Below are 55,641 nucleotides of genomic sequence, written 5' to 3' on the forward strand. Positions count from 1 at the left end.
GAGACTTGGTGGTGGAACAAGGAAGCACAGGAAAGTATTCAAAGGAACAGGTTAGCAAAGAAAAAGTGGGACAGATGAAGAAAGCAGACAAGAGTCGAGGGAGAGAGGCTTACAGTGAGCTTTGGACATGGACATGAGGACAGAGGTGAGGTGAGGTGTACAGTAGGGGTTACAGGTGTGACATGTGCAGAGGAGGGAGGGTGGATATATCGGACATAGGATGAGGAAGCTGCCTGAGCTGCCAGGCAGGAGGAGAAGAGAAGGACCTCATGGATGTAGTTGGTGGGTTGGTGTGAAAGAGGAGGATGCTGGGATACAGGGAGTGCAGAATTATTAGGCAAGTTGTATTTTTGAGGAATAATTTTATTATTGAACAACAACCATGTTCTCAATGAACCCAAAAAACTCATTAATATCAAAGCTGAATGTTTTTGGAAGTAGTTTTTAGTTTGTTTTTAGTTTTAGCTATTTTAGGGGGATATCTGTGTGTGCAGGTGACTATTACTGTGCATAATTATTAGGCAACTTAACAAAAAACAAATATATACCCATTTCAATGATTTATTTTTACCAGTGAAACCAATATAACATCTCCACATTCACAAATATACATTTCTGACATTCAAAACAAAACAAAACAAATCAGCGACCAATATAGCCACCTTTCTTTGCAAGGACACTCAAAAGCCTGCCATCCATGGATTCTGTCAGTGTTTTGATCTGTTCACCATCAACATTGCGTGCAGCAGCAACCACAGCCTCCCAGACACTGTTCAGAGAGGTGTACTGTTTTCCTCCTTGTAAATCTCACATTTGATGATGGACCACAGGTTCTCAATGGGGTTCAGATCAGGTGAACAAGGAGGCCATGTCATTAGTTTTTCTTCTTTATACCCTTTCTTGCCAGCCACGCTGTGGAGTACTTGGACGCGTGTGATGGAGCATTGTCCTGCATGAAAATCATGTTTTTCTTGAAGGATGCAGACTTCTTCCTGTACCACTGCTTGAAGAAGGTGTCTTCCAGAAACTGGCAGTAGGACTGGGAGTTGAGCTTGACTCCATCCTCAACCCGAAAAGGCCCCACAAGCTCATCTTTGATGATACCAGCCCAAACCAGTACTCCACCTCCACCTTGCTGGCGCCTGAGTCGCACTGGAGCTCTCTGCCCTTTACCAATCCAGCCACGGGCCCATCCATCTGGCCCATCAAGACTCACTCTCATTCCATCAGTCCATAAAACCTTAGAAAAATCAGTCTTGAGATATTTCTTGGCCCAGTCTTGACGTTTCAGCTTGTGTGTCTTGTTCAGTGGTGGTCGTCTTTCAGCCTTTCTTACCTTGGCCATGTCTCTGAGTATTGCACACCTTGTGCTTTTGGGCACTCCAGTGATGTTGCAGCTCTGAAATATGGCCAAACTGGTGGCAAGTGGCATCTTGGCAGCTGCACGCTTGACTTTTCTCAGTTCATGGGCAGTTATTTTGCGCCTTGGTTTTTCCACACGCTTCTTGCGACCCTGTTGACTACTTTGAATGAACGCTTGATTGTTCGATGATCACGCTTCAGAAGCTTTGCAATTTTAAGACTGCTGCATCCTCTGCAAGATATCTCACTATTTTTGACTTTTCTGAGCCTGTCAAGTCCTTCTTTTGACCCATTTTGCCAAAGGAAAGGAAGTTGCCTAATAATTATGCACACCTGATATAGGGTGTTGATGTCATTACACCACACCCCTTCTCATTACAGAGATGCACATCACCTAATATGCTTAATTGGTAGTAGGCTTTCAAGCCTATACAGCTTGGAGTAAGACAACATGCATGAAGAGGATGATGTGGACAAAATACTCATTTGCCTAATAATTCTGCACTCCCTGTATGCAATGTGTATGAAATGATCATAACTGCACCTGTAATAGAAAAGGTTAATATGATGACAAACATCTTTAATACAATATCAATCCTGTAAGAAATATTATTAATAGAATAATGCTGTAAAGAATGTTATTAATGCAATTAGCATACTGCAGGTTATATGACAGCAATAAAAGAATTTCTGGATCTCCACACCTGCCAACATAACAATATAAGAAAGGATTTGTTGCCCGGACATTGAACTGTGTGCTGTAGGACTCAGGGCGTATTATTTACCCAGGGAATTCTCTCACGTCATCTTGGTGGCTGTTTATGTTCCTCCCTCTGCTAACCCCACAGCTGCATGTGACACTATCCACTCTGCCATAGCCCGGTTACAGACTCAGCACCCGAGTGCCTTCATGGTGATCTCGGGTGACTTCAACCATGTATCACTGGACAATACACTACCAACATCAGACAACATGTGGACTGTCCCACCAGGGGAGAGAAGATTTTAGACCTTCTGTATGTTAATGTCAAGGATGCATACAGCTCCTCCTCCCTCCCCCCACTTGGTAGGTCAGATCATAACCTGAGTCACCTCACCCCACGCTATGTGCCAATTGTGAGGAGGGAACCTATGACCACGAGGAGCATTAGGAGGTGGTCAGAGGAGGCCTTAGCGGAACTACAGGGCTGTTTGACCGACTGGGAGACACTCTGTGAGCCTCACACCGAGGACATCAATGGGCTTACTGAGTGTATCACAGACTACATAACTTTCTGCACCGACTCCATTGTTCCAGCTCAGACTGTTCATTGTTACCCAAATAACAAGCCGTGGGTGACTAAGGACATCAAAGCCCTCCTCAACAACAAGAAGAGGGCTTTCAGAGGGGGCAATAAAGAGGAGGTGAGGAAGGTCCAGGTGTTACTAAAGGACAAGATCAGAGAGGCTAAGGACAATTACAGGAGGAAGCTGGAGTGGAAACTCCAGCAGAACAGCATGAGAGCGGAGTGGAAGGGCATGAAGACCATCACTGGATTCAGGCCAACCAGCAGCAGGGGAGCTGAGGGAGGTGAGAACAGAGCTAACGAGTTGAATCTGTTTTTCAATAGATTCGACACCATAGTGTCTGCTCACACCCCCACAACCTCACCTGTAGTCAGCCTGGAACCCAGAACCACACCACTGTGCCAGCCTCCCTCTCCACATGGTGCTGTTGCCTCCTGTGAGATTCCTGACACCCCTCCCCCACCCATCACCTTCACTCAATACCAGGTTGAGATGCAAATGAGGAGATTCCACTCAGGCAAGTCTGCTGGACCAGACAGAGTGAGTCCCCGCGTCCTCAGGGCCTGTGCCCCCCAGCTGTGTGGAGTCTTTCATAAACTGTTTATGCTCAGTCTGAGTCTGCAGAGGGTCCCAGTGATGTGGAAGACATCGTGCCTCGTCCCTATTCCAAAGACGCCACGTCCCAGTGGCCCCCAGGACTACAGGCCCGTGGCACTGACCTCCCACATCATGAAGACCCTGGAAAGGCTCATCCTGGACCAGCTGCGACCCATCGTCAGACCACATCTGGATCCCCTTCAATTTGCTTATCAGCCTCGTCTTGGAACAGAGGACGCCATCATCTACCTGCTCAATCGTGTTCTACACCCATCTGGACCAGCCAAGCGCAGCACTGTGAGGGTCATGTTTTTGACTTTTCCAGTGCTTTCAACACCATCAGGCCGACCCTCCTGGGTGATAAGTTAACAGTGATGCAGGTGGATGCTTCTCTGGTGTCCTGGATTGTTGATTACCTGACAGGAAGACCACAATATGTACGTCTCCCACAGTGTGTGTCTGACAAGGTGATCAGCAACACAGGGGCACCACAGGGGATTGTCCTCTCCCCCTTCCTCCTCACCCTCTACACCACAGACTTTAGCCACTGCACAGAGACCTCCATCTTCAGAAGTTTTCTGATGACTCTGCGGTGGTTGGATGCATCAGCAGGGATGATGAGACAGAGTACCGGGCTGTGGTCGACTCCTTTGTCACGTGGTGTGAGCAGAATCATCTGCAGCTCAACGTGGCAAAGACCAAGGAGTTGATCGTGGACTTCAGGAAGACCAGGAAACACTTGACCCCTGTTTCAATCCAAGGGGTCAGTGTTGACATTGTGGAGGACTATAAATACCTCGGAGTACACATTGACAATAAACTGGACTGGGCTAAAAACACCACAGCACTTTACAGGAAGGGCCAGAGTCGTCTCTATTTTTTGAGGTGACTGAGGTCCTTCAACATCTGCCAGAAAATGCTCAGGATTTTCTATGAGTCTGTTGTGGCCAGTGTGATCCTCTATGCTGTTGCATGCTGGGGGAGCAGGCTGAGGGTCGCAGATGCCAACAGACTCGATAAACTGATCCGTAAGGCCAGTAATGTTGTGGGGATGGAGCTGGACTCCCTCGAGGTGGTGTCGGAGAGGCGGATGTTGTCCAAGATAAAGACAATGCTGGATAACACCTCCCACCCACTCCATGACATGCTGGTCAGTCACAGGAGCACGTTCAGTGAGAGACTGAGATTACCCATGATGCACCACTGACCGACACAGGAAATCATTCCTGCCTGTGGCCACCTCCCTGTACAACTCATCCACCTAACACACTGTTTACTGCAACAGCTACACCCTTCTTGCACACGTTCTTTTTCAGCTATTTATTAATAAGTGACTTTTATGTATATATATGCCTGTATATATTGTGCTATTCTTAGTTAGTGTATTGTCTGTCTTTGTTAATGTTTGTTTATAATGGAGCACTGTAACGAAAAATAATTTCCCCTGGGGATCAACAAAGTATTCTGATTCTGATTCTGATTGTTCCTGAAAGGAGCATCTGGAACAAGAAGAAGAAGAAGAAGAGAGATTCACAGTGAGGAACATTATTTTACTTCTGAGAAGCTCCGCCTCTCTAAGATGCTCTTTGTCTAACCAATCACGTTACTGACATGCTGAAGCTCAGTTCAGTTTGATTTATAGAGCACCAACTCAAACAGCAGTCGCCTGACAGCGCTGTGTGCTGTAAGGTGAAGAGCCCACAGTGACACAGAGGCAGCTCCACCCTTCTGTCGCCTCGTCCTGACTCTGAGTTCAAAATGAGCATTTAATCATTTGATTAGTTATGTACCCCACAGATTATACTGTGGTAGGAGGAGACTGGAAATACAATGCCAGCCTCTGAAACAGGGGCGGATGTTGCAATAACATCAGACATATATTCAGAGATATTGAAGATAATGAATGAGTAGAGGGTAATATACAGAAATGGGAATTTGTTAAATTCAAGATCAGAGAATTTACCATAACATTTTGCAAAGAGCCGAACAGAGAAAAACGAGAATATGAAAGTAACTCACTCTGGGAAATAACTCAGTGTGTAGCAAAGAAAACAATGCAGGAGAAAAATAAAGTGATGCAGTTACAAACTCAATGAGATGATCTTTACCTGGAGAAGGCCCAGCAGGCCAAATGGACTGAGGCAAGTGGACAAAGTTCATCATATTTTAGTAAACTGGAGAAATGTAGACAGATGTAGCCGGTTATAAACAGGTGGCTGCAGAGGGACATAACTCTGTTTGGGACACTGTGTCCAGGCTAATCTGTTTCTCTGCACATATCTGCAAAACTAATTAAATCTCAGTTCATATGGAGGAACAAATGTCACCATATAAGGAAGAATCACGTGGGTAAAAACTACTGTGGTTGACACATAAAGTTCATTCTTAAAAAAGAGGCACGAGGACGTGATGTGAAACGTGACTTCTTGAAGGAGACGCTAAGTTTCGTTTCTGTGAGCCAGCTGAGAGCCTCACAAGCTCAGAGATCACTGATCAGCTGGTAATCTGTAACTGACTGATCTGGGATCAGGGTTTCTCACTGATCCATCACTCGGCGCATGCTCAGTTCTTCATCAGTGTGTTCTCTGAGGAAGAGGAGGACTGTTTCCTGCAACATGACGCGAGTCCGCGTTAGCATCGCAGCAGCTTTGGAACTTAAGAAAACCGCCACAAGTACTATGAATACTTATACTACTAGTACTATGACAACTACTACTAATAGCAATAATACTGCTGCTGCGTGACTGCAACTGACTGACCGGATTCAAACTGTTGTAAATGGCCTGTTGGCCTTTAGTCTGTCACACGCGTCTCTCCTGAGTGATGTAAATACATTTAGAGCCATAAGCAACATTCCTGTCACCAGGAAGAAGCACATTGACTTCCATATATCTTTTATTTATCCGGATAAAAAGAAACAAGCACTTTTACAAAGACCTGACCGAGACAGCAGCAGGAGTTAGAAAACATAGAATATAATACATATAATGTAAAACCTCCAGCTGTTTACCTGTTACAGCATGTGAGAGGCTGTGTAACTGTCCCTGAGACAGTTAAAATAAAGTTGTTTATTTCATATGTTTCTGTGATAGATTCATGCTTAATTTAGTTCATTTATTTATAAGATAAGTTGATAAAAGTGTAACATTGATAAAAATTGATAAAAAACCATTACAAAATATGGGTTTGTTAAATATGTAAAGTGCTGTAAAGTTTGTATGAAGTAGAGTTTGTAATGGTCACATGACCAGAGTTTGGTTGAGAGCACAACCATGGTGGAGCTAGCATGGATACAGAGCTACAGATGCATCTACAGCCTCAATGTTAATGTTATTCTGCATGTGGTCCAAGAGGTGCACACGGTATGGTTTCATGTATATTGTTTGTATAATGTTGCATACGTGTTCTACGCTGGTAATAAGAGGACATTTTTGTGATATCCATTATTGTGCATGTTTTCTGTTCTGCTTGCACAAGACTGTTTATGGACACTGATATGAGAGACTGATAAGCTCAAAACATTTATGTTGTAAACTTTGTGTTTCTTCAGTTTTCACGGTGTCTGAAGACAATAAGAGCGAGAGAGAGAGAAATAAATTTCTGAAGACATCAGTATGATGCGTGGCCATTCTCTGTTGGAGCCCTGTAGTTACAGGCTGTCTCTCAGTTAGCACACCTTCAGTGTAAAAACCGTCCTTACTGCCGTCAGGTGTGAGCTGCAGGTATCTTAGTATCAGCTGGTCTGGATCCTCTACACGGCTGCCTGAGGAGGCCTGTCTGTTTCTGATCGGGTTCAGAGTCTGGATGGCCCAGCATGAAACGAGTGGACGTCTGAGAGGATGAGCTGGTGATCGTGGATCAAGTCTCTGGACTGTGGCTGAACAGTGTTGTGAAAACGAGCCTCTCCCCTCAGTTCTTGTCTGACGTGGGGCCAAGCCAGCCTTTATTTTATGGCTGATGGATTTGATCATATCCTCAGTGTCTTCTGACCCGTGCTTTCAATATGCTGCACGAGGTCATGCAGACTACACCCCCCCATGGGACTGTTTTTAAGTAAAGCTGCACAGAGGCAGAACTTCCTGCAAATGGTCACTTTGGAAATTTGGCTGGAGGCGAGTTCTGCATTGGAATTAGAATTAGAATTCAACTTTATTGTCATTGCACATGCACAGGTACAGGGCAACGAAATGCAGTTTGCATCCATCCAGAAAGTGCTTTAACCATGATATAGGTATATTACAATATATATTAGCAATAATATAGATATGTAAGTATATTACAGAAATGGGTCTATTGTGGTATGTTATAATGTACACGGTGTGAAGTATGTTATGAATATTCTATAACTATAAGTATGTACAGGCTGTAGTGAGTACAAGCTATGTACAGGCTATGAACAGGATATAAATATGAAATAAAAACTATACAGAAATCTGAGATATACAGTTATACAGAAATGTGAACTATGTAAGTTATAAACAGTTGTAGGATTGAAAATTATCATATGTACAGAATGATATTCACACAGAACTATACAGTAGTGCAGTTAAGATAAGTGAGATAGTGATAAAGTGCTGGTGGTTGTGGGTGTGTGTATGTTCAGTCCATGAGTTTAACGTGGGTCAGATGTCAGGAGGCAGAGTTCAGGAGTCTGACAGCTGTGGGGAAGAAGCTGTTCCGGTACCTGGTGGTCTTAGTCCGGAGGCTCCTGTAGCGCCTCCCAGAGGGCAGGAGGGTGAAGAGTCCATGTGATGGGTGACTGGGGTCTCTGATGATTTTCCCAGCCCTTATCAGACACCGCTTCCTGTAGATGTCCTTTATGGCAGGAAGTGGTGCTCCGCGATGCGCTGGGCAGTTTTCACGACCCTCTGCAACGCCTTCTGGTCCGAGGCAGAGCAGTTCCCGCACCAGACTGTTATACAGTTGGTCAGGATGCTCTCGATGGTGCAGCGATAGAAGTTCACCAGGATGTCTGAGGACAGGTGGTTCTTCCTCAGAGTCCTCAAGAAGAAGAGGCGCTGGTGAGCCTTCTTGACCAGCTTGGAGCAGTTGGTCGTCCAGATGAGATCCTCGGAGATGTGGACTCCCAGGAACTTGAAGCTGCTCACACGCCCACACAGCCGTCCCCTTAATGTGGATGGGTGGATGTGGGTCAGCATTCCTCCTGTAGTCCACGATGAGCTCCTTAGTCTTCTTGGTGTTAAGCAGCAGGTTGTTTGTGTCGCACCACTCAGCCAGACGATCCACCTCCTCCTGTAGGCGGCCCTCATCGTTGTCACTGATGAGGCCAATCACCGTGGTGTCATCTGCAAACTTAATGATGGTGTTGGAACCATCAGCAGGTCTGCAGTCGTGGGTGAAGAGGGAGTAGAGGAAAGGGCTCATCACACAGCCTTGTGGTACACCGTGTTCATTGTGATTGTTGATGAGCAGCGGTTATCCAGTCGGACATGTTGGGGGCGGTTGGTCAGGAAGTCCAGTAACCATTTGCAGATGAGGGAACTGATGCCCAGGTCTGTCAGTTTCCTGATGAGTTGTGAGGGTGGATTGTATTGAATGCTGAACTGAAGTCTAAAAACAGCATTCTGGCGTAGGTGTTGTTGTTGTCCAGGTGTGAGAGGACAGAGTGCAGTGCGATGGAGACTGCATCCTCTGTGCTCCTGTTCTGGCGGTATGCAAATTGGTGGGGGTCCAGGGTGGGGGGAGACAGGATTTGAAGTGTGCTAAGACCAGCTGCTCTAAGCACTTAGTGATGATGGGGGTGAGTGCTACTGGGCGGTAGTCATTGAGGCTAGATGGGTTGGAGTTTTTGGGTATCGGGACGATGGAGGTGGATTTGAAGCAGGCCGGTACCACAGCGTGGGCCAAGGACAGGTTGAATATGTCTGTGAGCACTCCTGCAAGCTCCCCAGAACACGCTCTGAGAACACGCCTGGGATACCATCAGGACCTGCAGCCTTGTGGACATTGATCCTGCTCAGCACCGCCTCCTACATCGGTGGGGAGAGAGTCAGAGGTTGGTGGTCTGGCGTCATGTCTGTTATGGTTGTGGTTGTGTGGTTCCCTCGCTCAAAACAAGCATAAGAGTTGTTGAGCTCGTTGAGGAAGGCGACATCAGAGGATGTGGGGGAGGGTTTGGTGGTCCTGTAGTCTGTAATGGTCTGGACTGGTGGTGGTGACCGTAAACAGTCAGCTTATCGCAGAGTGCTTTTATTTCCTTCCTAACACTTTGTGGAACGCCTGCAGTTATAGTAGTTTCCCTCCATCTCTGACCAATAACGAGGTAACACAGTCCGTTCATGACTAAACTGGATTTTGCCTCAATTTTCCAATCATCTCGCTTCTCTCTACCTGCTATTATTGGCAACAGTATTATTGTGTTCTGTTGGGTATTAACAAACCTCCACCCTTCGGTCACAGTTTAGCTGGTGTAGCATAGCGGTCACATAATCTAGAAGAATCTCTGAATCTCTCTCAGGTTTATTGTAGTTCTTACTCCCCGGGGTCAAGAATAAAAGGCCATCGATGCTTCAGTGTCTAACAGACTTTGGCAGGTTCACAGAGACTGTGTATGTGGCTCCGCCTTTAATGAGCCCTGATAACCTTTGTCATGTGTACAGTATGTTACATTAATCACAATAACAAATGGAGAGCTTTCTTCTTCTACCACACTTACCTCACTTACTAAATAGCACCACCTTGTGGCAGAAGCTGTGTAGTTCACATCCAAATGCAATGTAGCTTAAAGGCTGCTTATGAATTATTTATGAACTCTGGAAAAACATGAGCATCTTACATCATTAACAAGATAGTTTTTAACATTTGTTGTCAAATGAATCAGATGAAAAACAAACTGTGTCCAAAAACAAGGACAATCTATAAAACTGTGTGCAGACCTGAGTTAGAGGACAACATTAGCCGTCCCCACACAAACCCAGGATCCCTGCTCGCTTGTTAAAGTGGCATTAATTATGCTGGGGAGGTATAGTAGTCAGGCTGTGTAGAGCAGAGGAAGGAAACCACCTGACTCCCACAGTAAACCCAGATTAAACAGAAATTTTCTCAAGATTTCAAAAGTCACAGAGGGGAGCTGGGAGGTCTGCACGTGAGAGCTTCTGGGTGAGGGCACGATCTGATATCGTCGTGTTGGTGTTGTTCCCAGATCATCATGAAAATGTTGTTCCAGGATCAACATTGCAAGTGACAAATCAGAATGTTGTGACGTCATACTTTTGCGACTTCGGGAAAAAATGCCGTAAAACAAAAAACTGTACTTAAGCTGCGAGAAACCGCCTCTGTCCACCGATCAACGGACCCTGACCCTTTAATAAACGCTAAGCAGAAATGATATTGTCCTTGCAACATTGGAATTTCATAAATGCACGAATGGCTTGGCGCGCAAAAGATCATCCCTGGGTGAGGACGCTTGATCACGTGCTGGTCGTAGAGACACGATCAGGTGTGTCAGAGCGAGCCTCGGCTCAGCTAGTGCAGGTTTGGATGCTCTCGCAGCTTTGTCTTTGTGACTCTCCTAAAGTGAAGGTAGCAGCGCTCTGATCAGCAGCAGCTGCAGTGTCACTTCACCTGGGATCTGAAGAAGGAGGACGTGGACCTGGAAAACCTGAGCACCTGACTGCAGACTGACATAGAGCTTCAGCAGAGACAGCGTGAGGGAGCAGGCCGCTCCTACAGCTTCTTGGCTTATGTCAGGTACACTTCCTGCATCTGTCTGATGAAGGCACAGTGGACTTTTTCTGCTCATGTAAACCTTCACATTTTTATTTCTAGAATAGAATAGAATAATGCTTTAATTGTCCCACAAGGGGAAATTTGGTTTATTTCTAGGACTCAGATAGAGAAGAGCAGCGCTAACGTTAGCCAGGAGAAAGCCAGCGCAGGCTTGGATCCTGAAAACCAAATGATCCCTCTATGAATTGGATGTCCTGCTGATGCTGACCACAGTTTTCTTTGACGGTCTCTCTTGTTACCTTGTCTCCAATGTTACCTAACAGCAGCTTTCCTGCTAACACAGCTGCTGTCTGGAGCACATAAGACTGACTCAGACAGTTAGCTGGCCAGTCTCACATTTAACAGCCATCACCAGATTCATGCAGCACAGCAAAGCTACAGCTAGCACAAAACTTTGGCTTGCTTTATGTTTACCTCAGAGAAAAATTAGAGTGCTGGACTTGACAAAGTAATACATTCTTAAGCTGGCACTGTCTGATACAAATCTGCCTCCTGAAGCTAGTTTGGGCTCATTATTCTGGTGTAAATGCAGGAAGGGTAATCACCTGCAGACCCCGGGGTCAAGAACCTCAGCTAAAAACCTCGATTCAGTCGTCAACAAGTGTTGAGCCTTGTTTCTTATCAGATGTTGTAAAATTCTTCAGGTTCAATAATTGCTGTGTGACTTTTGTTGAAAACCAGCATCAGCTGTATTCTTTCTAAGTGCAGCTGGCAGAAGTTTTACTCTAGCAAAATGTGATTTAAGTATAGAAAAAGATGTGACAAACCTCTGATGACCTGTTGGTCCTCAGACATCCTGAAGATACTGTAACTGTCCCTGAGAAAGTTAAAATATGGTTGGTTGTTTCGTATGTTTCTGTGATGGATTCATGCTTGGTTTAGTTCATTTATTTATTGGATAAGATGATAAAAGTGTAACATTGATTAAAAAACATGTCTAAAATATGTGATTACAAAACATGGATTTGTTAAATATGTAAAGTGCTGTAAAGTTTGTATGAGGTAGAGTTTGTAATGGTCACATGACCAGAGTTTGGCTGAGAGCACAACCATGGTGGAGCTAGCATGGATACAGAGCTACAGATGCATCTACAGCCTCAATGTTAATGTTATTCTGCATGTGGTCCAAGAGGTGCACACGGTATGGTTTCATGTATATTGTTTGTATAATGTTGCATACGTGTTCTACGCTGGTAATAAGAGGACATGTTCAGTGATATTCATTGTTTTGCATTATTTCTGTTCTGCTTGCTCAAGACTTTTTATGGACACTGATATGAGAGACTCTGATAGGCTCAAAAACATTTATGTTGTAAACTTTGTGTTTCTTCAGATTTCACGGTGTCTGAAGACAATATGAGTGAGAGAGAGAAATAAGATACCTTGGAAAGAAAGGTATCTTCAGGACAGACGCTTTTCTTCCCAGACGCTTGGAAAGAAAAGCGTCTGGACTTCTTTAAGTTGCTTGAAGACGTTTCACCTCTCATCCAAGAAGCTTCTTCAGTTCTAAGGGTCAAATGGTGGAGAGTCCCAGATTTAAGCCCTGTGGGAGTTTCCCCCCAAGAGGGACGTCCCAAGAGGATCATCAGGGGGTTCTTTGTACAAAGAACCCCCTGATGATCCTCTACCTAATCACATGAGCCAAGGTGTGAAAACGGGTGTGGGACACAATCAGCCAGGGTTTTGGGTGAGCTCATTGTGAAACCTAGACCCACCCTATCATGTGATTTCCTGAGGTCAGATGGCCCAGGATGTGAGTGGGTGTTAAGGCGTCTGGGAAGGATCTCAGAACTGGATTATAGATGGCAGACAGTTGGTGTCGTAAACCACCGCCTCTGTTCAAAGATGGTCGCTCACAGTGGTCATTGGCTGTATCCCAATTCAGGGTCTGCAGCCTTAACGGTCCTCAAGGGCCGCGTACTCAAAGACCGCTAAGGCCGGAAGTGCGAGGCTTGTGAAATGGGACGGTGTAGCCTCCGTCACGTTGCTCAGGTTGCCTAGCAACTCTGATACTAACAGCTGGAAACGTTTCATACAGCTTTGTTTGACAGAAATGAAGGAGAACATATTTTGTTCATTTGTTTCTACACGAGCTTTGTGTGATTTAATAAGTATCTGAGGCTGAGACCACAGGACTGTAAAACATGATTGTTGGGCTTCATTTCTGTACTGAACAGTCATTTAAGATTAGCTAGTAAATAACAATTAGCTAATGTTGTTCATGAGACTAAAGTCAGTGTAAATATAATATGGCCAATATTACAGTTATTATATAATCATCATAAGTTATTACAGCAGTGAATGAACTCACAGACAAGTATCTCTGACAGTGTATATACAGATGTATTATATATAAGAGACAAACATTGTTCTTTCAATATGTTGGCATTACTAAATTTGGCTCAATGCTTACATATATGTGTAAAAAGCAAATGTACGAGCTGTGATAACTGTTTCTGATAGAATGAAGATCAGACTGATATATGAAATATTCCTTTATTGGGTGAGAAAATCAGACCATGTCATAACTGCTTTAAGTCATACAGAATAGATATCAGAGCCTTAAACAGGCTGACTTCTGCTAAATGGGTCAAACTGGGCAGAAAGTCTACAAACACATAACATCCTTATAGAATATGATGTAACACTATAGATCAACTTACCTCAGAATATATAAAGCATATAAACAATTACAGCAACATGATGCAACAAACACAGCAGTGCTACTAATCCAAAATACTCAAAGCTTCATAGAACTGAAACAAACATTTATTTTTAGCTCCATTCTGCTGCTGATACATACTTTAGGTTTCTGAATATTAAACTTGTTGCTGCCTTTCATAGTGTGTGTAACTTGAAGGCCCTGAGTACTTTCTCCCACACTGAAAACACTGGGATGATAACATTATTTGAACATTACCTAATAAGACTGATTCAGGACAGACAGTTAGTTATGTTAAACTTTCCTAGCAGTCCTTCACAAACAGGGAACAGTCTGTCTATTCTCTCCATCTGTCAGCTGCTGCTGGCTCTTCCTCCTCCTCTTCCTCACACACTGCTGAGTTTGTCCTGGTGGATCATCAGGGGTGCAAAGCCTCACAGATGATGTGCAGCAGTGGGTCCCTCAGTCTGTCCTCACTTGGACACTTGCAGTTGTCACACATGGAAATCAAATGTGTGATAAGCTGCAGGATTCAAACACAAGTGTAACTTATAAATACATGTTCATACTTTTATTCCACAATCAGAGAGAAAGAAACAGAGAGAGAGTGCAGGACAGACAGACAGGTGACAGTCTCAGGTGTAATCACTGCTACAAAACAGCACAAGAGAAGGAGGATTTAGTGTTTGTGTTATTACGAGTGCTAAACAAGAAGAGTTCCAGATGGTCCAGTGGACACATGTGTGACTCCTGTGATTAAAGCATCTTTCTTTCAGCTTAACGAGTGAACCGTCAGCTCGTTCAAACACACGTTAAAGTCCGCTTTGGCTCGACACCACCGAACAGAGGCAGCAATATAACATAGCTAACATTAACAGTGCAGTGAATCCTGCTTGTGCCGTCATATTCAGGACTGCAAACCGAGCAGCATCACTGACTTTCAGCTTGTTGTGTTTGTGGATATATGACTGACTTTAATTATCCATAAAATCATCACATTCTCTGTGAGATTAAGGTCGACTATATATATATTTAGAAGTAGAGGCTTTAAAACCAAGTTACCGCTGAAAGTACAAACATCACTAATGTCACATAACTCTACCGACATGTGGCCAACAGTAATGTTTTAATGTTCTTCATTATTAAACATTTGCACATAAATAAGTTACATAATGTTCAGTACTTACTTTAAAAGTTTACTCTACTATTATCCACACCCACCGCCGCGCTATGAAGTCTGGGATATGTTGGGCCACGAAGTCTACACCGACCCATCCTTAAAATTCAGGGAAATGAAGGACGCATTTGAGGGCTGCATTTCGAGCAGCCTTTGAATTGGGACAGCCTTCGTCGCGTTGCCGTGACGTAATCGGTGTTAAAATGTGGTCTTTAAGGCTGCAGACCCTGAATTGGGATACAGCCATAGATGCTTCTTTCACTCCTCTTTCAAACCATCTGTCCTCTCTGTCCAAAATGTGAACATTGGCATCCTCGAAAGAGTGACCTTTGACCTTTAGATGCAGATGGACTGCTGAGTCTTGTCCCGTGGAGGTGGCTCTTCTATGTTGTGCCATGCGCTTGTGAAGTGGCTGTTTGGTCTCTCCAATGTAGAGGTCTGGGCATTCCTCGCTGCACTGTACAGCATACACCACGTTGTTCAGTCTGTGTTTTGGAGTTTTGTCTTTGGGATGAACCAGTTTGTGTCTGAGTGTGTTGCTGGGTCTGAAGTACACTGGGATGTCGTGCTTGGAGAAAACCCTCCTGAGTTTCTCTGATACACCGGCTACATAGGGGATGATGATGTTGTTGCGTCTGTCTTTCTTATCCTCCCGAGCTGGTGTCTGATCTTCTTTTCTTTGCATCTTTGCTGACTTGGTGAAAGCCTAACCGCTGTATCTTCAGCACCAACGAGAGGAAGTGCTGTTACTTCTAAACCAATCAGAGGAGACCATCAGGGAGAGTTATGGTGATGAGAGTGAGAGGCGGCTCATTGTGACATATGGAGACATGGCCTGGCTGAAATACCACACCGGAGACTACGCACAGTCACAGAGCTACTGCCAGAGAGTTGAGGACATACTGGTATGTACAGCAAACAGCCCAGACATTATGAGCACATGCTGCTGAACCTCTGATGCTTCCATGTCTCTCTGCAGGTGAAGTATCCCACTGGTTCCTCGACAAGCCTCCTTCCAGAGGTGTACGGAGAACAAGCCTGGACCTACCTCAAGTTTTCAAAGTCTTCTCTCTCCAAAGTCATCGACTGTTTCTATAAAGCACTCTAGGTACAGACTCATGACAGCGAGTGGAACGCCATCGCCCTCTTTTGCACAGAACAGGTCAGTTTTACAACAAGAATGAAGACTGACTGGACTTGTATGGGTATACTCCTGTAGATACCAGCAAATGGTCAAATTTTGGGAGCCATCGGTGGCCTCAGTTACTTGGTGTCTGTGCGATTCGTCAGTGTAGACTAACCAGTTTCTCATCTGCAGTGGGTTTTAGAAAACTTAAAGGAATATGACTAATCCCCAGCCATCACAGAGCTTCGCTTGGCCCTGGAGATCAACCCAAAGAATGCTGCTCTGCAGTCCATGCTGGCCGTGAAGCTGGGGGCCTATAAGGAATACCAGGAGGCCGAGGGTCTGATGAAGAGAGCCCTAGGAACTGATCCTGATAACCCTGACGTCATCCGCCATTCTGCTTAGTGGAGCTTAGGCTTAGTATCACCAGACCAAACAAACGCCATCAAATGCATCGTTACAGACTCATCCTGAGGCATTATTTTCATGTTCTGTGTAGAAGAATTCTAAGAATATTTACAGTATGTCGAGGCATCTACAGCGGTATAATGAGAAACCCATTCAATGCAGTCAAACTCCAGTCCTCGAGAGCCAGCATCCTGCTTGTTTCTGAGATATCCCTGCCCAACCTGCTGCTGATTACCTGGATCAGGTGTGCTTTGCCAATAAGAAGCTACAAGGGCAGGTTACTTGGAAAACAAGCAGGACAGCGGCCCTCGAGGCCTGGAGTTCGACACCTGTGGCTTAGATGGAGCTTGATGGGTGAGGGGACTCGCCCAGTTCTACTGCCTCAACATCCAGGTGTCTCCCCTCAGATACAAGGTCTTAAATAATCAGGCCCCATCTTATCTTAATGACCTTGTAGTACCATATCACCCTATTAGAGCACTTCGCTCTCGCTCTGCAGGCCTACTTGTTGTTCCTAGAGTATTTAAAAGTAGAATGGGAGGCAGAGCCTTCAGTTTTCAGGCCCCTCTTCTGTGGAACCAGCTTCCAGTTTGGATTCAGGAGACAGACACTATCTCTACTTTCAAGATTAGGCTTCAAACTTTCCTTTTTGCTTAAGCTTAATGGCTGCCCCTCCCAGAGCCTGGTTCTGCTGTGTTACCACTGTTGCCAGGTGCTGCTCACGGGGGGTCGTCTGATTGTTCAGGATTGGTGTAATAGGGTAGAGCAGAAAGCACCTTGAGGCAGCTGATGTGCTAAAGTTTAACTTTAGCAGATGCTTTAGCAGTGCTGAACAACTGTAGAAACACAGAGATCCATCTTTGTCCGTTCCTGCAGAGACTGAAGCAGATTGCTGACAGATGTCTGACAAAGACGCGGCGTGATGCCGAGGCGCTCGCTCTGCTGGGTCTGGTGGCCAGAGCTGAGGGCGACAGGAAGAAGGCTGCTGAGTTTTAACAGGAAGCTCTAAACTGTGACGAGGACAATGAAGAGTACCTGTGTGCGAGCTGCGCCTGGAGCTGCAGTGAGCATCCTCTGCTAAACCGCTGTTACATCTACAGGGGCAGGAAACGCTGGTTTTTCTAGCATGTTCCTGTTTCTTTGAATGCAGCTTTCCTCCAGTCTCTGGTGTATTTCTATGCTGAGAGTTAGAAATTTTGTTTTTTGTTTTTTTAGTTTTTTAAAGTAAGAATTTCTTTGCTCAGTGTAACCATCTGTGTATATGACAGTAAACCTGATGAAGAGGAGCACTTTTTTTTTTTAAATTCTTTATTTCGAAACTATTACTTCACGAAGCTGATTACAGGCATTAATCAACACAATTTACAAGGGAAAAAAGAGAAAAAAACAAAACAAAAAGAAAAAGGCACTGAGCAGTCGGGAGTGACCAGTTAGCCAGGTTGGTAATTTCAAACTTTGAAAAGAAGATTCGGCTTATGGGTATTGGCATATAGGACCCACTTATCCCAACACGAACGAAACCAACACACCCTGTCATTGACATGAGCTGTTAGCTCCTCCATCCTATAAAGCTCTAGTGTAATTTCCCACCATAATAACAAAGTCGGTATATCTTGCAATAACCATTTCTTAGTTATACATTTCTTACTTGCAACAAGTAAGGCCCTTAACAAACATGTGTCATTTTTAGACCAGTTCTGTGGCATACATCCAAAAAAGATTGTCTTCATGTCCAAGGGGAATGTAGTGTCAAAAATGCCTTGTAATGTTCCATGAATGTCTTTCCAGTAGATCTGGAGCAAAGAACAATCCCACATAATATGGGTGTGATGTGCTCGTTGGTGTCCACAGTTTCTCCAACACGCTCATTATGATTCCCATCATAATGAGCCTTTTGACACGGAGTAATAAAGAACCTTATCAAAGACTTCCATCCAAATTCCCTCCAGCTGCTGGAGGAAGTACTCCTCCATTGCCATTCCCACATCTGAGTCCATTCATCCCTTGAAATACACACCCCTCCCTCCTTTTCCCGTAACGTCTTCACATAGTCAGTTGAGTGGGGAAGCTTATTTATAAGAAAACTATACAAAAAAGAAATAAGTCTTTGTCACAGCTGGGGCAGCAGTTGTGTTGTGGAATGAAAGGAGGACCCAAAGTGCAGGCAGCCGACTGATGATATGAGTGAGAGTTTATTTACAGGTGACGGAGTGACAGAACAGGCAGTGAGGAATGACAAATGACTAAAGAAACTTAAACTGGGAAAACTAAATAACAAACCTGAGAACATACGAAACTGTCACGGTTCTGGGTCCGTTGGACCCAGTATTTTGAGTTTATTATATTTTGGTTTAATTTTGCATCAGGGATTGTTTTCTTGTTGTGTTAATTATGATGATGATTATGATGTTTATTATTAGAGTTTCATGTTTCTGTTTATTTGTGTTTAAGGATTTGTTCTCGGTTGTATCTCACGTTTAGTTTAGTTCAGGTTCCTTGTGTCATTCTCTGTCTGTCTCTCAGTGTCAGGTCTGCGTCTTGGTGTAGTGTTCTCGTTTCCTGTTTTATTGTGAAGGTCTGCGTCTCATGTGAGTGTGTTCAGTTTTACCTCTGTCTCGTCTTGTTGATTATTCCCAGCTGTGTTCCCCACCTGTGTGTAATCTCCCTGTGTTTCTCTGTGCGTATTTAAGTCGCGTCTTCTGTGTTTGTAGTTGCTGGTCCGTCTGTGTATCCACCACGTTTCATCCGTGTGTCCCCTGCCGTCATCATTATCGTCTTCCTTCTTTCATGTCCAGGTTCGTGTTCTTGTTCATGCTCATGCTCAGTAGTTTAGTTCTCCGTTTTGCCGTTAGCCTGCCTTTATTTCGTATTCAATAAATCACCTCCACACCTGCCTGCGTTTGGATCCTTCCTTACCTTTTCCCCACGGCTCTTCTCACTCGCCGTGACAGTAACAGGGTGCGGGGCAGAGAGCCGAACGAAACACCATGGAACACAGACGAGCTGACAACGAGCACAGACCGACACCCACTATACACACACACACACACACACACACACGGTAATCGGGTAATCACACACGGGAGGGAAGAACAGCTGATCCTAATACACATGATGACTGGAGGACACAAGCTGAACACAATGACCACAGACACAGACCTTCAGAATAAAACAGGAAATCCAGAACACGAACCGGGCACAAGGGGGGGTTCACAGAATACCAAAATCAGAATAACTAGAACAGAGGAAAATAATCAGAAAATAATAATAATAATAATAATACATTTTATTTGAAAGCGCCTTTCAAAACACTCAAGGTCGCTGTACACAGTAGAGTAAAAAACAACATAAAAGCAAAGAGTTTATACAATCATAATACATAAACAAATTTAAAATAGCCGAGTGGAGAGGTTATGTGGGATAAGCTATTTTGAACAGGTGGGTTTTGAAATACAAAACGCTGGGTCAACGACCCAGCACCGTGACAGTCTTGTATCGACATCCCCACTATACGCCTGTCTAAACAGAGTTACCAATTCCACATTAGTGTTTGACATCATTCCGATTGTTGCCTTTATATAATGTCTTATTTGCAAGTATCGGTAAAAATCCTGTTTTTCCAGATTCTACTTCTGTTTCAGTGTGTCAAAACTAATTAAGTTCCCATCCTTAATCAAACTATCGAATGTAGATAACCCTTTAGCGGACCAACTTTTAAAACGTGAGTCCAGTTTGTTCGGGATAAAGTCAGAGTCATATGCGTACCACTTAAATAGAGCCAAATCCCGTTCCAATTTAAATTCCTTCACAAGAAGAGGAGCACTTTATGAATATGCCAGTAAACATTATTCCTGTCTAACCAGGTCGTAATGCATCTTTCAGAAAGGCTTCGTGCTTTTCTCTGCACACACAACTGTATCTGCAGCTTTCCTCGTATTTACCTGCTGGCTGCTGCTCGCTGCTCAGGTGTACCTTACCTGTCTGTGGCGTCTGCACACCATTTAAAGAACCAGATGTTGAAACAGTTCGAGCTGTTCACTTGCACATGTTTAAATAAAGTTCATGAATGAGTCCATCACAGATTCACTCATTTACAGCAGCAGAGGAACGTGAAGCACAGCTGGAACATCTGGAACAGACCCAGCTGAACAGCAGCTGCGGTTCAGAGCTCCACGTCCACACCTGAAACTGTCACACTGCAGCACCAGCAGGTGTCGCCGTGGGGCTGAGAGTGAAGCTGTGACTCTTCAGCACGTCTCTGACAGTGAGCATGCTCAGAGCAGCACTTTCCACCATCACCGCTTCTGACACGAAGAGAAACATCAGCTCAGTCTGAGGACACCTGGCAGCTCCGCCCAGCACAGGTACAGGCTGGCTGGACTTTAGTGAGGCTTCACGTTGATTCTTTCAGAGAGGAAAATTGAACTTTATTTAGAGATAAGAGCAGCACCTCACCTCATGCACTCCCACTCTCTACACCCGACCCCGTCTTTGAGCACTCACCTGTCATTAGTGCGAGGGGGTCTGGGCCCCGCTCACAGTCACCACGGTAACATTTCAACAGAAACCCTCAAAACATTTTGGAATGCAAATTTTATTGTTCAGCTGATCTTTAATCTAAAAAAGCTGAACACACAAGATAAGCAGAAAAACATGTTTTTAAACCTGTTTAATGATTTTAATCAGCTTTAAAAAAAAGTCATCAGGAAACCACGAGGGGGGGCGGGGCTTTGAGTTGGAGACAAACTCAGCGTGAAGTCTCCCCATGACGACAGCGACACGTTCAAGGACAAGCAGCAGTGTGTGTGTGGGAGGGAGCATTTTCCATTTTCCCTCCAGCAGTAGGAAGCGTCCCAATAAGGACGGCTGGGCGGGTTCTTGCTGCTGACGCTGTGTGGGCGGGGCCTGCTGCATGATTAAATGGAGCAGTGATGATGAAGGCGAGCAGAGCTCCGACTGTGAGACAGACTAAAGGATGGCGATGCTGCTGCAGCCTCTGTGGACCTTTGTGCTGGGACACGCCCCCCTCCTGCGCTCGCCCTTCTTCCCCGTGCTCTTCTCGCTCTCCGTCTACCTGTCCTTCTGCCTGCCCTTCCTGCTGCTGGACATGCTGTCCACCAGGTGGGCGTGGGTGCTCAGGTACAAGCTGCAGCCTCAGAGCTCCATCAGCTGGTCGTCGGTGCGCGCTGCCTGACTCTGACGCTCTACAACCACCTGGTCTTCATCTTCCCGCTCACCGTGCTGCACTGGTACCTGAGGCGGGTCCACCTGCCCGAGGAGGCCCCGCCCTTCCGCGCCTGCTGGCTCAGGTGCTCGTGTGCCTGCTGCTCTTGACTTCCAGAGCTTCACCTGGCACCTGCTGCACCACCGAGTGCCCTGGCTCTACCGCACCTTCCACAAGGTGAGTCCCCGAGGACAATGGCGGTGGTGACGATGTCACGCTTTTGTTCTTCCTCCACCTCACGCTCTCTCTCCTCCTCCTCCAGGTGCACCACACCTACACTTCCACCTCCGCCCTCACCGCCGAGTACTCGGGCGCCTGGGAGACCCTCAGCCTGGGCCTGTTCGCCGCCGCCAACCCCCTCCTGCTGGGCTGCCACCCGCTCACCGAGCTCGCCTTCTTCGTGGTCAACATCTGGCTGTCGGTGGAGGATCACTGCGGCTCACGATCTGCCGTGGGCCACGCACCGCCTGGTGCCGCTGGGGCTGTCTGGCGGGCGCGCCACCACGACCTCCACCACCTCAAGTCCAAGTGCAACTTTGCGCCGTACTTCACCCACTGGGACCGCCTGGCCGGGACGCTGCAGACGCAGGACTGAGCCGCCGTGATGGCGAGGAGCTGATGTAGAGACGTTTTCTATTTATTTATTTATTCCTGTTTTTATTTATTATGCCACTTCTGAGCCCACCAATCACAGCGGGCTTCCTCTCAGCTCGCTGCTCCTGTCTGACGAGAGGCCGAGCAGACGGAGCCCAGAGGCGCCGTGAGCCGTCGACGGCGTGAGGACGTTAACTGCTACCGGACAGATGTGCCGATGAGGCAGCTGGCTGCGAGCGCGGGACAGACAAAAGTGAAACGAGGGACAGAGGAAGAGATAAGCTGGCGAGGAAGATGAGGAGTCGTGCTGCCGCTGAAGGAGAAGTGCGGCGTCAGAGGGAAACTGGAAATGTGACTGAAAACTAGACAGTTTGATTCTGAACTGGGAAGTGAAAGTTTGAGCACTGAAGACAAAATGAAGCTAAAATAAAGTTTATGAAGAGAAACACACAAGTCTGTTTCCTGTTTGTGTCCTGAACACACACACACACACACACACACACACACACACACACACACACACACACACACACACACACACACACACACAGACACACACATACAGTCACACAGACACACACACACAGATTTGTGTGTCTGTGTTGATGTACTTCAAAGTTGATGAGTGAACGAGGTGGTAAAAGTACACGTTCTGTACTTAAGTATTAGTACAAATACTGCTGTTTAAAAATACTCCAGTAAAAGCTGAAGTACTGAGTCTTTACTCGAGTAAAAGTGAAACATAAGTGTACTGAGAGTACGAAGAGAACAGCTCTGTGTGTGCAAAGCCAACTGAACCTTGTGTTATCTGAATGTCATAATACAATAATATTAGCAGACAGGATATAGATGAATCTACTTCCTGTTGCTTCCATTGTAGAGGGTGACCCTAAAGAGGAACATGAGCTCAGTCAGGGTTACCGTGGATACGGGGATGGGGGGGGGCAAAGTCAGCTTTATTGTCAAAGACCAAATGTACAGTCATACACAGGAATCTGAACACTAATCAAACTTACAGTCATTTTTTACTGAGAGCTACATTTCATTGGTGTGACGGCTGTGATCAGCTGACCTGCTGCTCTCTGTGTTTGTACACAACAGATGTGAGCAGATGTTTGACGAGGTGTCCTGGCTGACGTCTCTACACTGACACTGTTTATTCTCCTGTCCTTTCTTATGTGTCTCCATCTCTGAGAGAACTTAGCTCTCTGTCTCTCCTCTCCCTGTCACATACAGCAGCTGGACTTTTTCTGCAACACACTGTGAGACAAACTGTTTGCTGATGTTTGTAGAGCTGATAGAAACGCTGCCTTTCACATTTCCCCACATGTCACTCCCTTTGTGCTCGCTCCTCTTCAGTCGGGTTAGCTGGATGCTGATGTACCGCAACTGCAACTTCCAGTCCTGCAGTCGTTCCAACGTGGTGCCAAACATGCCCACGTTAAGCCCTGAACAGGACTTCTTATGTGTTTGATGTTTGGAGGCTGTGATGAAATATTAGCTCCCCTCAAATCAAACCAAGTTTTGAAGTAAAATGTTCCTAAAAAAATATTCAAGTAAAGTACAGATGCCTGAAAATTCTACTCAAGTAAAGAAACACAGTATTTGTACTGTGTTACCTCCCGCGTGTGCAGAGTGAGCATGCTCAGTCCACAGTGATGCTGTCCTTCAGTTCGACACGTTTTCAGGTGCATGTCATGGAAGTGCACACATGCCTATACTACAGGTCACTTTATTAGGTACAGCTTGCTGGGACCTGGTTGACCCATGTTTTTCTTCAGAGCTGCTACTTGTTGGCTGAGATTCAGCTCGGTGCTGGAAAACAAATCGCTGTGTGAGAAACGTTTTCTCTGTCGTGTCCCAGCAAGTCAGCAGTTTGTGTTCAGTCACCTTTCTTCCCAATTATGATGCAAACCCGCAGAAGTCGTTTCACTGCCAGTGAACATGATCAGATCTGCTGTCCAAGTTTTAAAACTGGGATGAAAGCTTTGAATTCACTGATCAGAGTTGAAGTGATTGAGTGACTCGAGTGAAAAGTTTTAATGGCTTTAGTGCTGAAAAATGTCTGAACTGTTCTGACAGCTGCAGTCAGTGTGCCGAGAATGAGATAAAGAGATGTGATAAACGTGTGTTCAGGGGTCGGGAAGCTGGTGGAGCGAGGTCAGGATCACGCTCACGTAGGTGTGACTGAAACAGGCAGAGCAGCTGAACCTAAACTCCAGAATATTGCAATGTGTGTTTGAGGATCCAGATGACATGAAGTCTGCCTGTAGCAGGAATCTGACGTCACTTCAGGAGAAACGCTGGTCCTTAGAAAGGCTGCGGCGTGCGTGGGAGACCGAGTGAGTCAGAGCTGCACAAACATGCTGTTATCCTTTAATCTTCTCTTTGTCCTGTTGCACTTTCTGTTTCAAGCAGCGCGCACACATTCATAAACTTCCTGCCCCCCCGTTCACTTTGTGTGTATAACTAACATGAGAGGTGTGTGTTCTTGAGCAATAACGCCGCCGTGCTGTGATTACAGCCTGTGACCTGGAATCTGGCCAAATCATTTTCAGACTCAGTTTCTTGGTTTTTTATTTCTGCTGCATTTTATTTGAAATTCTTGCTTCATGTTTATGAGATGAATGAAATATTTGTGTGCTGTTTTTATGGAGGCATGTGTTTGCATGAGGGGGAGGGTCTTCATCACAGCGAGGGGGAGGATAAACCAGTGTGTGTGTGTGTGTGTGTGTGTGTCAACATTATAAGGAATGCGTGACCTTACAGTAGTTCAGACTCACTGAGGATGATGATGACAGGCTGTGTTTCCCCTGATGATTCCTGAGAACAGTCATCGTCTCTTTTCATCCAGAAAATTCTTTTACATTCAAATCATCTTTAATATAAGAAAATAATCCATCATGCACAAAAACTCGGTTTATAAGACAACTATCTCTCAAAACTCAAAACCTGCTGCTGTTAACATCCCACCCCTCTGTACTGTGGGAGCATATGTACATATATTTTTATCTAAATGATATTTCTTCTACCTTGTATATTTCTATATTTCCTTCTGTTTTGGGATGTGAATGTTCCATCTATGTTCCTGCCTGTCTACTTTGCTGCTGTAACAATGGGAGTTTCACATCTGTCGGATTAACAAAGGCTACGTCATCTCATCTCATCCCATCTTAATGATGTGATCACAGTGCTGAACTACAGCATTACTACAGTTTGCTTTGCTATGTTTGTCCTTTAAATCCACTTTATGACTTCAGATGTAATTTCACTTATTAAAACAAAGAAATATTTAAGCTCTGCGGCTGAGTAACATAAATGATAGAAGAATGAGCTTCAGTGTTACAGTGCACCGCTCAGACATTTAGGACACACTTATTTCCTTCATTTATTGTGATGACAAAACAAATAGTTGTGAGTTTCTAACAGCTGGTTATAAAATCTGACGTTCTCGGTGTCAGATGGCTTTTGATGAGCGAACACAAGAGAAGAAAAATGAATGACCTCTCTTTGCTTTTTGCTGGAGTTTGTGTCAGAGCTGGGACCATGAGACGGTTTGTGAGACCAAATGTTAACCACAGTCATTTTAGATGCTGCCACCTCCCCGGTGTTCACCCAGAAATAAATATAATAGCTGCGTTTTGTCGTCACTCGGTTCACACTAAAATCGCTCTGCCAAAGTTCTCTCTTGTTTCTGTCTGTTTCATAAAAGTCTTCACCTTCGTTCCCAAAAGGCTGAAAACTCCACGCAGTGCGTCTGAAGCGTCCCACACTCTGTAATGTCCTCTCCAGCGTTTCCGCCATAAACCACTTCCTTCTGTTCAGAACGAAGATTTGACCTCCAACTGAAATACAACACAAACTGATAGTTTTGGTGTTACATAATTAATATTATTTCAGTTACAGAAACTTTCAGTACTTCTCTGTGAAATACTAATAAATAGCACTGTTATATTTGTCACTGCATGTGATTTAAGTTTATTCATAGTTTTACATTTAACATGTTCAGTTTTTGTAATTTTACTGATGTTTCTTGTCAGTAAATAGAGCAGATATTTGCCCAGAGCGCGGCGCCCTGCAGCAGGACGTCGCTCTGTAACGGCTGCGTTACATCATCGTCACTTTCTGATGTTTCTTTCAGTGAAATGAAACTGAAATGTTTTATTGTGATTCTGGAAAAATAAAGTTCCAAATGTTTCATCAATAAACTCTGTTTTTTTTTTTAATCATAATGAAGAAGGAACGCCTCCTTAATGGAGTTGTTATTATTTATTATTATTTATTTAATAGCGATCAAATATAGAAAAGACCGAGAACAGCTGAAGAACCTGTGTGGCTAAAACTGGCTCGAAGTTTAAATCCCATCGGCTCCTGAGCCGACAGATTTATGCAGTCAACAAATGAAGAGCTGACATCCTTCTGTCGTTAAACGAACGGATCTTATGAGGGGCCGTACAAGCCAAAATTCATTCTTTCACTCTCACACACATACATTCTTCTTTCACACACATATATATTTTCACTCTCACATACATACATTTTCATTTATGCATTCCTACATTTTGCTCTCATTTACATGCATTCAATATGCATTTAATCTCTAAATAATATATGTATGTAAGCAGAGAATGCATACATGTCAGAAGAAAATATATGTATGTGAATGAAAGAGTATAGTGGAAACGGAAGGAGTTTAATGGAAACGGAAGGCTGGGTGTCTGTACCGCAGTGATTGGCTGAGAAGCACGCGCGGTCACTTTCAAGTGTCTGACAGCATGGAGGGGAGAAGAAACTCGAGTTCTTCAGCAAGCTATCGGGGTGTTAAGAAATATTTTATCATCTCCTGAAACGGTCACATCGTTGTCCTCGTCACTTGATCGAGATGGGACGGGCTCAACTTTTTTTTTTTACGTGCGCTCAGAATAGTGGCACAAAAATAACGCCACAGTAACCCAGAAAGAGTAATATTTCAAACTCCGCCACTGCCTCGTTTGAGTTTTGGACGAAATGGATTCTGAGATATTGCATTTCGTCATTTCGAGCTGATTGGAGACCAGAACAGCCAATCAGATATTTTTGCATCCAAGTCTGTGATTGGCTGGTTTTGTGGCACAAAAATAACGCCATAGGTCACAAAATAAACTTTTAAGATATTTTCATGCGAGAATGGTGCTGTGTAAACTTCAAATATCTGCTTGATTCATCAAGACATCACATATTTCCATAAGTGCTCTAACATTTTCGGAGATGCCTGTTACCTATGGCCTTATTTTTGTCCCACTATTCTGAGCGCACCTAAAAAAAATTTGAGCGCACGTAAAAAAAAAAAGTTGAGCCCGTCCCATCTCGATCAAGTGACGAGGACAACGATGTGACCGTTTCAGGAGATGATAAAATATTTCTTAACACCCCGATAGCTTGCTGAAGAACTGGAGTTTCTTCTCCCCCCTCCATACTGTCAGACACTTGAAAGTGACCCGCGCGTGCTTCTCAGCCAATCACAGCGGTACAGACACCCAGCCTTCCGTTTCCATTAAACTCCTTCCGTTTCCACTATACTCTTTCATTCACATACATATATTTTCTTCTGACATGTATGCATTCTCTTCTTACATACATATATTATTTGTGAGATTAAATGCATATTGAATGCATGTAAATGAGAGCAAAATGTAGGAATGCATAAATGAAAATGTATGTATGTGAGAGTGAAAATGTATGTATGTGAAAGAAGAATATATGTGTGTGAGAGTGAAAATATATGTATGTGAGAGTGAAAATATATGTGTGTGAGAGAGTGAAAGAATGAATTTTGGCTTGTACGGCCCCTCATAGGATCTACCGCCATTTCTCTGGCTGTCAGTAGTCCTCTTGTAGATCTCTAAGCTGTTATTAAAGATAATTTATACGAGAACAATGTTCATACACGCGGGAATTTACTCTGAAAAGTTCTGTGAGACTTGGGTTCAGCTTATTAATCTTACAGGACGTCTGTGGACGCACAGCTCTGCAGAGGATCTCAGAATATTTCAAATGAATAAAAACCTGTGAAAGGTTTCTGCCAATAAAAAAGCCAAATGTAAATCTCCCTGCAGGTGAACGTTTGTCACCGAGAGATCTTTGTAATCAAAGTCCGTCTCCACAGGTTAAAGGTACAGCCTCTGACAAACATCACAGACAATAAATTGCTACTGAACTGATGATATTGCTCAAATAATTGTTACCGCTAAAAAGTAGGATAAACACCTTAGTTCATAATCAGCCTCGACATTTCAGTCTGTGTTTCACACAGAGCTGCAGTCAGGCTGACGATCACAGCTGCTTCTTGTGTTTCTGTGGTTCAGCTTTTGTGGCTCTCTCTGGCTTTATGTTGAAGAAACACCGCGTGAGCACAATCAGAATCAACCACCAAAAAAACAAACACTGACCAACGAAGGAAGCCGAGCGTGGAGCCCAGTATCCACCGGCTATTCAGGCATTAATGGTTGATCTGTGCCTGTCTTTGTGACGGTTCATACCCCGTAGGCTCACAGACAACAGGTGACCTGAAAACATCCTCGCACCGGACGACTCACAGCGCGACCTTCCACAACATGCTGCTGGAGCCGACCTATTAGAGCTCACCGTGTACACAAAGCTCCATATCTGCAGAATACTTGGTCACAAGCAGCACTTACTGAACAACGTGGTTCATTTAAGAATCTGCAGCATCTTAACTGACAGTGACAACATTTCAAACTGACATTGAGCTTGAACCTTGTAACATCACATGCTAGCTGACGTCAGCTTGTAACGTTACGTTAACTTGCTTTGAACTTTGTACAAATGAGGGTTCAATTAAAAAATAACATTAATAATAATAATACAATGACAGATAATCTTTGCTTTCATCATCAAGTCCCTTTGGATTGACTCGCAGACACCATTTCATTTTGTCATTAGGGCCAGAAGAGAAAGTTGAGCTCTTCAACACTTCTCCCATTTCCTCTCTGCAAAAACTAAAGTTGTTTATGGTCCACATGTAGGAAAACTTCACAACTTTGACCTGTGTGTAACATTAACGTGATATTATTAAAAACGTTAACAGCCTCCATGAAACCTTGTATCCCGTCTCAAGAAGAAAACGTCTGCGCTCAGGAGTCTCAATGTCCGCCATCAGTGTACTCGTCCCGATACAGAAAAGCTGCGACTGGAACATGTTTGTCCTTTCCATTTGTGCAACATCTCTAAAATTAGAAATATCCTGTCTCAGAGTGATGCTGAAAAACTAGTTCATGCATTTATTACTTCCAGGCTGGACTACTGTAATTCTTTATTATCAGGATGTCCTAAAAACTCCCTGAAAAGCCTTCAGCTGATCCAAAATGCTGCAGCAAGAGTCCTGACAGGGACTAGAAAGAGAGAGCAGATTTCTCCTGTTTTGGCTTCCCTTCATTGGCTTCCTGTTAAATCCAGAATTCAAAATCCTGCTCCTCACATACAAGGTCTTAAATAATCAGGCCCCATCTTATCTTAATGACCTTGTAGTACCATATCACCCTATTAGAGCACTTCGCTCACACTGCAGGCCTACTTGTTGTTCCTAGAGTATTTAAAAGTAGAATGGGAGGCAGAGCCTTCAGTTTTCAGGCCCCTCTTCTGTGGAACCAGCTTCCAGTTTGGATTCAGGAGACAGACACTATCTCTACTTTCAAGATTAGGCTTCAAACTTTCCTTTTTGCTAAAGCATATAGTTAGGGGCTGGACCAGGTGACCCTGAATCCTCCTTAGTTATGCTGCAATAGACGTGAGCTGCCGGGGATTCCCATGATGCATTGAGTTTTCCTTTCCAGTCACCTTTTTCACTCACTATGTGTTAATAGACCTCTCAGCATCGAATCATATCTGTTATTAATCTCTGTCTCTCTTCCACAGCATGTCTTTATCCTGTCTTCCTTCTCTCACCCCAACCAATCACAGCAGATGGCCCCGCCTCCCTGAGCCTGGTTCTGCTGGAGGTTTCTTCCTGTTAAAGGGGTTTTTCCTTCCCACTGTCGCCAAAGTGCTTGCTCATAGGGGTCATATGATTGTTGGGTTTTTCTGTACCTATGAAGCGCCTTGAGGCGACTTTTGTTGTGATTTGGCGCTATATAAATAAAATTGAATTGAATTGAATTGAATTGCACCTGCGCGGGTCGCCACCAACACTCAGTCTTTCAGGCTCTGTGCAGAGAGCAAAGGTTGATTTAGCATCTGTGGTGACTAACGAGGAAACTGGAAACGCCTCTCACAGATGTGAAGGGAAGGCACCACGAATCATATCAACAGCTCTCTGTTTGAGTCTGAAAGTGTTGGTATGTGACTAAACTTAAACGTACTCCATGCCCCAAACGCTCACCCTAAATAATAACCTGCTGCAATGTTTTTCTCTGAATGAGAGTTATTTATCTGGAATATTTCTCAACCTTATGGTTTTTCACAGTGGTGGCTGGTTTTACATGGAAAATTAAATGTTAATTTTACGCTAACTGCTTGCATGTGACACTGTGGTATACTCGCCATGCTTTTACAAATAAAAGCATATTTTCACCTAAGAGTGTGCTGTAAGACTAACTAACAGTAAGATTGTATGTTACATGCTGTTTCTCTCTCTGGTTGGCGGTTGGTGTCGGTGGTTGGTGTCGGTGGGTGGTGTCGGTGGATGGTGACGGTTGGTGGTGTCGGTGGTTGGTGTCGGTGGGTGGTGTCGGTGGACGGTGACAATTGATGGTGTCGGTGGATGGTGATGGCTGGTAGTGTCGGTGGATGGTGACGGTTGGTGGTGTCGGTGGGTGGTGTCGGTGGATGGTGATGATTGGTGGTGTCGGTGGTTGGTGTCGGTGGGTGGTGTCGGTGGGTGGTGTCGGTGGATGGTGACGGTTGGTGGTGTCGGTGGTTGGTGTCGGTGGGTGGTGTCGGTGGACGGTGACGATTGATGGTGTCAGTGGTTGGTGATGGCTGGTAGTGTCGGTGGATGGTGACGGTTGGTGGTGTCGGTGGGTGGTGTCGGTGGATGGTGACGATTGGTGGTGTCGGTGGGTGGTGTCGGTGGATGGTGACGATTGGTGGTGTCGGTGGGTGGTGTCGGTGCTTAGTGTCGGTGGTTGGTGTCGGTGGATGGTGACAGTTGGTGGTGTCGGTGGGTGGTGTCGGTGGATGGTGACAGTTGGTGGTGTTGGTGGTTGGTGTCAGTGGGTGGTGTCGGTGGACGGTGACGATTGATGGTGTCGGTGGATGGTGATGGCTGGTAGTGTCGGTGGATGGTGACGGTTGGTGGTGTCGGTCGGTGGTGTCGGTGGATGGTGACGCTTGGTGGTGTCGGTGGATGGTGTCGGTGGGTGGTGTCGGTGGGTGGTGTCGGTGGATGGTGACGATTGGTGGTGTCGGTGGGTGGTGTCGGTGGATGGTGACGATTGGTGGTGTCGGTGGGTGGTGTCGGTGCTTAGTGTCGGTGGTTGGTGTCGGTGGATGGTGACAGTTGGTGGTGTCGGTGGGTGGTGTCGGTGGATGGTGACAGTTGGTGGTGTTGGTGGTTGGTGTCAGTGGGTGGTGTCGGTGGACGGTGACGATTGATGGTGTCGGTGGATGGTGATGGCTGGTAGTGTCGGTGGATGGTGACGGTTGGTGGTGTCGGTCGGTGGTGTCGGTGGATGGTGACGCTTGGTGGTGTCGGTGGATGGTGTCGGTGCTTAGTGTCGGTGGTTGGTGTCGGTGGATGGTGACAGTTGGTGGTGTCGGTGGGTGGTGTCGGTGGATGGTGACGGTTGGTGGTGTCAGTGGTTGGTGTCGGTGGGTGGTGTCAGTGGTTGGTGTCGGTGGATGGTGACAATTGATGGTGTCGGTGAATGGTGATGGCTGGTGGTGTCGGTGGATGGTGACGGTGGGTGGTGTCAGTGGTCGGTGTCAGTGGGTGGTGTCGGTGGTTGGTGTCGGTGGATGGTGTCGGTGGTTGGTGTCGGTGGATGGTAACGGTCGGTGGTGTCGGTGGGTGGTGTCGGTGGATGGTGATGGTTGGTGGTGTTGGTGGTTGGTGTCAGTGGGTGGTGTCGGTGGTTGGTGTCAGTGGGTGGTGTCAGTGGGTGGTTCCAATAGGCGGTGTCAGTGGGTGGTGTCGGTGGGTGGTGTCGTTGGTTGGTGTCAGTGGGCGGTGTCAGTGGGTGGTGTCGGTGAGGCTCTGAGGATGAAAAATCAGTTTGATTGTGTCGTCACTCTTTAATCAGATATGTTTTGTTTATATTTGACTCCAGTGGAAAAGGTTCCCATAAACGCCTCCGTCGTGTGTCACGCTCGTCTCCTGTCATGTCCCGTCATATTTTTATCATTTTCATTTTCACCTGTGAGCGGCTGCTCGCCCAGAGGAAGCTGACGGGTTTTAACGTTTCGCTGTGAAACAATCAGACAAACTGTTGACGAGGAGCTCGTGTTTCGTCTCTTGGTTCAAACCATTGACTGTAGAAAACATGGACGACGCGACTCCGCCTCCTCCCATTGTGCAAAAATGAAGCCAAAATATCCCGCTTGTGGAGGCTGCCATCTTGCAAATTTGGAGCCAGAGTCTGCGCAGTAGTGACTTGAGGTGGAGCGACTGTGTAACGCTCCCGCGCACACACCCGCTGGACATGACCGCAAACACGCCCCTACACTTTTACGTAGCCCGGCTGCTCGAGTTTTTGCTGGTTTACCGCGACTGACGACTCGTTTAATTAAGGTAAATACAACCATGTCACTGTTATAAAAAAAAGACGCACAGCTTATCATCTTATAGTTCTAAAATCACTTTGTTGTTAATTCATTAGCTAGATTAGCCGCTAGCATACGCACTGTGTTGGAGGCTTGTTGCTAGCTAGTTAGCGATGCTACACACCTGCTACTCTAATAGTCTGTGTTATTGAAGGATTCAGCACTTCTTATGTTTGTTATCCATTTTTAGACAGCGATGAGATCAGCTGCACACTCTACAGAAGCCCAGAGTTACTGTTAATATCAAAAATATAATGCTGTCCTTTGAGATTTTAACATAAGACTGTGAGTGTAATGGATCTAAAACTGTTTAAATCTTCAGAGCCCTCTACAGCCTGGTAACATGGAAACTTTAAAAACATCAGCAGAATGTTTCAGTAGTGTAGTCTAATTTGTTCTTTTCATTTAATAATAGAGTCCATATTTTATCAACAGCTACATTCACCCTGGAGAGAAACTAGTGAGGGAGACCACCAGGACCAAGCTGGGTTTCCTGGGTCCAGAGGTTTGGAGAAACTTCTTCCTTTTCTTTCATCACAGCTGTCCTGTGCCAGAGGTGCTGTTGACCCACTGAAAGAGGCATCATTTAAGAAACACCAGGAAGACTGAAGCTCATCGCATTGATCAAGCAGGACTCATGATCTTCACCAGCAGCTCCCTCACAGGAAATCTTCAGCACTCCTCCGTAGGGCCCGATCCAGGAGATGGATAAACCCAGCATTTCATGAACACTGTGATGAGACCTTTGCTTTGTGTAATGTTATAAATACTCGGATACTCCCAGAGGCTCCAGACTTTTACATAAAGATATTATATTCAGTCCTGTAGAAAGTTATATATTTAAAATATATGATCCTCTCTGGTTACTCTGGGATGAATAACTCTGCATCACTTTATGGCAAATAACACACTATCTGCAAAAAACTGTGAAAGAATTCCAGATGACAAGTTTGTAGTTCAACATACAAGTGACGACCTTTGACCTTCATCAGGTTTTATTTAATTGTGCCAGAGAAAATCTCATATGCTCTTCATGCAGCTGAGTACACCAAGTGTTTAAAAAGCAAGCTGTGCAGGTCTGAGATCAGCAGCTTTGTGAAACACCAAACTGAGGTCCTGTTAATGCTGATATATAGTGACACTGTTACATGAGTGATTAATCCTTTGTTTTTTGTCTTTAACTTTATCAATAAAGCTGCAGCTTTCACTACAGCACGTGTGGTACTTTAACCTTTGTACTGTTTTCATCAGTTCATTTTGCAGTTAACATGTGAACATGTTGGATGATCTGTCTGCTGTCACTGGGTGGTGCTGAGGTCTGAATCTGAGGGCAGCTCCTGTAATCACAAAGACAACAGAACCATCAAACTCAAATATAAATTTTATCCTCAAAATTGAAATGAAGCTGATTCTTCTGTCCTCACACACTCAGGATCTGAAGTTCTTCTCTTACATTTTTTCAGTATTACAGTACACTACAGTACTTTAATCCATAGTTCCTGATTAATGAGGAGTTACTGAAGTACAAGCTTTTAAAAAAGATGTTACTGTCTTTACAGATGTGGCAAGAGCCTGAAAACATGCTGTTGTTTGCACATATTTAATAATCAGCTCTGCACAGGAGCTGCAGCAGCGTGCAGCCTGTTGCTTTACAGTATAATACTTGTAATAAAAGTACAGTAACAGTAATTAGTGACTGAGCAGCCCGGGCGTTTCTCTTGATTTCTTTAGTAAATTCATTCACCTGCACAGATTAGCTAAACGAACCCTGACAGCGGTGCTCATTTTAGCTAGATAGGTCTCAGGACATAGCTAAGGACGGAAGTTACGGATTAGCTTACAAACACGTTTAACTTAGCGAAAAAAGTGCAGCGGGGCCTTGGGTCCTTCTGTCGGGTAGTCCAGTTTACTGAAGAACACCTCAGACTGTCAGGTTAAAACACTCGTCGTGTGTTTTCGTAGCGTAAACGCTGGCCCTCCTCTCAGAGCCTACGCTCTATCTGCTATTCCCGAACAGAGATACGCAAGTTTCTCCGTGACTGCAGCTGCCAGTCAAAGCTGCTATGATGACGTTTCACCCCAATTTAACATCGCCGCGGTAGGAATTAGAATCAAACTTATGGGAAAGGAGACCCCTTGGACATCAATCAGCATGATGAGAACTATTGATAACAAAAGAAAGAATCTTTGGAAAAAAATTATCTAAGGAGAAAAAATTTATTTTAGTCTGACCCCAGTCCCATCCGCTAACATGGAGGAGGCGGGGTTTATGACCTATACTGCAGCCAGACACCAGGGGGCGATAGAGACGCTTTGGCTTCATTTTTGGGGAGCTGTGGCGTCGTCCATGTTTTCTACAGTCAATGGTTCAAACAAATGACTCCAGAGAGGAAGTCAGTTATAAACATCTGATCGGCGGATAGACGCTGCTCCTATCTGATCAGATAAGCCGTGTCAGGAGACGCACATGGGCACAGGGTGGAGGTATTTAAGGGAAAAATGTTCATCTGTTAACGTAAATTATAAAAATAACTTGAGTTTCAAACTACAAACTGACCCAAAGAAAACGAAATGTGCTCTTCATCACCTCCACCCACTAACACCACCCACTAACACCACCCACTCAGTTTCAGAGGAACTAAGCATGTGAAGTCTCAGTCATCAGGGTCGGTTCTGGTTCATCCTTCAGCAGCAGTGTTAGCGAGCGTCACACTTACTGACACACAAATGTGTGTGTGTGTGTGTGTGTGTGTGTGTGTGTGTGTGTGGTTTCTGGGAATTTAGTGTGTGTATTCTGTGGAGCGGCTCCTTCAGCCAGGATCAACAATAACATCAGGAACTCTGCAGACTTCCTCCAGACTCACATCAGTCGTTTGTCCCTGATGTAAACTTTACTTCAGTAGAATCACAGCTGCGTCATCCACCCACACATGCATACAGCGCTTTACTCCAACCTGTTTTTAGCCATCAGGTCCACACACACAGATTCCCCAGGGGAACTCCGAGGACCCGGGAACCAACCCTGTGATTAGCAGAAAACTCCACATCATCAAAGTCATCCCGACTTTATTTGGGAAGCTGTGAGTTTGTAGCTGAAACGTTATTTTTCTGTTTCATTTCACAGAGAACGTGAAACTTAACAAGCAGCTGTTAGAAACACAATTTAAACTTTTGTCATCACAAATGTTTTGATGTTGTGGTTTATTTTTAGAGGATTCGATGTTGAGACAAATGTCTAAGAGCTGCTCTGGTAAATCTCATTCTTCTATCATTTATGTCGTTCAGAGCGTGAATATCTCTAATTATATCTGAATAAAGTGGATCTAAAGGAAAAATACAGCAAATCAAACTGTAGATCAGCACTATGATGACATCATTAAACAAAGTTACATTTCATATTTATAATATTAAACGTTTGCAGTGTTATTATCTTAAATCAAATCATTTGATCATCGATCATTAACTTTTATTTTTAAAAAGGTAAGTCAAGGAACTTCCTAATGTTTTCATAGAGAAGATTAAACATATGAGATTTTTAGGTTAATAATATTACATAATAATATTTGTGATTATAAATCCAGTATTCACCTGGACTCCGCCTCTTCCTCCACTGAAGACGCAGCGTCCAGGTGAACAGAGCATGCATCAGTGTTTGGACATGTTGTTATTTTAAACCTGTAAATACTTGTTTATGTTATTTATCATGAAACATCTGTAAAAATACAAAAGATGAACTCTGAGTTTGTGGAAACACGTAAACTTTTAGAAAGTTTTACGGCACATTTCTGATGCCTCGCGATGCTCGACTGACATGTGACAAGAAGAGACGGCGAGGAATGTGAGCCTTCATCATCAGAGGACACAGCCTGTCGTCATCATCCTCAGTGAGTCTGAACCACTGTAAGCTCACACATTCATTTCTCATAATGCTGACACACACACCACACCTGGTAAAAGTACACACATTCACTACAGACACTCACACACCACAAAGCTGAAGCACTGATTCAGCTTCTTTAGTGTTCGCATAGAGCAGGGGTGGACAACCTGCGGCTCCGGAGCAGTAAGTATTTAACTGAAGTGTTTGTTTTATATTTGTGTTAGTTCTTTTTTAAAACTTGTAGTTCTAAATTGGAAGATTATTGCGATCTTGAATAATAAAAATAAAGTTATATTTTATTATTTTCGTTGTTCAAAATAAGCGTCACACTCTTTGAAGCCGGTATACCCGCCGGAACGACATGCATTTACCGAGACTTTCAGCCCCAGGTAGGCCTAGTATGGAAAAATGTAAGGAAAAAAAATATCTGAAGAAAATACATTTAACGATGGGCAGATTTATTTGTATTTACTTCTGACGAGAGTGGCCTACCAGTATGTCTAATTTGTGGAGTGTTGATCTTCGGATCCACATATGTATGTGAGCATCTGTTCTCCACCATGAACTATGTTAAAAACAAACACCGCACACGCCTCACAGACGACAGCTTACAGTCCTGCGTAAAGATGAAAGTGACTTCGTACAGCAGACACAGCACAGAGGTTCAGGAGCAGAAGTCCGATTGTAAACACATCACGGCAGAACCGACGATGTTTACATGAACATGCTCTTCAGCATCTCTTTATTGACCACTTTTCACACACACAGCCGGCTGTAGCTTTCCAGCGCACAGCCCGACACATACAAACAACAGCAGAGAGAACAAGCCGGTGAGGCGTGATTGCGGATGCCACTCAGGTACGTCTGCCTCTCCTGCAGCGTCACTGCGGGCCACGCCCCGCGAAGCACATTAACCCGGTAAAATAAATATTATGCAGATATGCTGAAAATATTTATTTTAATTTTTAGAACATAGTGCTTTTTCCAATTATTTTTTAAATTCTGGTCAAGGCTCCGCTACACTCCGGGAAGCCCAGAAGGCGATATAAGGATGACGGCTCACTGTTTTTCTTTTGCTACATGGATAATTTAAGTTCAGCTTTTTAATTCATTTAAAAAAAACACCTTCAACTGGTTGACTTTATTTTTAGTTATTATTTTTTAAGGGTTGACAATGTGTTCATTACATAAATGTGGCAGCGTAGGCTAACACTGCAGCTGTAGCTAAAAGTTGCTTCAGCCCGTATAAACATCACACACGTGCTCTAACCTGCCAACAATGGGAGCGCGTGAGCAGCGCTCACAGGGGCAATCCTTAGTGTGCAGTGAACAAGCCTGCTGTGGAATGTGTGTGTGGGAGGGAGCGTTTTCCATTTTCCCTCCAGCAGTAGGAAGCGTCCCAATAAGGACGGCAGGGCGGGTTCTTGCTGCTGACGCTGTGTGGGCGGGGCCTGCTGCATGATTAAATGGAGCAGTGATGATGAAGGCGAGCAGAGCTCCGACTGTGAGACAGACTAAAGGATGGCGATGCTGCTGCAGCCTCTGTGGACCTTTGTGCTGGGACACGCCCCCCTCCTGCGCTCGCCCTTCTTCCCCGTGCTCTTCTCGCTCTCCGTCTACCTGTCCTTCTGCCTGCCCTTCCTGCTGCTGGACACGCTGTCCACCAGGTGGGCGTGGGTGCTCAGGTACAAGCTGCAGCCTCAGAGCTCCATCAGCTGGTCGTCGGTGCGGCGCTGCCTGGCTCTGACGCTCTACAACCACCTGGTCTTCATCTTCCCGCTCACCGTGCTGCACTGGTACCTGAGGCGGGTCCACCTGCCCGAGGAGGCCCCGCCCCTTCCGCGCCTGCTGGCTCAGGTGCTCGTGTGCCTGCTGCTCTTTGACTTCCAGAGCTTCACCTGGCACCTGCTGCACCACCGAGTGCCCTGGCTCTACCGCACCTTCCACAAGGTGAGTCCCCGAGGACAATGGCGGTGGTGACGATGTCACGCTTTTGTTCTTCCTCCACCTCACGCTCTCTCTCCTCCTCCTCCAGGTGCACCACACCTACACTTCCACCTCCGCCCTCACCGCCGAGTACTCGGGCGCCTGGGAGACCCTCAGCCTGGGCCTGTTCGCCGCCGCCAACCCCCTCCTGCTGGGCTGCCACCCGCTCACCGAGCTCGCCTTCTTCGTGGTCAACATCTGGCTGTCGGTGGAGGATCACTGCGGCTACGATCTGCCGTGGGCCACGCACCGCCTGGTGCCGCTGGGGCTGTACGGCGGGGCGCGCCACCACGACCTCCACCACCTCAAGTCCAAGTGCAACTTTGCGCCGTACTTCACCCACTGGGACCGCCTGGCCGGGACGCTGCAGACGCAGGACTGAGCCGCCGTGATGGCGAGGAGCTGATGTAGAGACGTTTTCTATTTATTTATTTCTTCCTGTTTTTATTTATTATGCCACTTCTGAGCCCACCAATCACAGCGGGCTCTCCTCAGCTCGCTGCTCCTGTCTGACGTAGAGACGGAGCAGACGGAGCCCGAGAGCGCCGTGAGCCGTCGACGGCGTGAGGACGTTAACTGCTACCGGACAGATGTGCCGATGAGGCAGCTGGCTGCGAGCGCAGGACAGACAAAAGTGAAACGAGGGACAGAGGAAGAGATAAGCTGGCGAGGAAGATGAGGAGTCGTGCCGCTGAAGGAGAAGCGCGTCAGAGGAAACTGGAAATGTGACTGAAAACTAGACAGTTTGATTCTGAACTGGGAAGTGAAAGTTTGAGCACTGAAGACAAAATGAAGCTAAAATAAAGTTTATGAAGAGAAACACACAAGTCTGTTTCCTGTTTGTGTCCTAAACACACACACACACACACACAGACACACACAGACACACACACACATCTGTGTGTGTGTGTGTCTGTGTGTGTGTGCAGGTGTCTCACCTGCTCTGCAAGCTTTAGCAGGAGACAGATCGTCGGTGGATCTCTGAACGTCACGATTCAAACAGAATCTGTGAACATTCAGTAGGAATAATACGTCGTCTGCAGAGACGTCATCATGTTGTTAAAGTAAAAATGGAGGTAGAGCCTTCAGTTTTTAGGCCCCATCTTATTTTACTGACCTTATAGTAGCATACCACCCCATTAGAGCACTTTGCTCTCACACTGCAGGGGTCTCTATGGCTACGTTCACACTGCAGGCGAAAGCGCATCAAATCCGATTTTTTCGCCCCTATGCGACCCGTATCCAATCATGGTATGACAGTGTGAACGGCACAAATCCGATATTTTCAAATCCGATCTGGGTCACTTTCGTATGTGGTACTGAATCCGATACGTATCCGATGTTTTAGAAAGCGACTGCTGTGTGAACGGTCATGTCGCATTAAATCTGTCTTTTACGTCACTGACACAAGACAGACGCAAATTATCAGCGCCGGAGAAGCGCCCGATAGGACATCGCGAACGATTTCCTACCATCCGGTGAAACTGTTGGGAAGACCACGTTGGAGAAATGTGAACATTTTATTTTTACTGTATTTTCTGCAGATTCTGACAGAAATCTGCAACTATCCTTTGAAGCACCGCTCCTCAAAAACAGCAAAAAGGATCATTATTAGGTTATTTGCATTATTATGTAAATAACAAAATAACTTAAAGCAAAAATTTGGAAACATAAAGTCCGAAGTCTTTATATTAAGGACCATCAGTCAAACAATACTGTTTGCTCTGGGTCTAAACAGAGCGCGTTGTGTGTGACGTCTTCTTTTGCGCATGCGGGCCGCTTTGATCGTTCACACTAGAGCGCGTTTGATGTCGCATTTTATGTGTAGTGTGAACAAGCAGACAAAAAAAATCGGATTTGATCAAAAAATCGGAATTGAGCATTAAGACCTGCAGTGTGAACGTAGCCTAACTCCAGTCCTCGAGGCTCTTTTCCATGTGTCTCTGTTGCAACCAGGGTTTTAATAGTTTTGCAATTTTCATTAGTTTTTATTTTTATTTCGTTTTGACTTCAGATTTTCAATTTTATATTAGTTTTAATTAGTTTTTACCAATTGTTTGCTAGTTTAGTTTAGTTTTTATTTTTTTTGAAAATCCTTAGTTTCAGTTTAGTTTTGATTAGTTTCAGTTATAGTTTTAGTTGTGTTTGCGATAAAGTGTAACAAAATCCCAGTTTCATCATATCAGTCATTCTCTTCTGCTTATCCTTGGGTATGTTGCTATTCCAGCTACCATACCCTGCACCCTGGACAGGTCGCCTGTCTGTCACAGGGCTAACACGCAGAGACAGACAGCTCACATTCCCACCTATGGGTTCTTTAAATAAATAAATTAGGGCAGATGAACAACCATTGATACCAGGCAACTATAAAATGTATATCTTGGCCCCAATGAGACTATTAACTCTTGCAGCACCGGGTGTAAAGGCAACTGACTCACACAGTTATGTAGATATCCCAGTTCTGTTGTCTCGGGATGCATCACGCTGCCTTGCCTGGGGTTAGCTTCTGTTTCTGGGGATGAGGGTTGGGCGTGCTCCCTTACCTTCTCCAGGTAAGCTAGGTTAGCCTTCTTGTGTGAGCTTTTCAAGTGCACTTTAAGGTTTGTGGGATTTTTTTCCCTTTAGAAATGTCCCTCATAATTTGTCTCTTTCCACTACAAGACACTTGCTTTATCCAAAACACAGTCATATTCAAAGTAATCCCAAATTGGAAGCTGGTGCTTTCTCAGACTTTTCCTGACATGATTCTGCGCGTGGACGGAGCAGCGACACAGACGACTCGACTAACGTACTGCCACCTGCTGGCATAATGAGACACAGCAAGAAAAAAACCTGAAACTAAACTTCTTTTTCACCCTTGACTATTGTATGACACGCACACATCAACGAAAACTAAACACATTTTTGCTATAAATTCAGTTAATTTTAGTTAGTTTTGTGAACACTCATTACAGTTTTAGTTAGTTTTCCTTTTTTTGTTTTTATTTTTATTTCCGTTAACGAAAATGTTTTTTCACTTCTAGTTTTCGTTAACGATAATAACCTTGGTTGCAACACACCTGAATGCAATTAGTAATTCATATGAGCCCCTTGATTCGTGTTACAGCAGCTCATGAGTGAATGAGTAGGGTAGGGCTTGCCACCTCAGCATACAGTCAAGTTCTATACTCTTTCTAAAGACCTACTAATTGTATTCAGGTGTGTTGCAACAGCCCTCGAGGACTGGAGTTTGAGACCCCTGTCCAAGGGTATTTAAAAGTAGAATGGGAGGCAGAGCCTTCAGTTTTCAGGCCCCTCTTCTGTGGAACCAGCTTCCAGTTTGGATTCAGGAGACAGACACTATCTCTACTTTCAAGATTAGGCTTCAAACTTTCCTTTTTGCTAAAGCATATAGTTAGGGCTGGACCAGGTGACCCTGAATCCTCCCTTAGTTATGCTGCAATAGACGTAGGCTGCCGGGGATTCCCATGATGCATTGAGTTTTTCCTTTCCAGTCACCTTTCTCACTCACTATGTGTTAACAGACCTCTCTGCATCGAATCATATCTGTTATTAATCTCTGTCTCTCTTCCACAGCATGTCTTTCATCCTGTTTTCCTTCTCTCACCCCCACAGCAGATGGCCCCGCCCCTCCCTGAGCCTGAATGAGGTGCGTGCAGAGAGCCGTCACTCAGACCTGATCTTTAAACATTTAAAGAGGATTTTTTTCAATCCTATCAGGCCTTCGTGTCCCTGATATAATTCACCAATAAAGGAAGAGACGGGTAAGCGCAGGAATGTGCTGCAGCATGAGTAATCGCACACTGAACCGAGCGTGCTCCTCTGTGACCTGCATCGGCCTGCCTGCTGTAACACTGACTCCTGAAATGTCAAAGGTCACCCTCTGCACACGGTGACGGACGAATCAGCTGGTCAGAGGACGATGATGAGAGCGATGAAGGTGTCTGCAGAGTGACAACCACCAGGTTACCTGACCGTGAGCATGTGTGTGTGAAGGTTGTGTAACTGCCTGCAGTCGTGTCTCGACAGGCCTCTTTGAGCTTCTCTGCAGAGCACGTACGCCATTCGTCACCCATGTGGAAACTCTCTGACGACAGCTGAATGGTTGAATCTTGAATTGTTCTGCTGCTCACCCCCGTGCTGCTGTCAGAGGGGGCGGGGTTTGTTAGAAGGTGCCAGTTATTTTTAGCGATTTTCTTCCCTGCAGGTGATCGAGCAGGTTTTTAGTGTCTCTTTTCTGTCTTTTTTTAGCTTCTTCCCATCGTCCCTTGTCCTTGTCTTTCTCTTTCCCGTCCCCCAGTCCAATAAAATAAATAATAAAGATCGAACAAACTATGACAATCAGGCGGACCAGTATGGCAAAACCGTAATGATCCACTTGGGAAAAAAATCTGTTGGGCGATTGCTACAGTCCGGACAGATGGCAGTAACTGTGATCATTTTCAGCTTCAGTGTGAAATATCTGATGAATCGTTGAGGGGTCTGGGATCAGCCCCGGAGCAGGAACCAGTTCACATGCTGGCAAAAGCGTGCACAATGAAACCTTTGACAGTTCAGAGCGCGCCTCCTTAAAACCTCCCCTGTGGAACCACAAAGGACAGATCCACACAGTTCCATCTTTGTTCCGTCCCAGAGTTCTGGAATCACTGCTCATTCTTCAGGCGATTACGGCTGCCCCCGAGCTGCTCTGTCCAGAGTGCTGGAGTCCTCGCCTATAACATGACCTTTAAATGGTTTGTACTGACAGCTCACACTGTGGCTCAGTGACACGACCGTTGAGCTCCGCGAAGAAGAAGGGCCGAGCCTGCAGTTCCTCTACCGTCCAGCAGAGGCGCTCACTTCCCTGTCGTAACAACTGTGAGTGCTTAAACTCTGTTAGAGTCTGCATGACTAGGGGCGTGGCCTCTCTGACTGACAGGCGGCTGAACAGGACCTGTGTGTGCGTTTACCTGCACGCACACAGTGAGAGGTGATCACGCCACATTAAACTGCAGCCGGCTGTTAGGGGACTCAGGTGAGAATCACACCTGCACGCTGTCCACCCACAGGACGGGAAACCTGCGGCTCTGAGAGATGATGCTTTTATTCAAACAGCCACAGCTGCCTGCAGCTGCTTTCCTCGGGCAGGTAAACCCTGACAGCCCAGCAGGGTAAAGCCTTCGGTCCAGCTTCCTGTTTGTGAGTATGCTCAGAGTGATGCTGGTGTGGAGCGCTTTCGGTTTCAGCAGTTATTTAAATCCTCTCAGATTCAGTGCTGCCTCTTACTTCCTGTGGAAAATCCACAGAAGAAACACCAATTTCCTTCTGTGACCAGAACTGAGCGACTTCTTGGAAACCACCCACGGAAAGTCCACTTGTCCATTCCGACAGCGTGCCAGGCCATGAGGTCATCTTTCTTTCACAGTACAATGCGAGGCATTTCATCCACGCCCAGCCTTTTCCCAGTGCCGGGAAGCTGGAAGTGAAGGAACTAGCTTCGGTTTTTCACCGCAGCAAGCGTGGGAGTTCCTCAGGAAGCTCCGATAATCATCATAATCATAACATATCCCTCCTTTAACAGCTCCTGCAGCAGCTCGTCCACTTCCTGTGTGGAAACGCCAAAATAAGCTTCTTTGCCGACATATGAGGCTAAATCCAGCCCAGTGAGGCCTCAGTCAGTTTAACCCATCTTCATCATCAATCTTCGTCCTGACTTCCTCTGTACGAAGCTCGAGTTGATCACAGTGATGATGATGAGGATGATGTGAGGATGATGATCTGATGATGATGATGTGAGGATGATGACGATAAGGATGATGCTGATAATGTGAGGATGATGATGATGGTGGTGATGAGGATGATGTATAAGTTGTTCAGTAATTCAGTAAACTGAGCTCACAGTTAAAATCTGAAGTTGTGTCACAGCACTCTTACATCCAGGTGTTCCAGCTGTTTTCTATTCAGTTTCTGTTGTTGGGCGACTGATGAATACTCGAAGTAATCCAAGTTTGCAGATCTGTAGGGAATGTCTCGTTTTATTTCAACTCATGCCAGACCGGCTGTGTCTGTGTGTGTGTCTGTGCACGTGTGCGCGTGTGCATATGTGTGTGCATGTGTGTTTGTGTCTGTGTGTGTGTGTGTATGTGTATGGGTGTCTGCACGTGTGCGTGTGTGCACGTGTGTGTGTCTGTGTGTGTGATCATGTAACTTCCTGTGTTGTGGAACTGGAGCAGATTTGCGGGAAATTCCTTCAGGCTGTTTGATCACCGGTCACATGACTCCATTAATAACTGCAGACGTGCATCAGCTGAGGCGGGAAATGAGTTACTGTTCTTTTGTATTTCCACATCTAAATGCCACGCCCACCTCCACTGCACACTGACACGCTCCTCTGGCTCCCCCTGCTGGCTGAGTGCAGGTAGTGCACAGTGAGGGTATTAAAGGTAATACTTATCAATTTACCAGTCAGCTGTTAGAGAACGAGCCGTGACAGTGGAAACTAAACGTGTTCACAGTGCCTAACCTCAGGTGCGTTACAGCTGTGTGATGTCACAGAGGACTGCTGGAGAACATCAGCGACAGAACGTGATGAAGAGCCGGGAAGACAGCGGACAGGTGTCCAGCAATGTCAGGTGATCTTTCCACAGAGTCACTTCCTCAGGCTGGATTTCATTTCCTACTCTACACTCACACCTGCAGGCTTGGCTCTGTGACAGAGAGGGGGATACTGGCTGTCCAGGGGGCGGGGCTAGGAGGACAAGTCAGAAAACTCCAATTCTCACCTGCCAGGTAAGCTCACAAAGCTTTTAATTGGAGATCATTTTGAGTCCAATCAGATTTTTTTATGCTGTGGTCAGAGCAGTGTTGGGAAGGTTACTTTCCACTACAGATTACACATGTATCAGCACACATGGCCCAAAATGTAGTTTGTAACATCTTATGTTAAGTTAATTACTGTGAGTAATGTATTCTGAATACTTTGGATTACTTGATATATTGTCATAGTTTTTACAACTACATGAATGTACTATTACTGTGTGATTTATTACTATTACTGAGGGCTACTAGTCACCAAGCCAACATTATTAGTGGTGTTAGTTCACAGACTGCAGACTGTTAGAGTTGATGGATGGCATTAGCAACCTGCTAGCTGCAAATAATCATGTGCAGTTCTCATACCAATACCAAGTAGATTTTTAAATCTTAATATAAAATGAGTAACAGTAGGGTGGACATTAGGTAAGGCTGCACTCTTTGCAGTGATCTCGTATAGAAAACTATTTCTGTATCGGCAATATGTTTTCTTTCTGTCTGCTTTCAGAACAGCGCATTACATTACATTACATTAAAAAAAACTATAAAAAAGTTTATATTCCTATCTATTTTATTATATATTGATTTTATTTGTACTTTGATCTTATGGAAAGCACTTCGGTGTACTTCGGTCTTTGAAATGTGCTATATAAATAAATTTTGATTTGATTTGATATCTACTAATCTTATTTTTATTATTGCATTCATACAAATGTTGTATTTGTTTATTTTTCTATGTGATTTTGTTGAGTTTCATTCAGAGTTCTGGGGCCCGTTCTTCGTACCTCGCTTACTACATCCAAGATCACATGACACATCCAAGATCAAATCATCGCGCTAACTTTGAGCTCGCTAATCCGGTTCTCCGAACACACCTGTTGTTGACGATTAGTATAGCTGGATGAAGTAATCTGAGATCACTGGGTGGCTTAAAAGGGGCTACGCATCGATAGTAGAAACATTGATCGGCAACCCTGTGATTGGTCGGCGAAGATGTCGAAGGAGCACGCTCAGTATTTTACGGCAGCAGAGCAAGAACTCTTGATTGAGGGATATCAGGAGTTTCAGAGTTTAATTAAAACGCAGGGGAACACTGCAAAGGCTGCAAAAGCAAGGAGAGAGGGCTGGCAGAAAGCTGCTGACAAATTAAACTCGTAAGTGATCCATGATATTACATTATATCATGTGATATTATTTTATTCCACATTATATTATATTACATCATATCCTCTTTCACATTAGAGCCACAACAGGACCCACTAGAACATGGGAACAAGTAAAAGTGAAATATAAGAATATTCTACAGAATGGTAATATTTATCACTTATATTGCTTTTAGTCTCTTGAAAAGAGACCCTGGAATAATCTGTTTGTTTGTTTATAACAGCAACCAAGAAAGGGCAGAGCAAATAAAGACAGGTGGTGGTCCTGCACCCCTCGTCACACCCCTTTTGTAATGTGACATTTATTGACATTGTGGGTTTTTTGTGTGTAGTTTGACATAACACTCCATCACTTTTACCTGTTCCCATGCAAGGGGTGACTGAAGCATGCACAGTAAGTCGGGAGTAAGTATATACAGTACAGTAAGTGTATATATATGTATATATATATATATATAGAGAGAGAGAGAGAGAGAGAGAGAGAGAAAGTAAATAACACCCTCACGGGAGAATCTATATCTCTCTATGAGCACACCGTCGCGCTGAGCTAAAGGATCCCGTCTATCCCGCAATATACGCTAAATTCTGTAAACTCTCCTTATCAATCTTGCACCTTCCTTGCTCGCGTACAAACGGACAGGACATGGCTGCGACAGACTTCCCAAATCCACCTTCGCTTTTATATCCGTGGTCTCTCATCTTGATTGCACGTAGTAATTTACTATTACTACTCTAAAATATGAATTACATCTGAAATAATCAAATACATGTAATAGAATGATTAATAGTACATTTCCCTTTTTTTCGGAAATGACCTGTATGTATCTGTATGAAATCAATAAAAGAATCAAATACTGCATTATCTTTAGTTACATTGATAATATTTATTTATGGTAAAACAGTGGCGAAATATCGCTCTTGCTTTCATATAACTGCAGCGGACATATAAAAGAGGCCGCGATCTAATCCTGTTTACATAAAGTAAACCTGCTCCCGAGCAGGTTTACGCTTACGGATCTGTTGCTATGACAGCAAGTCCCAGATGAGCTTCGGAGAACCGAACGATCCGAGATCAAGCGAAATCGTCAACATTCAAATCCGGCTAACTTACTTAGCGAGGTACGAAGAACGGGCCCCAGGATGAAGGTGTTTGCCTTTCCTGAAGGAACACATGCAACCACAGGGTGGCGCTGCTCTTCCAAACAGCTCAAGTTACACCTTGGTTTCAAATCTCTGCCAGTTTATTAGGGATGCTAGTTTTCACTGCACAGCAAGAAGCTATTTGCTGCTGTCTCAGCTGCACTGCACTCATGGCCTAATAAAGTAGCTCCCCTTGTGCTTATGAGCCATCTTCCTTTGACTTTGTTAGCCAACCTGCATCAGATACAAGCTACAGACCATCCAACTGGAGCAACAGTCCCTCCACAGTTACTCCAGAAGCTGCAGTCTAGGTTGATTTGTCAATTTCTTCCTGTGTAATAAATGCATGCTGGTGTACATGCATCAGGCGAAGGGTTCAGAGTAAGCATTATATTCTCTGCATCTATTTTCTGCAGAGTCATTGCATGAAGGCAGACATAAAGAAAGGTGAGACGGAGCAGCTGATTGTAGCAGGCTAATGAAAGTAAACTGCTCACCCTGCAGTCAAGTTATTCACCCCTCTCCCCCAGGCGCACTGCCTCTTTGAATTCAGATGTAAAAAACTTTATTGACTGTACACATCTGTATCAGCGTCTGTTATGTACACATCTGTATTAGTGTCTTTTCCTTGAACATCTGCATCAGTGTCTACTCTTTGAACATCTGCATAAGCATCTGTATTGTACACATCTGTATCAGTGTGGACAGAATCTGGGTCTGCTACACTGAAGAAGAGCTACACATATTATGGCAGAGGGCAGATGTAACAGAGTTAGAAAACAGCTTAATGAATTTCCTCAAAACTGAGTGAATAGTTGGAGACACCTGCTGGTCAAATACCACAACTGCATTGTTAGGGTTCCAAATCGCTGCACAGTGCGTGCCTCAGCAAAGGAAAATAATCCCAAGATGGACGTAAGTGCACGTGAGCGATGCTGTTGTAAATTCTTGTCTCATAGTGAAAACATTATCATAGTGGTAATTGTCAATATGTATTATTATTGTAAGCCATACCATGCATGTACCCTGAAAATTACAGGCATTTTGGTGCATCAATAGTAACTTTATTCACGAGTAGCATTTTTGGTTAGAATGCTAAGCTAATACTAGTTAGCTAGTCGGGTGCTTTCTGGCACACAGCCAGCTCTATTTCTCTATGAGATTGTAACTGTTCTAAACCTTGTTAAAATATGGAAGAAATATAGTATCATCAGAATCCAACTATTTTTAGACATTGAATTTATAACACTGAATTTTTATCCTCCAAATTTCCTGCAAAAATATTCACCTGCAAAAATTCACCTGCAAAATTCACCTGCAAAAATTCACCTGCAAAATTCACCTGCAAAAAATTCACCTGCAAAAATTCACCTGCAAAATTCACCTGAAAAAATTCACCATCAAATATTCACCTGCAAAAATTCACCTGCAAAAATTCACCATCAAATATTCACCTGCAAAAATTCACCTGCAAAATTCGCCTGCAAAATTCAACTGCAAAAGTGTTGAACTTAAATGACCCAAGCCAGAGCAATCAGCACTAGATCGAGTCGAGCGGCTCTCAGCCAATTAAATTACGCTGTTTGATCACATGACACCGTTAGCCAGCAGTGTGTCTCCTGAAAAGAGAGCTGTTTAGAGGTGAGTGATTAAGGCTGTATCCCAATTCAGGGCTGTATCCCAATTCAGGGTCTGCAGCATTAAAGTACGCAGCCTCAACGATCCTCAAGGGCCGCGTACTCAAAGACCGCTAAGGCCGGAAGTGCGAGGCTCGTGAAATGGGACGGTCTAGCCTCCGTCGCGCTTCCCAGGTTGCCTAGCAACCATAACACCAACCGCTGGAAACGTTTCGTACAGCTTTGACAGAAATGAAGGAGAACATATTTTTGTTCGTGTGTTTGTTTCTACACGAGCTTTGTGTGATTTAATAAGTATCTGATGCTGAGACCACAGGACTGTAAAACATGATTGTTGGCCTTCATTTCTGTACTGAACAGTCATTTAAGATTAGCTAGTAAATAACAATTAGCTAATGTTGTTCATGAGACTAAAGTCAGTGTAAATATGATATGGCCAATATCATAGTTATTATATTAATCATAAGTTATTGCAGCAGTGAGTTTGAACTCTCAAATCAAATCACTTCTATTGTCACATCACATGTGCAGGTACACTGGTACAGCACATGTGATGTGACAATCATGTGAATGAACTCTGAGTCAAATCACGGAGCTTCAGTAAAGATTCAAGTTCCAGTTATTTATAAGTCCTGTCACCTTAAATCTTCACTCAAAGACAAATATCTTTGACAGTGTATATGTAGATGTATTATATATAAGAGACAAATGTTTGTTTAATATGTTGGCATTATTACATTTGGCTCAATGCTTGCATATATGTGTAAAAAGAAAACGTCATTTAGCTGTGAAAACTGTTTCTGATACAATGAAGAGTAGACTGATATATTAAATATTCCTTTATTGGGTGAGAAAATCAGACCATGTCATAACTGCTTTAAGTCATACAGAATAGATATCAGAGCCTTAAACAGGCTGACTTCTGCAAAATGGGTCAAACTGGGCAGAAAGTATACAAACACATAACATCCTTATAGAATATGATGTAACACTATAGATCAACTTACCTCAGAATATATAAAGCATATAAACAATTACAGCAATATGATGCAACAAACACAGCAGTACTACTAATCCAAAATACTCAAAGCTTCATAGAACTGAAACAAACATTTATTTTTAGCTCCATTCTGCTGCTGATACATACTTTAGGTTTCTGAACATTAAACTTGTTGCTGCCTTTCATAGTGTGTAACTTGAAGGCCCTGAGTACTTTCTCCCACACTGAAAACACTGGAACGATAACATTATTTGAACATTACCTAATAAGACTGATTCAGGACAGACAATTAGTTATGTTAAACTTTTCTAGCAGTCCTTCACAAACAGGGAACAGTCTGTCTATTCTCTCCATCTGTCAGCTGCTGCTGGCTCTTCCTCCTCCTCTTCCTCACACACTGCTGAGTTTGTCCTGGTGGATCATCAGGGGTGCAAAGCCTCACAGGTGATGTGCAGCAGTGGGTCCCTCAGTCTGTCCTCACTCTGGACACTTGCAGTCGTCACACATGGAAATCAAATGTGTGATAAGCTGCAGGATTCAAACACAAGTGTAACTTATAAATACATGTTCATACTTTTATTCCACAATCAGAGAGAAAGAAACAGAGAGAGAGTGCAGGACAGACAGACAGGTGACAGTCTCAGGTGTATACACTGCTACAAAACAGCACAAGAGAAGGAGGATTTAGTGTTTGTGTTATTACGAGTGCTAAACAAGAAGAGTTCCCAGATGGTGCAGTGGACACATGTGTGACTCCTGTGATTAAAGCATCTTTCTTTCAGCTTAACGAGTGAACCGTCAGCTCGTTCAAACACACGTTAAAGTCCGTTTGGCTCGACACCACCGAACAGAGGCAGCAATATAACATAGCTAACATTAACAGTGCAGTGAATCCTGCTTGTGCCGTGATATTCAGGACTGCAAACCGAGCAGCATCACTGACTTTCAGCTTGTTGTGTTTGTGGATTTATGACTGACTTTAATTATCCATAAAATCATCACATTCTCTGTAAGAAAATCAATGAGTACTAAAATGTGCACCTTTACCTGTGTGTTTTCTGGAACAGGAACAGGGTGATATCTGTGACCCAACTCCCACAGCTGGTTGGGACTCATGTTGTTTTTTCTGTTCGCAGTGGATGGTTGTCCCATCCACTGCAAAATGTATTAAAATCATCCTCCAGTCGAGGAAGAAAGACGTAATGGCAGCAAAAGAGGTGTGCAGCATTTGAAATGTCAAGAAGGTCTTCTTCCTCAAGGTTGTGAAGAACATCGTAGTAAAGCATGTAATATGTACCACCCAGAGGTCTCTCCACAGTCGCTCTATTCTGAAATAATATATAAAAAATATTTAATTAGGTATGGCCTTTCTTTGGTGTGTATGAAATTCCTGCTTGTTTCTAACCCTACATGAAATGTGTGCATGACAACAGTAATAATACATTATCAGGGCATGTAGGAAGGACCCAGGCATATCACTTAAAAGGTGCCAAAAGGGTTGTAATGATCAGTGGCAACAAATGAGATGACAACCAGACCATTAACACAGAATGAACATTCAGGGAAGGAAGTAACAGACTGGAAAAGGTGTGTGAATAACTAAAATAGGGCAGAGTCCTGAAGGCTCTTTGGGGTTTGTAGGACCTGTCCAATATTTTCTTCCTTGAGGGTAAATAATGGAAATTGAAAGAAACAACAACAACAACAACAAAAACACCTGACACATATCAGACAATATATCCTGCTGGATAGGGCACTGTTCTCTAAGACATTTTACTATAAAACTTTTTCATAAAGCTATACCCTTTAAATGTTTATGTATTTTAAATAATGGAAATAAAGCTGCAACACCTTCCATCTTATGTCAGAAACATTGGAGGTTGACAGTATTTTATGAGAACAAACCTTTGATTGTGCTCACTCATTCCTGAAATAAAACTGCCTCTTCCTGTGCCATGAACAGTAAACATCAGCCGTGCAACCTCCACATTTTCCCCATCCGTGGTTGCCACGAACCCTGAAAACAAAGAAAAGTACCCCAAAACATTCGAAGCTTTAAACAAACTTAGATCTGACAATAAAGAACAACATATGCCTTAATCAAAGTGTTTAAAAAATGTAAAAGAATCCTTAAAATCTTTGATTGCTACTGCTCTAGAAGGCATAAAAAAGTCTCATGAATGCACTTTCCAGCATGTGTCAGTATGAAGTTTAACACAGCTGTTAAAACATTTTCAGGATTTAACAGGATAGTAACAATTATTTAGATTTATTGAATTTGTAGGAAATTACACAAGTGCCATCTTGTATCATTATGATCTGTGTAAAGAGACAATTTTAAGAATATATTTGCAAAAATACGTTAAAGTTGGAAGTAACTGGCCAATGTTCCACTCTTGAAGATCAGCTGTGCCCATTTGTTGCACATTGTGGGAATGGAGAAGTTGAGGCCCTTGCAGGCTACCCACAATTTTCCCCAAACTGAGCGACCCAGCTAATTCAACACCTTTACCAAGCAGTGCTGTTATGTAATTGGATACAAGGGTGAGATAGTAATATTTTCCCTCCTTGGTTGTAGCTCCCTGACATTACAAGGGTAATCATTTTATGATGTCGGGTTCAGTGTTACACCAGGATTTCAAATACAATATCATCATCAATAAGAATTAGTATTATTATTTTCAGAATTGTAGGTAACCACTTTTAAATGCCATAGACTACTTATTTGTTTAATTTGATGTATTCTCTCTAGGAGAATGCAGAGGAATATCCTGTTTAACTTATGCTATCTGTTTAAGTTTAGATAGTATTTGTAAAGATATTGACCATATCCTTTTCTGAAAGTGTGGATATAATGGAAGGGGTAAGGTACTGGCATGCCACAACTTTATAGTTGTTAAATTCTGGGTACAAGTATACATGCCCATCTTGTACATGTTTTTAATATTATTATTATTATTATTATTATCATCATCATCATCATCATCATCACCATCCTACCCAATTACATGTTTCTTTTAATCAGGTTATGCTGTTTTAATGACTTTACAGTATAATTTACACTGTATTCCTTCAATTTTCCCTAATTGTATGTTATATTAATCCTATATTTCCGTTTTAATATTTCTAATGTTTGCCTTGTTTTCTTCACTGCCTGGTCTGCCTCTGTCTCGCCTGTATGGATGCATTTACACCTAAATTTCCCCAACAAAGGATGTTTTAATTCACCACTATTTCAGTGAAACACGAGTCACCCATCTTCCTGCTACCGGTCTCCAGTTTTTGTTCACCAAAGCACACACCAACTTCATACTGACGGACATATCACTGCCCTATTCCCGCCTTGTCTGACCGTGTTTTGTGGCTTTGGTTCACTTCACCTCACTCTTCCCCATTCTTGTCATTAAATCAAGCCGTTCTGCAACCATGGCAGCCATTCACTCTATGGCTTTATTCATGGTGTATTTTACCCCTTCACCAAATGCCGTTCTCGTTTTCCACATTATATTTGCAGTGTTCGTCTATCTATTCAATATCTGCGGAGTATGGTTTTGTACCGAGTATCCTATTTTGTAGAGCACAGCATGTAAAGGTTAGCTCGGTTAGCAGGATGCTAGCATGTAGCGCTTAGTGAGACACGCCTCAGACGAGTTGAGCAAAGACCCGTCTGTGTACTTTATACGTGACCAACAGTTTAAATAAAATTAACGTTTCAAAGACAAACTTGAAGATAAAAACACAATATACTTACCGGAGAACCGCCAGGGTTTGCCGCTGCCATCTTGCCACTCCTAAATTCAAAACTGCCTCTGCAGACAGGCAGGGAGGCGCGGAAATGTTCGTTGAGTTAGTCAAATGTTTTCCTCAGTTCGTAGATGATAAAATAAAAGAAAAATGAATGGGATTTTAAGTAGGACTAGGCGTTCTGTAATGATCTCTATTTAGGAGAAAAACTTAATCCCTCACCTCTAATCAGCTCTCTTTTCAGGAGACACACTGCTGGCTAACGGTGTCATGTGATCAAACAGCGTAATTTAATTGGCTGAGAGCCGCTCGACTCGATCTAGTGCTGATTGCTCTGGCTTGGGTCATTTAAGTTCAACACTTTTGCAGTTGAATTTTTGCAAGCGAATTTTTGCAGGTGAATTTTTGCAGGTGAATATTTGATGGTGAATTTTTGCAGGTGAATTTTTGCAGGTGAATATTTGATGGTGAATTTTGCAGGTGAATTTTGCAGGTGAATTTTTGCAGGTGAATTTTGCAGGTGAATTTTTCAGGTGAATTTTTGCAGGTGAATATTTTGCAGGAAATTTGGAGGATAAAAATTCAGTGTTATAAATTCAATGTCTAAAAAAAGTTGGATTCTGATGATACTATATTTCTTCCATATTAAAAGAACTGAATGTTGCAGTTGCATAACAGAGTGTTGATGACGACTGTGTGCTGTTACCTTTGTATCAGGTAGGCGCTATTAAGTACAAGTTTTACTTGATGTTGTTGTATAAAAAGAATGATAAAGAATGATGTTTGTTTTATAAGATAAAAACTGTTTTTACATTTTATTGTTGTAGTTAAGAAAAAGGTAGAAATAATAGCCATCATCTCTCATTTACCATAAGGAGAAAAATAAATAAATAAATAATACTGCCACTATATGATCACACACTTGGTTTCAACTATAACTTTTAAAGAAAGACTTTGACAACATTGTGTTATAGAAATGTATATTAGTCTTTTGTTAAGTCTGATGTTTGCTAAGGGGAAAAAAGGAAAATAATCCCAAACTGGTAAACCAAATGTTGCAGTTGCATAACACACTGTTAATGACGACTGTGTGGCGTTATCTTTGTACCAGTTGCCAGAATGAAGAGGGAACCGAGAGTAAGAACAAGTCCAGTGTCGCAATGCAGTCCTTTCTACATGGGGCTATCACACCACATGCACCGTAGACTCACAGAACAGCAACAGCTACACAAGCACAGCTGCACATCAGCAGGACGCAGTGATGAGACTTTGTGGTGTGGGCCCAGGATTACCACATACACAGCACAGACACTGACACAGATGTTCAAAGAACAGACACTGACACAGATGTTCAA

General features: G+C 44.1%; 1 protein-coding gene, 1 long non-coding RNA gene and 1 pseudogene across 2 annotated transcripts; 2 read left to right on the plus strand and 1 right to left on the minus strand.

Annotated features, from left to right (window-relative positions):
* Positions 1–21,028: 21,028 nt before the first annotated feature.
* LOC116324414 lies at positions 21,029–22,271 on the plus strand (annotated as a pseudogene).
* Positions 22,272–38,154: 15,883 nt separating this feature from the next.
* ch25h (cholesterol 25-hydroxylase) lies at positions 38,155–39,495 on the plus strand. The gene is made up of 2 exons (XM_031745000.2): positions 38,155–38,774; positions 38,860–39,495. The coding sequence occupies exons 1-2, from the start codon at positions 38,346–38,348 to the stop codon at positions 39,190–39,192; spliced, it is 762 nt and encodes a 253-aa protein (XP_031600860.2). The 5' UTR covers positions 38,155–38,345; the 3' UTR covers positions 39,193–39,495.
* Positions 39,496–51,838: 12,343 nt separating this feature from the next.
* LOC120441400 lies at positions 51,839–54,558 on the minus strand. Its single transcript, XR_005614052.1, has 4 exons — positions 54,509–54,558; positions 54,294–54,351; positions 52,448–52,559; positions 51,839–51,870 (listed from the first exon to the last, which is right to left on the minus strand). It is a non-coding gene; the product is annotated as an uncharacterized LOC120441400 (long non-coding RNA).
* Between the last annotated feature and the right edge of the window lie 1,083 nt (positions 54,559–55,641).

Source organism: Oreochromis aureus, linkage group 8, assembly GCF_013358895.1.
Source record: "Oreochromis aureus strain Israel breed Guangdong linkage group 8, ZZ_aureus, whole genome shotgun sequence".
Lineage (NCBI taxonomy): Eukaryota > Metazoa > Chordata > Actinopteri > Cichliformes > Cichlidae > Oreochromis > Oreochromis aureus.

Excerpts from the sequence above, each read along its gene's own strand:
- ch25h (XM_031745000.2), top strand. The coding sequence starts at position 38,346 with ATGGCGATGCTGCTGCAGCCTCTGTGGACCTTTGTGCTGGGACACGCC. Across the intron at positions 38,775-38,859 it reads TCTACCGCACCTTCCACAAG|GTGCACCACACCTACACTTC; the intron begins GTGAGTCCCCGA and ends CTCCTCCTCCAG.